This window comes from Chrysemys picta, chromosome 20 (genome assembly GCF_011386835.1).
Source record: "Chrysemys picta bellii isolate R12L10 chromosome 20, ASM1138683v2, whole genome shotgun sequence".
In the NCBI taxonomy this organism is placed as follows: Eukaryota; Metazoa; Chordata; order Testudines; family Emydidae; genus Chrysemys; species Chrysemys picta.
The window spans coordinates 1,890,979-1,951,926 of NC_088810.1; the positions used below are offsets into that span (position 1 = coordinate 1,890,979).

At 48.9% G+C, this 60,948-nt stretch overlaps 4 protein-coding genes across 9 annotated transcripts in view; all 4 read left to right on the plus strand.

Moving 5' to 3' along the window:
- The window catches only part of LOC135976733 (phospholipase A2 inhibitor and Ly6/PLAUR domain-containing protein-like), an 8,629-nt gene extending 5,439 nt beyond the window's left edge, over positions 1 to 3,190 (plus strand). Inside the window, exons 3-6 of the mRNA XM_065574028.1 lie at positions 1 to 84; positions 789 to 935; positions 1,936 to 2,073; positions 2,741 to 3,190. The exon at positions 1 to 84 is cut by the window's left edge and continues 18 nt beyond it. Of these exons, the coding sequence (XP_065430100.1) occupies positions 1 to 84; positions 789 to 935; positions 1,936 to 2,073; positions 2,741 to 2,958 (587 nt within the window). The 3' untranslated portion in view covers positions 2,959 to 3,190. The remainder of the gene's footprint in view (positions 85 to 788; positions 936 to 1,935; positions 2,074 to 2,740) is intronic.
- An 8,295-nt stretch (positions 3,191 to 11,485) lies between these two features.
- LOC112060787 (phospholipase A2 inhibitor and Ly6/PLAUR domain-containing protein-like) lies at positions 11,486 to 21,079 on the plus strand. 5 transcript variants are annotated; one of them, XM_065574356.1, is made up of 6 exons: positions 11,486 to 11,770; positions 14,090 to 14,284; positions 16,245 to 16,364; positions 18,548 to 18,706; positions 19,427 to 19,567; positions 20,336 to 21,079. In XM_065574356.1, exons 2-6 carry the CDS (start codon positions 14,227 to 14,229, stop codon positions 20,848 to 20,850), a joined length of 993 nt encoding a protein of 330 aa, XP_065430428.1. In that variant the 5' UTR covers positions 11,486 to 11,770; positions 14,090 to 14,226; the 3' UTR covers positions 20,851 to 21,079. The 5 variants fall into 5 exon arrangements, with proteins under 5 accessions (XP_065430428.1, XP_065430429.1, XP_065430430.1 ...); XM_065574357.1 differs by having other exon boundaries at positions 11,486 to 11,705; positions 14,016 to 14,284; XM_065574358.1 differs by having other exon boundaries at positions 11,486 to 11,705.
- Positions 21,080 to 28,686: 7,607 nt separating this feature from the next.
- On the plus strand, positions 28,687 to 39,313 carry LOC122174442 (phospholipase A2 inhibitor and Ly6/PLAUR domain-containing protein-like). Its single transcript, XM_065574020.1, has 6 exons — positions 28,687 to 28,988; positions 29,871 to 30,064; positions 34,374 to 34,496; positions 36,006 to 36,164; positions 37,666 to 37,806; positions 38,572 to 39,313. The coding sequence occupies exons 2-6, from the start codon at positions 30,007 to 30,009 to the stop codon at positions 39,084 to 39,086; spliced, it is 996 nt and encodes a 331-aa protein (XP_065430092.1). The 5' UTR covers positions 28,687 to 28,988; positions 29,871 to 30,006; the 3' UTR covers positions 39,087 to 39,313.
- A 4,827-nt stretch (positions 39,314 to 44,140) lies between these two features.
- LOC135976794 (mucin-2-like) lies at positions 44,141 to 59,539 on the plus strand. 2 transcript variants are annotated; one of them, XM_065574301.1, is made up of 6 exons: positions 44,141 to 44,410; positions 48,831 to 49,025; positions 50,792 to 50,914; positions 52,496 to 52,651; positions 53,359 to 53,499; positions 54,283 to 59,539. In XM_065574301.1, the coding sequence occupies exons 2-6, from the start codon at positions 48,968 to 48,970 to the stop codon at positions 55,623 to 55,625; spliced, it is 1,821 nt and encodes a 606-aa protein (XP_065430373.1). In that variant the 5' UTR covers positions 44,141 to 44,410; positions 48,831 to 48,967; the 3' UTR covers positions 55,626 to 59,539. The 2 variants fall into 2 exon arrangements, with proteins under 2 accessions (XP_065430373.1, XP_065430372.1); XM_065574300.1 differs by having other exon boundaries at positions 48,897 to 49,025.
- The last annotated feature ends 1,409 nt before the right edge of the window (positions 59,540 to 60,948 follow it).

A 60,948-nucleotide genomic window follows, 5' to 3' on the forward strand; every position in this document is an offset into this window, starting at 1 on the left:
CAGTCTCCGAGACCCAGGCAAATTGTCCTGTACAGAACTGCACGGTGGGGACCTGCATCCTCACTCTGGAAACGGTCTTCTTAGGTGAGAGAGAGGGGCCTGGCGCTCCCCTTTCCCTCCAGCCCACAATGTTCTTATCCCAAATGGATTAGCCAAAATCCAGGGCCTTTTCGGGTTGTTTCCATTAGGGTGAGAAATAAATGAGGTGTGGGGGGTTATGTGCATGTGTGGGGGTGGGGGTTGTTTCTGGTATGGGCTGTGTGGTGGGGGGGTGGGTGCTCTGGGGGAGAGTTGGATGTGTGGATGTTGGTTGTGTAGAGTGTATGGGTTGGGTGCTGTGGGGTGGGGTGCATGTTGTGGGTGGGGGGGGATGTGTATTATGGGGGGTTATGGGGGTGGTGGGTTGTGTAGGAGCAGTTGTGTGTATTGGGGAGGTTGGGGGTGAGTGTGTGGGTGTTGTGGGGGGCTGTGCATCGTGGGGGGAGGGTTGTGTATGCGCGTGCTGTGTGTAGGGTGTGTGTGGTGGGGTTTGTTGTGGGGCGGGGGCTTATGTATGGTGGGGGAGGGTTGCGTGGGGGAAGCTGAGAGTGTATGTGTGTGTGTTGTCAGGTGTGTGGATGAAGGGATTGTGGGGTGTGTATGTGTGGGTGTTGTGGGAGGGTTGTGTGAGGAAAGGTGGGTGTTCTGAGTGGGTGGGTTGTGTTGGGAGTGTGGATGGAGGAGTTGTGGGTCACATGTGTGCGCACACACGCAGTCGGATTTTTGTTTTCATTTTTCCCTGCACCTAGGAAACAACGTGACCGTCAACGCTTACATGGAGAACAACACTACATGTCATGCAAAGTTCATCAGCCTGTCCGTCGGGCCCGACAAACAAGTGAGGACCAGCTCCATGTGTTTTCAAAGCAACTTCAACCAGAATATAACCGTGGCCGGTACGTACCGAGCGCAGCCATTCGCAGGGGCAGCTGCTTGACAGGCGGGAAAACAATTTGCTGGCGAACGTTTGAAATTTCAAAACTGTTTCTGTTTCACAGGGTTAAAAAATGAGCTTTACATTTTTGCGTGTATGAAATGTTTTACAAAAACTCAAACTGGCCACATTTCATCCCCTGCCACAATGAAGAGAGACTGACTTTTTTTTTTCCTGGTTCAGTGGCAACTCTGAAAAATTGGAAACAAATTTTGTTTCAACTCCAGTTTAATCTAAAATATTTTCAGACGTTACTGGAAATGTAAAAAGTCAATGTTGGTCCCTCCCCCCCCCATGTTGAATCTGGGTCTCCCACATCCCACCCCCTCTTCTTCTTCTTCCTTTGGCATTTTGTAACTAAATAAACCCCATAGTTTTGAGTTATTTCCAGTTTTCTCCTTTTTTCTCTCTGTAACGCTTCCTAAATGTCGCCAATGCTGGCAAAGTTCATTTTTATTCCTTTAACTGCTCTGCACCTTTTCCTGAAACTGGAGATGTTTGGAAACGTTACAGGAAAAAACATCAGAAAACACAGATTTCATTCCGTCTATTACATTCGCTGGCAAAAAACGGCCCCCTGGCCTCGAAAGCTGAAAAGCTTTTGAAAACCAGAATCAAAATTGAAAATGCTCATTTAGAAATTTCCCGTAGAAAAAAAATTTGATTTTTCAGTGGGACATTTGGCTGATGTTTGATGCAATGGAAAAAAGGGAGTGACACAAAGAATTGGGTGCCACGGTCCAAGCGACAGGCTTGGAGAACTTTTGCAGCAGCAGTTGAATGGGGCCAGGTTGCATTGGTCAAAGCCAGAGAGCAGGCTGTCGCGGGAACCGAGACGAGAGACGAGGCGATCCTGGCTGAGAGTTCTAGCCGTGTGGCTGGGTAGTTCTGTTGATTCTCCATCATGAGCCTCTTTGTGTCCTGAAATTCTGACCCATGGTTCTTTCTCTGATTGTTCCCAGTGCCGCCGAAGAGCTCACCCAAGAACGGGCTGCAGTGCGCAGCCTGCGATTCGCCGGACGCTGACCAGTGCAAGAAGAATGTGAACATCCCCTGCACGGGCTCTCAAGATCGTTGCATCGACCTTGCTGGGACGCTTGGTAATTCCTCCAAACATGCTGTAGCTTGGGAATTGACCTGAACTCTCCCAGGCAGTTGGGAATCCCTGCCAGAGCTGGTGAAATCCAGAATTCCCTAACCCTACAACTGGTGAAATTTATTGAGTGACACCTTTATTTTCATTGATATGGGCCCCTGTTTTTCAGCATCGAAGGGTTATGACAATCAACATTTGGAGTCCTAGTTTTTCCTGGGTTCTATCCCCAGCTGTGAGAGGGAAGCGGGGTCTAGTGGTTAGAGCTGGGGGGGCTGGGTGCCAGGACTCCTGGGTTCTATTGTCAGCTCTGGGACAAGAGTGAGGTCTAATGGGTTAGAGCTGATTTGTGCCAACTGAAGCATTTTGAGAATGTGTGTCAAATTTGCCAAATTGTTTTTGCCGGAAAAAAACAAAATGTTCCCTTTCAAAATAAAAAACCTCCAACAAAACATTCCCTTTCAACCCCAAAGGTAACTCATTTCTGTCACCCGCTTCCATCCATTCTGGGTCAACTCAAAACCGAGTGTTTCCAACGGTTTGTCAGGCTGGAACCCGACCCCCCCAAAATGGGCTATTGGCAAAGCTCTGCGGCCCAGGCTGGTGGGGCAGGGGACGAGACAAAAAGGCCAGGCCATTCCGGATTCTTATGGCCTGTTTATTTCCATCTGCAGTTAACAGCACCACCACCAAATTGGTCTTGAAAGGCTGTGCTACCCAGAGCGCCTGTAACCTGAAAGTCAATGGCAGTTTCTACTATTCCCAGAAGACATATACGCTGACCAAAGCCAGCTGCCTTCAGCTTACCAGCAAGGGCGCCAACGTTGCTATTCACGCCCTGGCGTTCTTCCCAACATTGGCCGGGCTGCTCCTGGTGAAACAGCTGTCCTGATTTGCCCTCTGTCTGCAAGATCCTGGAGAAGCCACCCCCCATTCACCCCTTGGGATTTAGGGGTGCCTTTGGAGAGATGAGTTCATCACAGGTTGTTGGGCTCTATATGGGGGTGCAGGGGGAACTAGGTGTAATTCTCCTACGTCAGTTATGCAGGACATCAGCCATAGATGGCCTTAAAATGGGTGAATCAGTGAATCCGGTGGGTTGAATAAAAATGGTACTGAAACCATTCAGGTGTCTGCTTGTTTCTTGTCAAGGGGAGGTGGCCGAGGGGATTTTCCCAGCATGCACAGCCCTGTTTTGTAGGGGTCACTCCCTGTGCATAACCGTATAAGAACGGGCCATCCAAATGTCAGTCTCACCCAATCTGCTGTCTTCTGACAATGGCCAGTACCAGAAGAACATAAGAACGGCCGGACTGGGTCAGACCAAGGGTCCAGCCAGCCCAGTATCCGGTCTGCTGACAGTGGCCAATGCCAGGTGCCCCAGAGGGAATGAGGGGAACAGGGAATCATCAAGAGATCCATCCCATCATCTGTTCCAAGCTGCTTCTCAACCCCTACTTCCCTGTCAGAGTGAAAAGCAAGTCGGCGTTTCCTTAGAAAATTTTGACGAATGTGAAAACAAAAGAAATTTCTCAATTTTTTGGGGCACAGAATTTTAAGTTTTGTTCGGCAGAAAATTTCGATTTTTTTTTTTCTGATGGAGATTTGGAAGCTGGAATATTTCTGTGTCCGTGACCCCTCCTGGGAGTTCTAGCACATGCACCTCACTCATCTATTCTCTAGAGGCTGGGCTCGCTGGTTGGACTACATCTCCCATGATGCAACACAGTTACTCCTCTTGTGCTTCATGGGAATCCCTAACCGTGGTGCCTCATGGGAGTGAATTCTCTTCCTCCCCCCCCCCACTTTCTTACTCTATTTTGCTCAGGAATGCGAAGATATTCACACTCCGCTGCACCATGGCTATGCCCACCTAACACCTGGTGTAGACGTGGCTAGGTCCATGGAAGAATGCTTCAGTTGACCTAGCTGTTTTGGCTTGGGGAAATGGATTAGCTACATTGACTGGAAAATCCCCCTGTTGCTGTAGTGTCTTCGTAGCATAGACAAGCCCACAAGCCCATATTCTTTCTCCTTCTCTTTCTCCTAGGGCTTTGCAAAAACATTTTTGTTTCACAGACAACATTTTGCACTAGACAAAAATTGTGGTAAAATGTTTGCAACACTCAAAAGGCTCCATGAACTAATTTGAAAGAAACAGAATCACAACGGGGTTAGGAGACAAACCCTGCTGGATTTTCACCCCAATTTCAAATCCCCCTTTTTTTTAGAATCGCTTCATTGGAAAATTCCTCACAACATTTCAAACACAATGAAAGTTTGTCTATGGAAAAAGGTCCTGCAAATCATGCCCGTTTTCTCAACTAGGTCTGTGTAGGTGGTGTCTACACGGAAGCACTACAGCTGTGCGGGTGCCGTGTTTGAAGTGTAGACAAGCCCAGAACCGTCTCTTGTTAAGGCAGCATGTCACAGGCCTGTTGTGTGAATGTCTATTTGGGAGACACACGGTTGCATATCGTCATTCTTTGCTGCCAAACAACTGCCAGGCAGTGCCCCAGAGCTGGCCGCATTTTGGTGGCAGGTGGAATCCTGTGTAAGACTCTACAAACCCAGATTCACAGACACCGCTGCCCCAGAGCTGACAACCCTACCTAGACAAGCAAACCCAGGGCAGGGGGACAGGGTACAGCACACCAATAGAGTGACCAGTGGGTGGGCAGTGAATGGCATGTTAATGCCTCAATTGCATTTGTGGGAGCAGGTGGGTTAGCTAGGAGGGGATCCGCTAAATGGGAAGGGAACTGGGTCTAGGGGGCCAGGGCAGAGGGGTTGGCGTGGAGTGAACCGAGAGGAAGAGCCTGAGGGACAGGGAGGGTTGGAACGAAGAATCAATCAGCACCGGGACGAGAAAGTCCAGTGAAAACTGTAGAAAGTTCTTTGGCAGTTTCTGCCCCTACTGGCTGGAGACCCAGCCACCATCACCCGGGGAGGTGGTGTTCCCCCAGCTTTGCCAAGGGAGCTAGACCGCTACAGACCCCATGGTGTAGCCATAGCAACATAGAAGTGTAGGGCTGGAAGGGACCTCACAAGGTCAACTAATCCAGCCCCTTGCACACAGGGCAGAACTACATCATAACTAGACAGCCCCTGACTAAACAAAACAAGGAAGAGAAGCAGTGAGAGGCCAAAAGGCACCCTTTAAAAAGTGGAAGTTAAATCCTAGTGAGGAAAATAGAACGGAGCATAAACTCTGGCAAATGAAGTGTAAAAATATAATTCGGAAACCGAAAAAAGAGTTTGAAGAACAGCTAGCCACAGACTCCAAATGTAACAGCAAAATTTTGCTTAAGTACATCAGAAGCAGGAAGCTGCTAAACAACCAGTGGGGCCACTGGACGATCGAGAGGCTAAAGGAGCACCCAAGGGCGATAAGGCCATTGTGGAGAAACTAAATGAATTCTTTGCATCGGTCTTCACAGCTCAGGACGTGAGGGAGATTCCCACCCCTGAGCCATTCTTTTTAGGTGACAGATCTGAGGAACTGTCCCAGACTGAGGTGCCATTAGAGGAGGTTTTGGAACAAATTGATAAACTGAACAGTAATAAGTCACCAGGACCAGGTGGGATTCACCCAAGAGTTCTGAAGGAACTCAAACGAGAAATTGCAGGATGTAGCAATGCGGTGACTCACCGGTGTGGCACCGCCTGCTAGTCGTCCTGGGAATTAGCTCTCCAGCTCCGGAGTGCCCCCTGCTGGGGGGATGTCCGCTTGCCCCCATGTCCCTCCCAGACCCCGGTGGCCCTTTACCTTGGGTGCTGCCCCCTGGATCTCCCCACCCAGGGGAACCCCCAACCTTCTACCCCCACCTCACCGGCTACTGCCAGTCACCATCTAGCCCCAGCTCACTGGGGCAGACTGCAGTCTATACCACTCATCATCGGCAAGGGGGGTTTGGACCTGCAGCCTCTGCCTATCTCTGGGCTGCCCCTTGCAACCCTAGTACTCTTCCCAGCCTTTACCAAGGCCTGCAGCCTGGGGGTTTTCCAGCCTGGAGCGCCCCAGCTCCTCTGGCCTTTCCCCAGCCCTGCTCCACTCTAGGTACCCAGCTCAGCTCCCAAGCAGCCAGGCCCATCTCTCTCCACAGCTAGAGAGAGACTCTGCCCAAGGTCCTGGCCCACAGCCTTTTATAGGGCCAGCTGGGCCCTGATTGGGGCGTGGCCCCAGCTGTGCCTGCTTCCCCAATCAGCCTAACCTTCTGGCTCCCTGGGGCAGCCCTTTCCCAGGGCTGTTTTAACCAGGGCTGGTGCAACCCATTAGGTGACCCAGGGCGGCAGAAAAGCTGGTGGTACTCCTGGTTTTAACCCCTTCAAGGCAGGGGGGATAGCTCAGTGGTTTGAGCATTAGCCTGCTAAACCCAGGGTTGTGAGTTCAATTCTTGAGGGGGCCACTTAGGTATCTGGGGTGAAAATCAGTATTTGGTCCTGCCTAGTGAAGGAAGGGGGCTGGACTTGATGACCCTTCAAAGTCCCTTCCAGTTCTAGGAGATAGGATATCTCCATTAATTTATTTATAGAAGCGGATGACCACCCTGCTACAAGGACTACTTAATGATTCCCTGTTCTGTTAATTCCCTCTGGGACACCTGGCTCTGGCCACTGTCAGCAGACAGAACACTGGACTAGATGGACCTTTCGTCTGATCCAGTATGGCCGTCCTTATGTTCTTACAGTTCTTTGTCTAACCTGCTCTTAAAAATTTCCAGTGATGGAGATTCCACATCCTCCTTAGGTAATTTATTCCAGAGCTTAACTACCCTGACTAGATAGGTCAAGTTTTTCCTAATATCCAATCCAAATCGCCCTTGCTGCAATTGAAACCCATTGCTTATTGTCCTGTTCTCAGAGGTTAACGAGAACAATTTTTCACTCTCCTCCTTGTAACGACGTTTTATGTACTTGAAAAGTGTTCTCATGTCCCCCCTTGGTCTTCTCTTCTCCAGAGTAAACAAACCCACTGTGATGGGTTTGGCCACAGAGATCCCCTTGGGACTGTCACCTGACGTGCTGAAATGACCTCTGAGCCTGTTTCCCCTGCCAGCTTGGGACTCCAGAACCCTGCCTTGTTGAGCCAGACACACTAGCCTGCTGCAACACAGACCCAGGGTCTGAACCACGCCCCCAAAGCTGCAGGGTTTAACTGAAAACCACTCAGCAGGGACTCCTGTCTCCAGCACCCAGACACCCAGTGCCCAATGGGATCCAAACCCCAAATAAATCCGTTTTACTCTGTATAAAGCTTATACAGGGTGTGGCAAAGCTCCGACTTTGTCTCCGTGGGACCCGCACTTCCAGGCGGTCTATGGTAGCCTCAGAGGCTCACTGCGACCCTCCATGGAGCCCTTCTCTCTCTAGGGCCAAGGTACAGTCTACTGGGCCCTTTTCATCATAAACCAGCAAGGAGGTTGGTGAGAGAATTCCCAGAGTCTCTGCTGTCCCTATGGGCTTTTTCAAGAACAGTTTAGACTCCTGTCCTGACAGGAGCCTGTATTCCCCTCCCAGGTGTTGTTCCTGTAGTGGTGGGTTGGGGGGAACCCGGTCCTGCCCTCTACTCCGGGTTCTGGCCCAGGGATCCTAGTGGCAGCAGCTGTTGGCAGGTGACCTTTCACTGCCAGAGCTGCTACATTTCCCTGGGCCACTTCCCCACAGCACTCCTGCTTCTCTCTCTTAACACCTTCTTCACCCTTACCCTAGGGCTCCCTTCCAGTGGCTTGGGGGTGTCTTCATTACCCAGCCCTTCAGCCGCACTTCCCCTCCTCTGGCTCCCTTTTCCTCTCTCCAGCCTGACCGGAGTGAGCCCTTTTATAGTATCAGAGGGGCCTTAATTAGAGTCAAGTGTTCACATTAGCTTAACGGCCTCACCTGACTCTTTGCAGGTTAGTTGCAGTCATGTGTCCACCCTAGCCTGGAGCCCCCGTTCTGGTCAGTCAGGGAACAGAAAAATGCATATCCAGTGGCCAGTATATCTGCCTTCTACTACTCTGCTGTACCCAATTGGCCTGGGTCTATCACAAGGGTAAATTCATAAATTGTTCGCCCTCTATAACACTGATAGAGAGATATGCACAGCTGTTTGCTCCCCCAGGTATTATTCACTTACTCTGGGTTTATTCATCAACAAAAGTAATTTTATTCAGTATAAAAAGTAGGATTTAAGTGGTTTCAAGCAATAACAGACAGAACAAAGTAAGTCACATAAGCAAAATAAAGCAAAAACACGCAAGTCTAAGCCTCATACATTAAGAACCTGGTTACTGGTAAAAAGAACAGGAGTACTTGTGGCACCTTAGAGACTAACAAATTTATTTGAGCATAAGCTTTCGTGGGCTACAGCCCACTTCTTCGGATGCACGAAAGCTTATGCTCAAATAAATTTGTTAGTCTCTAAGGTGCCACAAGTACTCCTGTTCTTTTTGCGGATACAGACTAACACGGCTGCTACTCTGAAACCTGATTACAGGTAATATCTCACCCTCAGAGATGCTCCAATAGGCTTCTTTCACAGACTAGACTCCTTCCTAGTCTGGACCCAATCCTTTCCATGGTACAGTTTTTGTTAGTTCCAGCAGACATCTCTGGTAGTAAGAAGGGGTTTTCTCATGACTGGAAGCCCCCTTTGTCCTGCTCCACTCCCTTTTAGAGCTTTGGCACAAGGCGGGAATCTTTTGCCCGTGCTTGGTTCCCACCCCTCCTTCTAAATGGAAAAGTACCAGGTTTAAGATGGATTTCAGTATCAGGTGACATGGTCACATGTCACTGTAAGACCCCTAGTCTCCATTCCCCATGGGCTGGCCCACACATACACAGGAAGGTTTTTAAGTCGTTAATGCCATTTATAACTGATATGTTACACTTAATATGTTTCCATCAGTGATAGAAGTTTATATCTTATTCTCCCAACTCCAGATATAGAAATAATACATGAAAACAAATAGAATGAACACACTTAGTAGATTACAAGCTTTCTAATGACACCATACAACGGGTATTTAGCGTAAAACATATGCCAGTTATGTCCTATTCATAAGCCTACTTCCATAAAGCTTATGGAGTGCAACATCACACCCATGTTTTTTAATCTTCCCTCATAGGTCATATTTTCTAGACCTTTAATCATTTTTGTTGCTCTTCTCTGGACTTCCTCCAATTTGTCCACATCTTTCCTGAAATATGGAGCCCAGAACTGGACACAACATTCCAGTTGAGGCTTAATCAGCACGGAGTACAGTGGAAGAATTACTTCTCATATCTTGCTTACCACACTCTTGCTAAGACAGTCCAAAATGAGGTGTTTTTTTTTTGCAACAGCGTTACACTGTTGACTCACACTTAGCTTGTGACCCACTATGACCCCCTGATCCCTTTCCGCAGTACTCCTTCCTAGGCTGTCATTTCCCATTTTGTATGTGTGCAACTGATTGTTCCTTCCTAAGTGGAGTACTTTGCATTTTTCCTTATTGAATTTCATTGTATTTCCTTCAGACCACTTATCCAGTTTGTCCACCACATTTTGGATTTTAATCCTATCCTCCAAAGCACTTGCAACCTCTCTCAGCTTGGTATCATCCACAAACTTTATCTGTATACTCTCTATGCCATGATCTAAATCATTTATGAAGACATTGAACAGAACCGGACCCAGAACTGATCCTTGCGGGACCCCACTCGTGATGTCCTTCCAGCATGACTGTGAACCACTGATGACTACTTTCTGGGAACAATTTTCCAACCGGTTTTGCACCACTTTATAGTAGCTCCATCGAGGTTGAATTTTCCTAGTTTGTTTATGAGAAGGTCATGGGAGACAGTATCTAAAGCTTTACTAAAGTCAAGATTATACCAAATCTACCGCATCCCTCCCTTCCACAAGGCTTGTTACCCTGTCAAGGAAAGCTATCACGTTGTTTTGACATGATTTATTATTGACAAATCCATGCTGGTTGTTACTTAGCACCTTGTTATCTTCTAGGTGTTTGCAAACTGATTGCTTGATTATTTGTTCCGTTATCTTTCCGGGTACAGATGTTAAGTTGACTGGTCCGTAATTCCCTGGGTCGTCCTTATTTCACTTTTTATAGACTGGCACTAGATTTGCCCTTTTCCAGTCTTCTGGAAAATCTCCTGTCTTCCATGACTTTTCAGAGATAATCGCTAATGGCTCAGATATCTCCTCAGTCAGCTCCTGGAGTATTCTAGGATGTATTTCATCAGGCCCTGTTGACTTGAAGACATTTAACTTGTCTACGCAATTTTTAACCTGTTCTTTTTCTATTTTAGCCTCAGATCCTACCTCATTTTCACTGGTGTTCACTACATAAGACGTCTGATTGCTACTAACCTTCTGGTGAAAACTGAAATAATGAAGTCATTTAGCACCTCTGCTATTTCCATTGTCCGTTATTGTCTTTCCCCCCTTCACTGAGTAATGCGCCTACCCCGTCCTTGGTTTTCATCTTCCTTCTAATGTATTTGTAGAAGGTTTTCTTCTTACCCTTTCTGTCTCTAGCTAGTTTAATCTCGTTTTGTGCCTTGGCCTTTCTAACTTTGTCCTGACATGCTTGTGTTGTGTGTTTATATTAATCCTTCATAATCTGACTTAGTTTCCACTACGACTCTTTTTTGAGTTTCAGATCATTGAAGATCTCCTGGTTTAGCCAGAGTGGTCTCTTGCCATCCTTCCTACACAGTGGGATAGTTTGCTCTTGTGCCCTTAATAACGTCTCCTTGAAAAACTGCCAACTGTCTTTAATACATGGATATAAATAATCCCCAGATTTTCCATCACACTTTTCATCAGTTAATCACAAACCACTCTCTCTCTTTAGATTCCTGGAGATCCTAAAACCTGGATTCCGTCTGGAAGCCCCCTACCCAACTCGACAACCTCAAGGAGGAAAACAGCCTGAAATACAACCAAGGCCGAAACGCTCTTCTCCGCTCAGTTATTCTATAACTAAATTCCCCCAGCTGGGTGCGACGTCATGCGTGTGAGACTCATTTTGCTGCAATGCCCTTGACATGGAGTGAGGAAGAAAATGTGTCACCGATGAATGTTTACACAATTTAATGACAAGGAATTTAGCAACCTGTTCTGGGAGTGGAAGAGGAGCTGTCGTAATGGAACTAACCCCATGGCCAACCTTAGTTCCCTTGGGATAGTTTCACTGGACCCCCATTTGTTGTCAATCGGCCATTGCTCCATTAGAGTTAATGGAACCAGATCCCGGACTGGTGTCAATTGGCCCTAGACCCATTAGTCAATGGGGCCAGATCCCTGGCTACTTTCAATTGGCCATTGTTGTGTGATTTACAGCACTTGCCGATCTGGCTAAACACCTCTAATGTGCAAACAGTCACGCCTCTACCCTTGTGACTAAGCTGAGTATCACCTCTTATCTCTGTTGCACGAACCAGCAGACTGGATGGGACAAGTTCTATAAAACACAAGCTGATGGGTTAGGAAAGAGTCAATCTGAATTATATTTAAAGAGGGAGTGTCCAGGTATGAGGGTCGTATAACATGTTACATTTCAGTAAATCATTCACTGTGACGCCCAAGGTATATATGAATCCGATTCTGTCTTTGGCCTAGATAGAGCAGAAAGGGGCCATGCTAGACAGGTTAGTGCATCTCTTCGGTTTTACAGAGAAATTGGAGAATTAACGGAACTATTTTGCAATTGAAGGTAAGAGTTTTTAAGTCGTGTTAAATTATTGTTTGTAATCTTTCATGATCTGCTGAAAAGTGCGTAAAGGCTGGAGATGTCTGTTGTAAAACTAGGCAAATATCTAGATGAGTTGATGTACCCGAAGACCTTTGTGTACCCCCAGGGGTACACGTACCCCTGGCTGAGAACCACCGGCATAAAGGCTGGAGATATATTTCAAATGCAAGCTCCCATCGTAAAACCCCACGATGATGATAGAGCAGGGATAGAGCGACTCAGTTTGTGCAAAGGAAAAGAAGCCCCACTCATGGAATGGTGTGTGAACCAAATAGGGAGATTTTCAAAGGCAAAACCAGCAGCGAGGGGGCCAGTGTCAGCTGAAACCACTGGGAGTTGGGTCTCAGACTCCCTTCGGCTGCTTCTTAGGAAGAAGAGAAGAACCAGTCGACGTACTTGATTTGGACTTTCAAAAAGCCTTCAGCAAACTCCCTCGCCGTAGGGCAGTACGGAATCGAAGCAGCCCTGGGGCGGGAGGCAAGAGAGTGTCATGGAACAGAAACAGGACAACAGCCAGAGAACAGAGGAGTTTGCAGCCTTGTTGTAGCCGTGTGGGTCCCAGGATATTAGAGAGACAAGGTAGGTGAGGGAAAAGCTTTTATTGGACCAGCTTCTGCTGGGGAGAGACAAGCTCTCGAGCTCCGCTGACCCGCAGAAGAGCTCTGTGTCACTCGGAAGCTCGTCTCTTCCCCCACCTTGTGTCTCTAGAAAACAGAGCTGGAATTCATGGGAATTTTGTGTGATGGCAAAAGCTTAAAAGTGGAGGCCTCCAAACTCTATCCTAGACCCAGTGTTCAAGGTACTCAAAGGATCTGCAAGGGGGGTGAGCGAGGGGGTGATGAAATCTGCAGAAGAGGCAACTTATTGTGTTTAGTCAGGAACTTCAGCGAGATCGAATGGAGCTGGGTCAATGGGCAACACGATGGCAGATGAAGCTGAGTTTTGATCCATGCAAAGTAACACACATGGGGAGGTCGGGGGTTTGTAGCACGCCTAGACCTGACAGGTTCTAACTGAACCGGGCTGATCCAGGGAAGGGACCAGAGCGTCCCCGTAGGAAGATCAATGGACACCTCAGCTCGCTGTGCAGCTGCAGAAGAGAGAAGCGAAGAAGCCGTTGGGCTGCCCAAGGGGGTGGAGATAATGTGGAAAACACTGTAGTGCCCCTCTGCAGATGAGCAGGATGCTCTGACCCTGGCGCCCCACAGGCAGCGCCGGTCGCCCCATGTCAGAAGGGACGGTGCAGACCTGGAGCCAATAAGGACGAGGGAGTGAAAACTGGGCCAGGCTAGAGCCCTGCAGCGGGACTGGGATCCCACGGGACCCGCTGCCATAATAGCGGGAGCGGGTAAAAGTACTTTGTTGTAGGGGGGATTGGGTGGGCAAAGAAAGCCGACTGCGGTAATATGCGGGAAAACACGTGACAGCAGCTTGTCATCAATAGAATTGCAACAATATAAAGCAAGTTGGTTTTTTAAAAATAAAGGTTTTTACCCTTAAATTTAAGCGAGGGCTAGAAAGAGGTTTGATGTATTATAACAGGAGTTAAAGTATTTTGTATGTGGTTTAAACAAGATTTGTTTTATACTTTTAGTAGAAACAATTGTGTCTGACTTCTGCTTATGTATATATCGTATATCAACCAAACCTTTTTTCTATGTTTTAAAGTATCATGAGGGAATTTGTCTCTCTTGTGGGATTTGTAGATCTAAGGTTTTTGTGGGTGTGAAAGGAATAAAAATGCAAGAAACAATGCGGGAGTGGGTAGGAATGGGATGAAAAAAATAGTCCCACGCCGGGCTCTACCCTGGGGTTCCCACTCTGTTATTTCTAGGCATGTTTGTGGCATGTGGGAGCTGAGAGAAATTTAATCACCAAAACTTTTCTCCACCCAAAAATGCAGGTTTGCGGCAACTGAAACATTTCGCGAATTTGTGTCAATTTCGTCACATTGCTGCAGCAGCAAAAACAAATCCTAGAAAAAAAAATCCTGAAACAATGGAAATGTTTTGTCTTCACAATTCCAGACTTAAACGTTTTGATTTTTTTCAACTCAAAATGTCATCTCAAAATTGACGGCAACATTTATATTTAAACCATTTTAAGAATGTTTTTAAATGCCTGAAAACGAATGAAAACCATTTTTTATTCGGCTTTTCAGTCGGATGAGAATTTTGGTTCAACCGAAATCTGTTTTTATTTCCAGATCTTTTGGAAGTGCCAGTGAACCAAAAAATTGGTTATTTGTGCAGCTCTGATCCCTGGTGCTTTCCCCCCCAGATCTCGGCTGGAATTCCCTTTCAATCCTCATTTCGGTCTTGACTCTCTCCTCCTCCCCCCCGGCGGAGCTCTCCGTGTCAGCCGTGAGAAGCTCTGTTCAGCTCCGAGCGCAGCCCCGTGCGCCTCCCAGCACCAGGATGGTTTCCTACATCCTCTGCCTTCTCCCTGCTCTCCTAGCTACAACGAGTGCACAAGGTGAGTCATCGCTGCTGTGGCCATGTAACCCCCCTGGACTTGGACCCTTTACACCCCATGGATCCCCAGTCAGGGGAACATCCAGCATGTGCAGGGAGGGGGATTAGCTCTGTGTGGGGTACAGAGCCTTGTCTACACTACAGCTATTGTAGTAATTTAGCCATAGTGCGGTAGCTTGGCAGGCAGAGGCCTGTACTGAATCCACAGCCTATCCCAATGGATGGGGGTTTTCCGTTTCTACAGGAACTCACCTCCCTGAGCCGGTAGCCAGGCCGAGGGAAGGATTCGCCTGTCAACCTGCACCTACTCCAGGGGTTAGATCGGCCGAGCTGCGGTGCTCAGGGTGTGGACTTTTCAACCCCCCTGAGCAGTGTATCTAGATCACCCTGGTTAGTGTAGACCAGGCCTGAGGGGCACCATGACCGGATACTGCCCTGAATTCTTATTCCCATGCAGGCCCTTCTGCACTGCTTTGGCAGCATAAAGGGGACTAAATATAGGACTAAATGACACTGCTTGGGGATTGAGTGTAACCTGGAATCAGGCCTACAATGTCCGGTAGCAGAGGGCTCTCCAACCGAGCAAACAGAGGCAGAATGAGATCTCATGGCTGGGAGCTGAATTTAGACCAGTCCAAGGTGGAATTAACCCTGGCAGCAGCATCTCAAGGGGCAGGGTGGATTCTCCATCCCTTGGACTCTGTACATTGGGATTGGACGTCCTTCTAAAAGATTGGCTCTAGCTCAACCATCAGATATGGGCTGGATGGCAAAGAAAAGTTGCGAAGCGGCTTTACTTACACAGCTTGTGTGCAGGGCGCTGTACATAAGGACTGAAGGGCAGAGATTCTCCACTTACATGTCCCCAAGAGGTCTGTGCATGTCCACACGCTGTCGTTAATGCCACTTGTATCAATGGTAATTTGGGGAACAAGGGACAATGTCCTTTTGTTCTGTTTTTTGCTTGGCAATTTCCATCTTCCCATTCCCCACAGATTGCGAACGGCTGGGCTGATCCAGAGGGATGGGTGCTAAGTTGGCTTTACCTTACGCACAGGACCGTGTAACTGGGCTCTAAACCTGGGGGACCAGTCCAGTGGAGAGCCTTCCAAGTGGGGAGCAATCCCCACAAGGCTAGGGGCCAAGACAGCTGGCTCCTGCACCCCAAACCTTTTTGTCAGACCCCTCTGCCGGTGACGTGGCAGCCCAGAGAACCTGGCTGCACTCAACTCAATGGCATTTCCTTATTTCTGTGCAACCAAATAACTTTTGAACACTGTGTCCCATCAACCCCCAAATTTCAGGGGATGTTCTAGACATGACTGGGCAGAACCCTATCGACTTTGGGGGAAATCAGAAAACTGGAAGAGGGAAATCGGGGACACACAGAACTGTTGGCATCTGGCCAGCCCAGCCAGACCTTCAGCCCCCTCTGTAACTCTGGGTAGATCAAAGAATTGGTTGGTGGCACCATTGACATCTTCCAGTCCATCAGCCCCTCCCCCCCAGCCCTGATATGGGGGTTGGGGAAATGGGGGGCACACAGAGCCCCTGGCATGAGGTAGGGGGTGGAGGGGGTTGCATGGCATCCCAGAAATAGAACAGGGTGGGAGGGGCATGCAAGGAGTTTGTTAGGACCATGGGGGGCTGCCAGGAGCCCTGGACGAAGAGAGCAACTCTCCAGTACTGTGAATACCTGCACAATGGGACATCTGGGGTGGGTGGAGTTTATTTTGTGGGTGGAGCTTGGGAGAAGTACCCTTCACCCGTCTCCAGTCTGACCCCCTGGTACTGCTGGCCCAGGGGCTGAAATTGTGCAATAGCTGAGTGTCCGGGAGGAAATCGGGTCCCTTAGCCCCTCGGCTTGTTTGGGGCAGATGATGAAGACTGGGGCTGAGGGATGTCAGAGGTGACACTGTTACCCCACAGTAATAAGGAAACACTTGTTCTTTTTTCAACAGAACTCCTAAAATGTGGCACGTGCTTTGGTCAAACGGAGACCTGCGATTTTGTTCTAGGAACATGCGACGACAACAAGGCTACTGGTGGCTGCCTCTCCCGGGCAGAAGATATTACATTGGGTAGGTGACATTGCCGTCAACCGAGGCACATCCTACCCTGCAGTCTGTCACCATCTTCATCGCTAAGGCCAACCCCAAACAGTCCATCGACAAAGCACATTCACCCGGCACAGAACACAGTCTGGGCTCGACACGTCATTTATTCTGGCAACGTTACGGTGTCTTACGTAGCGACTGGAAGACTCGGAGGTTCCAAATCCTGGCCCCATTGGAGTCAGTTGTAAATCTCCCATTGACTTCAGTGGGGTCAGGATCTCACCCCTTGAGCTTTATCCCCACAATGGATGGCTGCGCTGCGACAAGCGAAGCTGCTTTGGGTGGAAATGCCCGTTCTGAATCGTGTTAAAAAAGGAAATTGGTGCTGAGATCCCTTGGACACTGCCGGGCTCCCAATGTCCTGTCTGAAGCTGTTAGTCACCTGCTCAGGGCTGGAGCTCCGACTTACACGGTTCTCCCCTTGCTTGGGATGCAAATTCAAGATAGTTTCTGCCCGTTTGACTTAAAGAGATTCCAAACCGTCTCCATGTTCAACTCCCGGAGGTTCTCACGCCAGCGGATCTTGCTAGTTCCCTTCATTTCGCAACGTTTGGAATCGAAAATCTGAGTTACAGACCTGGCTTTGTTCATCCTCCCACTGAATTAAAAGAGAGTAAATGGCTCCTTCCACTTACCTTGTAAGAAGGATGCAAAGCACAACATCAGCTTTAACGTGGTCTGGCATTATCTACCTACCTACCTACCTGCTTCTCTATCTATCCATCCATCCCCACCGACCCCCTCTATCTACCTACCTACCTACCTGCTTCTCTATCTATCCATCCATCTCCACCCACCCCCTCTATCTACCTACCTACCTACCTGCTTCTCTATCTATCCATCCATCTCCACCCACCCCCTCTATCTACCTACCTACCTACCTGCTTCTCTATCTATCCCCATCCACCCCCTCTATCCATCTATCTATCTATCTATCTATCTATCCATCCATCCCCATCCACCCCTCTATCTACCTACCTACCTACCTGCTTCTCTATCTATCCCCGTCCACCCCCTCTATCTATCCATCCATCCCCATCCACCCCCTCTATCTATCTATCTATCTATCTGTCCCCATACGTGCCCACCTGCCTCTCACCACACTCAGGAAATGTTCCCAGCACAGTCACAAATGGGTTTATTAAAACTTCCACCCACTCAGGGTGTCTTTGTAGCGAGCGGCGACTCACCAGCGTGGCGCCTCCTGCTGGTCGTCCTGTGAATTAGCTCTCCAGCTCCGGAGCGCCCTCTGCAGGCCTGTGTCTCGCCTATCGCTGGCCCCTGTGACCCTCCCGGACCCCGGTGCCCCTTTTCCCTGGGGTTCTGCCCTAGCAGTACCCACACAGCTCTCTGGGTCTCCCCTTCCTGGGGAACCCCCAACCTTGTATCCCCACCTCGCCTCAGTCTATGGCCACTGCCAGTCATCAAGGAGCCCCCGTTCCCTGGGGCAGACTGCAGTATAAACGCCACTCATCATAGGCAAGGGGCGTTTGGACCCGCTGCCCTTGCCTAACCCTCAGACTGCACCTCTGTAGCCCCAGTGCCTCCCTTAGGCCCTTCTCAAGGCCTGCAGCCTGGGGGGTTGCCAGGCTGGGATTCCCCAGCCCCTCTGGCCTTTCCCCAGCCCTGCTCCACTCAGGCACCCTATTCAGCTCGCTAGCAGCCAGGCCCCTTCTCTCTTGCGAGCTAGAGAGAATCTGCCCGAGCTCCTGCCCCACAGCCTTTTATAGGGTGTGGCCCCACCTGTGGCTATTTCCCCCAATCAGCCTATTCTTACTGGTTCCCCACCACAGCCCTTCCCAGAGCTGTTTTAAGTCCGTCAGGGCAGGAGCAGGGTTACTGCCCTGCTACAGTCTTCACTGCAGTTAATGTGGGCTGTCACCCGAGTTCGAGCCCTAATCCCCACACCTCCCCCTACTATCCACCCAGAAAACCCTTTAACCTCAGGTTAGCTGCTGCAATTTGGGGTGGAGTTTAGACCCGGGTTCCTCTTTATCTTCCTGAATTGTGGGTCCAAGAACTAGACACAGGATCCCAGCAGCATCGCCCCAGGGCCAAATATGGAGGTAAAATAACCTCCCTGCTGTTACTCGAGGGTCCCCTCCCAGCCTCTCATTTTCCTTTTTGGTTTTCTGTCTTTAACAAAGATGGGACACAGAACACGAACTTCTACAAACAGTGTCTGAGTAACTATAAGAGTGACATCAAACTCCCCATCTCCTTCACTGTTGGGAATGGCAAGTATGTGAGGATCAACACCACATGGTGCAACAACACAGATAACTGTAACTCGGCTGTACTTGGAGGTAAGTTATGAGTGTGTTTTTACCGTCCCTCTTTAATGGCTTGTCGACATGAACAGTGAGACGGTGCTGAGCTGGGCTGTGAATCCAGCTCCTCGTGTGCCCCCTGCCGATGCCCGTGACCGTTCGGGCGCTTTGGAAGGGCACTAGCTCAAAGCACATTAATGAATGGTTCAAGTGCGTCAGCAGGGTGCACGTGGCCAGCTAGGCCGTGGCAGGCTGGTGCAGGGTCGATTCACACCTGGTAGATCCTTACATCCCGGCCCCCTTGCCACAGTCGAATGGTTCATGTGCACAAGCCCCGGCACAAGTGTATTATTTCCCATTTCTCCCCTTTACTGCCCCCAACGTCCATTCACTCGAATGTCATTTCTGTCGCCATTGAAATGCCCATAGTTGGCGGGTCTCCAAACCAGGGGGTGGAACAGTCGGGGCCCATGTGAAATCAGACGGGCGAGGGCTGCACGCGAGAGGGGGCAGCAGCTGGAAGAGGCTCAAATCTAAACCTCCCTGAACCTGTCAGGCTCCACCTTCAAACTCGCCGGGGTCTGGGACTGATTGGCTGCAGTGTTCACAGATAGTCGTGTCACAGACAGACAGACAGAAATGCCATGGGGCTGGGGGTGGGGCCTTCACCTGCTCAGGCAATGCAGGGCACATCCGCCAGATTGAACGAGGTTTAACCCACCCTGTGACCGTCTCTATCTCTCTCTCGGTTCTCAGTGCCCACAGGGAGCACCACCGAGAATGGGCTGCAGTGCCCAACCTGCTTCGCTCTGAACTTCGCTCTCTGCAACAACTCAGTCACCCCTTGTACCGGGGACGAGACCTATTGCATCGATTTCACTGGGCACCTAGTGAAAGGTAAAGTCTGCCAGCTGGGGCAGTGCGGGAGCTACCCCGGGAATCTCACACCCCAGGAACTCCCCCGAGACTGGTGAAAACTACAGTCTATGCTGGGCCCTCGGCCGGTTGGGGGCATCCAAGAGGGTTTTTTGGCAGGAGAGAAGGAGAGAGGAACTTGGAAATTTCCCCTTCCTCACCAGTTCCCCCATCTCAGTGATGCCGCCCTGGTCCTGGAGTTATACAACATGGTATCTTGCTATGAGAAGGGTTGTTATGTCAATGATGCAGAGCTGGGAGAGAACCCAGGAGTCCTGGATCCCAGCCCCACTGCTCTAACCACTAGACCCCACCCCCTGTATGTTTAACGTGGCTAAGCTATTGCTCAGTGCGGAAGCTCCTGTTCTCAGTGTGTGTCCAGGACTCCCAGCGCTTTGGGGTGTTTATAAAATAACTGAACCGAGCGGTTGGGGCTGCCGGGGACGGTGAGAGCCGGGCGTGTTCCCTGGGGGGCCGGGCGCTGGGGAAGGAGCCGCCCCCGGCGATCAGCTGGGTCCCAAACTCCAGCTTCAGTTTCTTGTGGAGCTGCAGAAAGTGGTTTGGGGGAGACAAGAGGGGACCATACGCCCGCCCTGCCGTGGCCGGTTACAGCGAGAGCAGGGAGAGCACCGGGCGGGTGGGAACGGGAGGCAGAGGTGGGAACCACTGGATGGTGGAGACAGAGGTTCTGGGGGCAGAGAAGGAACCAGAGCTGCCCGCGCCGAATAACAGGCTGGTTTCGTCCCTCAGGTTCATCTCGTTCACCATTTCAAGCGAAAGGCTGCGCTACTGCGTCTGCTCAGGCCATTAAACCTGGAATCAACCTGATTTCTACACCCTACACGTTCTCCTTTTTTTGGGGGCAAACTGTTCCAGCACAGAAAATACCCACCAGCCCCCCTCCCATAACCACCCCCTCCGCTAATACCACCAACCCCCCTCCCACAAATGACACCCCCGCTAATACCACCACCAGCACCACCACCACTCCTACTACCACCACCACCACTACCATCCCTACAACCACCCCCACCCCCAACGCAACTACCACAAACAAAACAACCACCATCCAGAAAACACCCACCCCTACAACCACCACCACCACCACCAAACTCAGTACCCCACCCAAAACATCCACCTCATCCAAACCCGCCCTCCCCGCCCAAACAACCCGCAGTGGGGCCAGCCCGGCTCTGGGGAAATTCTCCTTTGCCCTCTACCTGCCTGGCCTGACGGGACTGCTGCTGGTGAAGCTGCTCTCCTGACCCCGCCCGGCACGGCCCACGCAGCACCTGGTGCCTGTGAATAAAGGCCTGAAGTCCCAGCTGCCCCCTCCGAGGCCCCTCCACGCTGCCGGGGCGATGCAAAGGGGCCGCTGCATAGCCAAGGGTCTGCCCAGCGTATGGGTGTGCGTCTGTCCCGGTACCTCGCGGCTGGCTGGAATCTCTCTGTGCATTAGCAAATTCACCGAATAAATCAGGATACGAAATAAAAGCCCCCGGTGTGGTGTTGTGTTCAGGTTGCCCGTTGCTGAGCCCGACTGCATGAGACTGGGGCGCCGTCAGATGCATTAGCCACAGAAGAATTTGCTTGGCTTTGTGTGTGTGCGTGTGCGTGTGCGTGTGTGTATAAATATAAAATCTGCAATAAAAATCTACATCCCAAGCACACCATGGAGGTTGCCCACTCAAGCACTGAGAAGTTAGGAAATGCCAGAACACACGGTGCCAGTGTGAGCTTAATTCAATCCCCCGGCGCGTTTGCATTGTGCTACAGCCTTTGATTCCACAATCACACACTGTGCGTTCTCCACCGCAGCCCCGCCTCGGTCAATACGTCTTTTCCTTCTCGTTGGGGCATTACCACAGCCGTATTTCCCACCTGCTGTTCCTAGCCCGCACTTCCCTGAACGATTAATGACACCTCCTGGGCCTCTCTGTGGAGTTCTCACCACAGGATCTGGGGGCCTCACAGACATTCATCACTTGGTTTGTGCAACAGCCCGGTGGGACTTGGGAAACTGAGGCACGGTGGGGCTCCACACAGGGAGTCCTGACACACATCTGCCATGCACATGGCCACACTGCTATCCACACTTGAGCATAAGAATGTAAGAACGGCCATACTGGGACAGACCAAAGGTCCATCTAGCCCAGTGTCTTGTCTTCGGACAGTGGCCAGTGCCAGGTGTCCCAGAGGGAATGAACAGAACAGAGACTCATCAAGTGATCCATCCCCCGTCGCTCATTTCCAGCTTCTGGCAAACAGAGGCTAGGGACCACTATTCCTGCCTATCCTGGCTAACAGCCATTAATGGACTTAACCTCCATGAACTTATCTAGTTCTTGTTTGAACCCTGTTATAGTCTTGGCCTTCACAACATCCTCTGGTAAAGAATTCCACAGGTTGACTGTGCGTTGTATGAAGAAGTACTTCCTTTTTTTGTTTTAAACCTGCTGCCTATTAATTTCATTTGGTGGCCCCCAGTTCTTGTGTTATGAGGAGTAAACAACACTTCCTTATTCACTTTCTCCACACCAGTCATGATTTTATAGACCCCTATGATATCTCCTCTTGGTCGTCTCTTTTCCAAGCTGAAAAGTCCCAGTCTTATTAATCTCTCCTCATATGGCCAGAAGTTCCATACCCCTTATCATTTATGTTGCCCTTTTCTGAACCTTTTCCAATTCCAATATATCTTTTTTGAGATGGGGCGACTACATCTGCACACAGTATTCAAGATGTGAGTGTAGCATGGATTTATATAGAGGCAATATGATATTTTCTGTCTTATTCTCTATCCCTTTCTTGATGATTCCCAACATTCTGTTTGCTTTTTTGACGGCCGCTGCACATTGAGTGGATGTTTTCAGAGAACTAGGCACAGTGACTCCAAGATCTTTCTTGAGTGGTAACAGCTAATTTAGACCCCATCATTTTATATGTTGAGTTGGGATTATGGTTTCCAACGTGCATTACTTTGCATTTATCAACATTGAATTTCATCTGCCATTTTGTTACCCAGTCACCCAGTTTTGTGAGATCCCTTTGTAACACTTCGCAGTTAGCTTTGGACTTAACTCTCTTGAGTAGTTTTGTATCAGCTGTAAATTTTTCCACCTCACTGTTTACCCCTTTTTCCAGATCGTTTATAAATATGTTGAAAAGGACTGGGCCCAGTACAGACCCTTGGGGGACACCACTATTTACCTTTCTCCATTCTGAAAACTGACAATTTATTCCTTTCCTTTGCTTCCTATCTTTTAACCAGTTACCGACCCATGAGGGAACCTTCCCTCTTATCCCATGACAGCTTACTTTGCTTAAGAGCCTTTGGTGAGGAACCTTGTCAAAGGCTCTCTGAAAATCTAAGTACACTAGATCCACTGGATCCCCCTTGTCCACATGCTTGTTGACCCCCTCAAAGAATTCTAGTAGATTGGTGAGGCGTGATTTTCCTTTACAAAAAATCATGTTGACTCTTCCCCAACAAATCATGTTCATCCATGTGTCTGACCATTCTGTTCATTATTATAGTTTCAACCAGTTTGCCAAGTACTGAAGTCAGGCATACCGGCCTGTAATTACCAGGATCACCTCTCGAGTCTTTTTTAAAAATTGGCATCACATTAGCAATCTTCCTGTCATCTGGTACAGAAGCTGATTTAAATGATAGGTTACAGATGACAGTTAGTAGTATAGCCTCAATTTGACATTTGAGTTCCTTCAGACCTCTTGGGTCAATACCATCTGGGCCTGGTGACTTAATAATATTTAGTTTATCAATGTGTTCCAAAACCTCCTCTAATGACACCTCAATTTGGGACAGTTCTTCAGATCCGTCATCCAAAAAGAATGGCTCAGATATGGGAACCTCCCTCACATCCTCAACAGTGAAGACCGATGCCCCTGTTCCTGTTTGCCAGAAGTTGGAAATGGGTGACAGGGGGTGGATCACTTGATTATCCCGTTCTCTTCATCCACTCTGGGGGACCTAGCATTTGCCACTGTCAGAAGACAGGATACTGGACTAGATGGACCTTTGGTCTGACCCAGTCTGGCCGTCCTTATGTTCTTACAGGTCTTTGTCTAACGTGCTCTTAAAAATTTCCAATTATGAAGAGTTCACAACCTCCTTAGGTAATTTATTCCAGTGCTTAACTACCCTGACTAGATAGGTCAAGTTTTTCCTATGTCCGATTCAAACCACACTTGCTGCAATTTAAACCCATTGCTTCTTGTCCTGTCCTCAGAGGTTAACGAGAACAATTTTTCACTCTCCTCCTTCTAACGACGTTTTATGCAGTTGAAAACTGTTCTCATGTCCCCCTTTGGTCTTCTCTTCTCCAGACTAAACAAACCCATTGTGACGGGTTTGGTCACAGAGATCCCCTTGGGACTGTCCATTTTACTCTGTATAAAGCTTATACAGGGTGTGGCAAAGCTTATACAGGGTAAATTCATAAATTTTCCGCCCTCTATAACACGGATAGAGAGATATGCACAGCTGTTTGCTCCCTCAGGTATTAATATCTTACTCTGGGTTTATTAATAAACAAAAGTGATTTTATTAAGTATAAACAGTAGGATTTAAGTGCTTTCAAGTAATAACAGACAGAACAAAGTAAGTCACCAAGCAAAATAAGGCAATAACACACAGGTCTAAGCCTAATACATTAAGAAACTGATTACAGGTAAAAAGCAACAGAGGGTCCTGTGGCAGCTTTAAGACTAACAGAAGTATTGGGAGCATAAGCTTTCATGGGAAAGAACCTCACTTCTTCAGATGCAAGTAATGGAAATGTCCAGAGGCAGGTATAGATCAGTGTGGAGATAACGAGGTTAGTTCAATCAGGGAGGGTGAGGTGCTCTGCTAGCAGTTGAGGTGTGAACACCAAGGGAGGAGAAACTGCTTCTGTACTTGGATAGCCATTCTCAGTCTTTGTTTAATCCTGATCTGAGGGTGTCAAATTTGCAAATGAACTGGAGCTCAGCAGTTTCTCTTTGGAGTCTGGTCCTGAAGTTTTTTTTGCTGTAAGACGACTACCTTTACATCTGCTATTGTGTGGCCAGGGAGGTTGAAGTGTTCTCCTACAGGTTTTTGTGTATTGCCATTCCTGATATCTGACTTGTGTCCATTTATCCTCTTGCGTAGTGACTGTCCAGTTTGGCCAATGTACATAGCAGAGGGGCATTGCTGGCATATGATGGCATATATAACATTGGTGGACGTGCAGGTGAATGAGCCGGTGATATTGTAGCTGATCTGGTTAGGTCCTGTGATGGTGTTGCTGGTGTAGATATGTGGGCAGAGTCGGCATCAAGGTTTGTTGCATGGGTTGGTTCCTGAGTTAGAGTTGTTATGGTGCGGTGTGTGGTTGCTGGTGATTACAGGTAATATCTCACCCTCAGGGATGTTCTAATAAGCTTCTTTCACAGACTAGACTCCTTCCTAGTCTGGCCCCATTCCTTTCCATGGTACAGTTTTTGTTAGTTCCAACAGACATCTCTGGTAGTAAGAAGGGGTTTTCTCATGACTGGAAGCCCCCTTTGTCTTGCTCCACTCCCTTTTATAACTTTGACACAAGGCGGGAATCTTTTGCCTGTGCTTGGTTCCCACCCCTCCTTCTAAATGGAAAAGTACCAGGTTTAGGATGGATTTCATATCAGGTGACATGGCCACGTATTAACCCCTAGTCTCCATTCCCCGTGGGCTGGCCCACACATACACAGGAAGGCTTTCAAGAAACTAAGGCCATTTAAAACTGATTGTTTCTGGAGCATCCTTAATGGCCTCCACTTAATATGTTTACATCAGTGATACAAGTTTATATCTTCTTCTCTCAACTCCAGATATAGAAATAATACATGAAAACAAATAGGATGAACACACTTAGTAGATTACAAGCTTTCTAATGACACCATACAATGGGTATTTAGCATAAAACATATGCCAGTTATGTCATATTCATAAGCATACTTCCATAAAGCTTCCGTTGTATAAGGCGCTGGTGAGACCTCATTTGGAGTACTGTGTGCAGTTCTGGTCTCCCATGTTTAAAAAAGATGAACTCAAATTGGAACGGGTGCAGAGAAGGGCCACTAGGATGATCACAGGAATGGAAAACCTGTCGTATGAAAGGAGACTAGAGGAGCTCGGGTTGTTTAGTCTGACAAAACGAAGGCTGAGGGGGGATATGATTGCTCTCTTTAAATATATCAGAGGGATAAATACAAGGGAGGGAGAGGAATTATTCCAGCTTAGTACTAATGTGGACACGAGAACGAATGGATATAAACTGGCCGTGGGGAAGTTCAGGCTTGAAATTAGACGAAGGTTTTTGACCGTCAGAGGGGTGAAATATTGGAACGGCCTTCCGAGGGAAACGGTGGGGGCGAGGGACCTGTCTGGTTTTAAGATTAAGTTAGATAAGTTTATGGAGGGAATGGTTTAATGGTAAAACATATTAGCCAACGAATACCAAGCAATGGTAGGTAAATAGTATAATGGCTAACAGGGGTCAGGCTGGAGACTCTTGCCTACATGCTCGGGGTATTACTGATCGCCATATTTGGGGTCGGGAAGGAATTTTCCTCCAGGGTAGATTGGCTGAGGCCCTGGAGGTTTTTCGCCTTCCTCCGCAGCATGGGGCAGGGATCGCTAGCAGGAGGGTTCTCTGCCAATTGAAGTCACTAAAACACAGGATTTGGGGACTTCAACAGCAGAGTCAAGGGAAGGGTAGGGACGGTTTTGTGGCCTGCAGCATGCAGGGGGTCAGACCAGATGATCATGATGGTCCCTTCTGACCTTAAAGTCTATGAGTCTATGAGTCTATGAGTGCAACATCACACCCATGTTTTTTAATCTTCCCTCATAGGTCATGTTTTCTAGACCTTTAATCATTTTTGTTGCTCTTCTCTGGACTTCCTCCAATTTGTCCACATCTTTCCTGAAATATGGAGCCCAGAACTGGACACAACATTCCAGTTGAGGCTTAATCAGCACGGAGTAGAGCGGAAGAATTACTTCTTGTATCTTGATTACCACACTCTTGCTAAGACAGTCCAAAATGATGGTTTTGTTTTTGCAACAGCATTACACTGTTGACTCACACTTAGCTTGTGACCCACTATGACCCCCTGATCCCTTTCTGCAGTTCTCCTTCCTAGGCCGTCATTTCCCATTTTGTATGTGTGCAACTGATTGTTCCTTCCTAAGTGGAGTACTTTACATTTTTCCTTATTGAATTTCATTGTATTTCCTTCAGACCACTTATCCAGTTTGTCCACCACATTTTGGATTTTAAACCTATCCTCCAAAGCACTTGCAACCCCTCTCAGCTTGGTATCATCCACAAACTTTATCTGTATACTCTCTATGCCATGATCTAAATCATTTATGAAGACATTGAACAGAGCCGGACCCAGAACTGATCCCTTCAGGACCCCATTCATTATGCCCTTCCAGCCTGACTGTGAACCACTGAGGACTACTTTCTGGGAACAATTTTCCAACCAGTTTTGCACCCACTTTATAGTAGCTCCATCGAGGTTGAATTTTCCTAGTTTGTTTATGAGAAGGTCATGGGAGACAGTATCTAAAGCTTTACTAAAGTCAAGATTATACCACATCTACCGCATCCCTCCCTTCCACAAGGCTTGTTACCCTGTCAAGGAAAGCTATCAGGTTGCTTTGACATGATTTATTATTGACAAATCCATGTTGGCTGTTACTTAGCACCTTGTTATCTTCTAGGTGTTTGAAAACTGATTGCTTGATTATTTGTTTCGTTATCTTTCCGGTTACTGAAGCTAATCTGACTGGTCTGTAATTCCCTGGGTCGTCCTTATTTCACTTTATATAGATGGGCGCTAGATTTGCCCTTTTCCAGTCTTCTGGAAAATCTCCTGTCTTCCATGACTTTTCAGAGATAATCGCTAATGGCTCAGATATCTCCTCAGTCAGCTCCCTGAGGATGTATTTCATCAGGCCCTGTTGACTTGAAGATATTGAACTTGTCTACGCAATTTTTAACCTGTTCTTTCTCTATTTTAACCTCTGAGACTACCTCATTTTTGCTGGTGTTCACTACATAAGACGTCTGATCGCTACTAACCTTCTGGTGAAAACTGAAACAATAAAGTCATTTAGCACTTCTGCCATTTCCATTGTCTGTTATTGTCTTTCCCCCCTTCACTGAGTAATGCGCCTACCCTGTCCTTGGTTTTCATCTTCCTTCTAATGTATTTGTAGAATGTTTCCTTCTTACCCTTTCTGTCTCTAGCTAGTTTAATCTCGTTTTATGCCTTGGCCTTTCTAACTTTGTCCTGACATGCTTGTGTTGTGTGTTTATATTAATCCTTCATAATCTGACTTAGTTTCCACTTTTTGTGGGACTCTTTTTTGAGTTTCAGATCATTGAAGATCTCCTGGTTTAGACAGAGTGGTCTCTTGCCATCCTTCCTACGCAGTGAGATAGTTTGCTCCTGTGCCTTTAATATGCCAACTGTCTTTAATACATGGATATAAATAATCCCCAGATTTTCCATCACACTTTTCATCAGTTAATCACAAACCACTCTCTCTCTTTAGATTCCTGGAGATCCTAACACCTGGATTCCGTCTGGAAACCCCCTACCCACCTCGACAACCTCCGGGATTAATACTGTCCTGAAATACAAGCAAGGCCGAAACGCTCTTCTCCATTCTATTATTCTATAAATAAATTCCTTTAGCCGGGTGTGACGTCATGCGCGTGAGACCCATTTTGCTGCAACGCCCTTGACATGGGGCGAGGAAGAAAATGTGTCAGCATGAATGTTTACACAATTTAATGATAAGGAATTTAGTAACCTGTTCTGCGAATGGGAGGGGAGCTGTCCTAATGGAACCAACTCCATGGCCATCCTTGGTTTCCTTGGGATGGTTTCACTGGACCCCCCATTTAGTGTCAATCGGCCATTGCTCCATTATTGTGAATGGAACCAGGTCCCCGGCTGCTGTCAATTTGCCATTGTTGTGTGATTTCCAGCACCCGATGAACTGACTAAGCACCTCTAATGTGCAAACAGTCGCACCTCTACCCTTGTGACTAAGCTGAGTATCACCTCTTATCTCTGTTGCACGAACCAGCTGATTGTATGGAACAAGTTCTATAAAACACAAGCTGATGGGCTGAGAAAGGGTCAGTCTGAATTGTATTTAAAGACGGAGTGGCCAGGCATGAGGGTCGTGTAATATATTACATTTTAGGAAATCATTCACTGTTACTGCCTATGTATATATGAATCCGATTCTGTCTTTGGACTATATAGAGAGAAAAGGGGCCGTGCTAGACGGGTTAGTGCATCTCTTCAATTTACAGAGAACTTGGAGGTGAACGGAACCATTGTGCAGCTGAAGGTAAGAGATTTTAAGCCGTGTTAAATTATTGTTTGTAATCTTTCATGATATGCTGCAAAGCTTGTAAAGGCTGGAGATATATTTCAAATGCAAGCTCCCATTGTCAAACCCCACGACGATGATAGAGCAGGGATAAAGTGGCTCAGTTTGTGCAAAGGAAAAGAAGCCCCACTCATGGAATGGTGTGTGAACGAAATAGGGAGATTTTCAAAGGCAAAACCAGCAGCGCGGGGGCCAGCGTCTGCTGAAACTCACTGGGAGTCGGGTCTCAAACACCCTTCGGCTGCTTTGAACGTCCCAGGTTCAGGGAACAGAGAAGAACCAGTTGACATAATTGATTTGGACTGTCAAAAAGACTTTGGCAAGCTCCCTCACTGTAGGGCAGTAAGAGGGCCGGCCCACAACATTGTGGCACCTTAGACGGGGAGCTCAAATGACGCCCCATGCCCCCTCGCTTGGGCCAAAACTTTGAAAGGTCTCAATTCTGCCTTCTTCCTGTTCTACTCCTCTCATGGTTTGGCTCGGCTACCTACCCAGTAAAGGAGAACTAACAACTTAAAATGCCTTGTTCAAATATACTGCTGAAAAAATCCTGAAAAAATGGGAATGTTTTGTCTTCTCAATTCCAGAATTAAACATTTTGATTTTTTTCAACTCAAAATGTCATTTCAAAATTGGAGGCAACATTTATCTTTAAACCATTTTAAGAATGTTTTTAAATGCCTGAAAACGAACCCAAACCATTTTTTGTTCGGCTTTTCGGTCAGATGAGAATTTTGGTTCAACCGAAATGTGTTTTTATTTCCGGATCGTTTGGAACTACCAGTGAAGCAAAATATTGGTTATTTGTGCAGCTCTGATCCCTGGTGCTTTCCCCCCCAGATCTCGGCTGGAATTCCCTTTACATCCTCATTTCGGTCTTGACTCTCTCCTCCTCCCCCCCGGCGGAGCTCTCCGTGTCAGCCGTGAGAGGCTCCGTTCAGCTCCATCCCAGCCCCGTGCGCCTCCCAGCACCAAGATGGTTTCCTTCATCCTCTGCCTTCTCCCTGCTCTCCTAGCTACAACGAGTGCACAAGGTGAGTCATCCGCTGCTGTGGCCATGTAACCCCCCCTGGACTTGGACCCTTTATACCCCACGGATCCCCAGTCAGGGGAACATCCAGCATGTGCAGGGAGGGGGACGAGCTCTGTGTGGGGTACAGGGCCTTGTCTATACTACGGCTATTGAAGCAGTTTAGGCACAGTGCGGTAGCTCGGCCGGCAGAGGCCCGTAGTGAAGACGCCGCCAGTCCCAATGGACGGGGTTTTTCCGTCCCTGTGGGAACTCCCCTCCCTGAGCCGGTAGCCAGGCCGAGGGAAGCATTCACCAGTCGACCTGCATCTACTCCAGGGGTTAGATCGGCCGAGCTGCGGTGCTCAGGGTGTGGACTTTTCAACCCCCCTGAGCAGTGTATCTAGATCACCCTGGTTAGTGTAGACCAGGCCTGAGGGACACCGTTACCAGATACTGCCCTGAATTCTCATTTCCACCAAGGCCCCTCGGCACTGCTTTGGCAGCATAAAGGGGACTGAATATAGGAGTAAATGACACTGCTAAGGGCCTGAGTGTAACCTGGAATCAGGGCTCTCCAACCGAGCAAACAGAGGCAGAATGAGATCCAATGGCTGGGAGTTGAATTTAGACCAATCCAAGGTGCAGCATGTGTGCAGGGCTTTGAAGGGCAGAGATTGTTCACACAGAGGTCCTCAAGAGGTCTGTGCATGTCCATGTACTGTTAATGCCACTTGTATCAATGGTAATTTGGGGAACAAGGGACAATGAACGTCCTTTTGTTCTGTTTTTTGCCTGGCAATTTCCATCCTTCCCATTCCCCACAGACTGCGAACGGCTGGGCTGATCCAGAGGGATGGGTGCAAAGTTGGCTTTACCTTAAACTCAGGGCCATGTAACCGGGATCTAAACCTCGGGGACCAGTCATCAGAGAGCCTTCCCAACGGGGAGCAATCCCCTCAAGCCTAGGGGCCAAGACAGCTGGCTTCTGCACCCCAAACCCTTCTGTCACACCCCTCTGCTGGCCGGCTGCAGGGCCGGCCCACAACATTTTTGCACCTGAGGTGGGGCGCTCAAATGACGCCCCCATGCCCCGTCGCTTGGGCTAAAACTTTGAAAGGTCTCAATTCTGCCTTCTTCCTGTACTACTCCTCTCATGGTACGGCTCTGTTATCTACCCAGTAAAGGAGAACCAACAACTTAAAATGCCTTGTTCAAACATTTTAAGTAACACTTAACTTTCAAACACCTGAACAAGAAATGTAACTTTTCTTGTCTGCATAGTAAACACTGGCATTTTTATCTGTTTGAATAATCAAAGTGGTGCTTTCCGTGCCTTCTTGGTTGCAAAGAATTGAACTGCTCCCTGCTGAAGGTCCACAGTCTGGGCCAGCTCGTGCTCTACTGAGATGGTTGCAAGGCCGACCAGCCTCTCCTGTGTCATTGTGGAGCGCAGATGTGTGTTTATTAACTTCAGTTTGGAGAAGCTGCGTTCTCCACTGGCAACTGTTACAGGAAGTGTTAGAATTATGCATAGAGCAACAAAAGCATTTGGAAAGAGGTGGTCATCTTATTTGTGCACATATATTCCAGAACAGCCTTTGGAGTTGATCCTGTTGAAATGTATCTTGAAAGGGCTTTCAGTTCATCACCTAAATCACTCGCATCAATATCGCGCATGTCATCATGTGTCACTGTCTCTAGTGCCCTGCATTGCTGGTGTAGGTCTTCTTCAGGTGTAGTGAGGAGTTTTGGAATATCATACAACATCCCAAATATACTGCTGGGTTCCTTGAGCTGCATGAAACGTTCTTCAACTGACTGTATTGCACAATCCAGCACCTGGTTAAAGACTTCAATTTTGAATTGTTGTTTGGGGTCTCTTATGGGATTATCCCGTGCTTCGTAATCAAAATGTCTTCTTCTTCGGTGACTCTTGTATTCTTGAATGGGTGGGAAAATAGCTTCAGTAGTATCATCAATGTCAATACATTCTAGGAAATGCTCTCTGACAGTCACCATTGCAGGGACATTTTCACTAGTTTCTGTTGTTACAAAACACACCTTTAAAATAATTTGTTCTGTATGGCTGATGTCATGTGTGCAGTCCAGAATAACAGAGTAATATCTTGCTGACGTCAGATCTGCCACAATCTTCTGTTTGACTTTTGTTGCCAGTAACTATATGATCTCATTTTGAATTGTTTTTCCAAGGTAGTGGTGCGTGTACATTTCTTGGGTGGTGACTCTTCTTAGATGATCGTGGAGTACAGCATCAAACTCAGCCATCAGCTCCACAATTTTAAGGAAGTTTCCATTGTTTGGCACATACAGCTGATCTGAAGTGCCAGGCAGTGCTAGGTTTTGGGTAGCAAACATTCTCACATTGGCAATGAGCCTTTTCAGAACATTTTGCCAGTAAAGAGACTCTGATCCAATCTTCTCTTGATCATCTATGGTGGCCTTTAACCTTAGTCTCATCTCAAGCTCTTTCCCCCTATGGAATGCTCTCTGGTGATTTGCTGCCTTCTCATGGCATGTCAGATTTCTAGCCAGATTTTTCCAGTCCTTTGTTCCTGTAGTACCCAATGTGGCTGGAACATTAGACTGGAAGGGTTTGCAACAAAAACAGTATGCAGCATTCTGGGTTTTTGAATACATAAGCCATGGCCTCCCCACTTTGTCACCATTGGGGATTTGACGCCAGTACTGTGTTGGATGGAAACTTCTATTTTCATTGTCTTTGAGGAACATGAAGTTTTTCACTTGCTGTGGCCCATGCTGTACAAGGAAGTCCCTCAGGCTACTGCTCAAGTGGGTCCACAGTCCTGGATCATCTAGACTCCACCACACTCTTCTCTGATCTACACTTTACTTCAGGAATGTGCCTGGTTACAACATTTGAGATATGGATGCTGCAGTAGCTGCCAGATCACCTGCCCTCTGACTAACTGGAAGATCAGGCATCTCCTCACCCCTCCCATCCTCACTGGGGCCGGAAGGCTCAGCGTGAACATTTGTGTCTATGTATCTCAGGAGAGCTGCTTCCTGCTGAGATAGAAAAGCTTCCTTTGCTTTCTTTATCTGAATGCTGCCCCAGAGGGGCGTTTTCTTCTTTCACTTATGACTGCGGTTCTGTGCCAGCTACAGTGGCTCTGAACACTCAATTGAAGGGGACAAATAAGCAGGCTGGTAGCAGGGCCTGAGTGAGGGAAGATATCAGCATCTTAAGGGCCTAACTGGCTCCTACTACTTCAGTTGACTGCCTGTTCTCCTCAAATGGGTTCAGGGAAGCAGCAGGAAACAGGAAGCTCTCTGAGAAGCTGGTGTGAATCAGTCCAGGCTCCTGGGGGTGCTGGAGAGGTACACAAGAGGCTCCTCCTCCTCCTCTCTCTCCCTGCAGCGCCTGCTGCTTTCTGTTATTCCCTCTCACCTTTTCGCCTGCCTGCCTGTGATGTCTCTTGTGCCCTCCTTCCTCCAGCCCAGCACTCTACCATCTCTGTGCATCTAGAGCAGAGGGGAATACATAGGCACCCGCAGCAGACACAATTTTCTACACTCTGTGTCCTAGTGATGCGTCTGCCTCAGTTCGCCTCATGGTAAGGCCAGCCCTGGCCGGCTGGCAGCCCCGAGAGCCTGGCCGCACTCACATCAGTGGCCTTTCCCTATTTCTATGCAACCCAATAACTTTGGAACCCTACATTCCATTGACTCCAGAATGTCAGGGGATGTTCTAGACAGCACTGGACAGAACCCTATTGACTTTGGGGGAAATCAGAAAACCAGAAAGGGAAAATCGGGGACACACCAAGCCCCTTGGTGTCTGGCCAGCCCAGCCACACTTTCAACCACCTCTGTGACTGTGTGCACGTCAAAGAACCGGTTGATGGGACCATTGACATCTTCCCGTCCATCAACCCCACCCAGTCCAGCACTGCCCAGCATCCCCATGGAGGTTAACATGTTGCACCCTGAGCAGCTGATCTCCCAGACAGAAAGAAGGATGATGGTGTGTGTGTGTATGGGGGGGGGGCTGAATTGGGGGCACACAGAGCCCCTGACATGGGGGGAAGAATGAGGGGCCCTGGTATAGGGGATTGGGAAGGGGGGACACAGCGGCCCTGGCATGGTGGGGGGAGAATGGGGGACTCTGATATGGGGGATGGGTAAATGGGGGGCACACACAGCTCCTAGCATAAGGTAGGGGGTGGAGGGGATTGCATGGTATCCCTGCAATGGAAGGGGATGGCAGAGGCATGCGAGGAGTTTGGGAGGGCCATGGGTGGCTGCCAGGAGCCACAGTAAGAAGGAAACACTTGTTCTTCTTTCTCCAGGTGAGACCCTGACATGTAACACGTGCTTTGGCCAAACGGACACCTGCAATTTTGCTCCAGGGACCTGCCAAGACAACAAGGCAACTGGTGGCTGCCTCTCCGTGGCAGAAGATATTACACTGGGTAGGTGACATTGCCGTCAACCCAGGCACATCCAACCCTGCAGTCTGTCACCAGCCTCACCGCTAAGCCAACCCCAAACAGTCCATCGACAAAGCACATTCACCCGGCACAGAACACTCAGTCTGGGCTCAACACGTCATTTATTCAGGCAACGTTACGGTGTCTTATGTAGTGACTGGAAGACTCGGTGGTTCCAAATCCTGGCCCCATTGGAGTCAGTTGTAAATCTCCCATTGACTTCAGTGGGGTCAGGATCTCACCCCTTGAGCTTTATCCCCACAATGGACGGCTGCGCTGCGACAAGCGAAGCTGCTCTGGGTGGAAATGCCCGTTCTGAATCGTGTTAAAAAAGGAGATTGGCGCTGAGATCCCTTGGACACTGCCGGGCTCCCAATGTCCTGTCTGAAGCTGTTAGTCGCCTGCTCAGGGCTGGAGCTCCGCCTTACACGGTTCTTCCCTTGCTTGGGATGCAAATTCAAGATAGTTTTTGCCATTTGACTTAAAGAGATTCCAAACCGTCTCCATGTTCAACTCCCGGAGGTCCTCACGCCAGCGGATCTCGCTAGTTCCCTTCATTTCGCAACGTTTGGAATCGAAAATCTGAGTTACAGACCTGGCTTTGTTCATCCTCCCACTGAATTAAAAGAGAGTAAATGGCTCCTTCCACTTACCTTGTAAGAAGGATGCAAAGCACAACATCAGCTTTAACGTGATCTGGCATTATCTACCTACCTACCTACCTGCTTCTCTATCTATCCATCCATCTCCACCCACCCCCTCTATCTACCTACCTACCTACCTGCTTCTCTATCTATCCCCGTCCACCCCCTCTATCTATCTATCTATCTATCTATCGATCCCCATACACCCCGTCTATCTATCCATCCATCCCCATCCACCCCATCTATCTATCCATCCATCCCCATCCACCCCATCTATCTATCCATCTGCTTATCTATCTATCCACGTACACCCCTCTATCTATCTATCCATCCATCCCCATCCACCCCCTCTATCCATCTATCTATCTATCTATCCCCATCCACCCCTTCTATCTATCTATCCATCCATCCATCTATCCCCATCCACCCCTCTATCTATCCATCCATCCATCCACATATGTGCCCACCTGCCTCTGATCACACTCAGGAAATTTTCCCAGCACAGTCACAAATGGGTTTATTAAAACTTCCACCCACTCAGGGTACGGCTTCACTGCAGAGTTCACGTGGGCCGTGACCCGAGGTTTAGCCCTAACCCGCCCCCTCACTGCTCCCTACTATCCACACACAAAACCCTTTAACCTCAGGCTAGCTGATGCAATTTGGGGTGTAGTTTAGATCCGGGTTCCTCTTTAATTTCTTGAATTGTGGGCCCCCTAACTAGACACAGGATCCCAGCAGCGTCACCCCAGGGAAAAATATGCAGGGAAAATAACCTCCCTGCTGTTACTCGAGGTTCCCCTCCCAGCCTCTCATTTTCTTTTTTGGTTTTCTGTCTTTAATGAAGATGGGACACAGAACACGTACTTCTACAAACAGTGTCTGAGTAGCTATAAGAGTGACATCCAAGTCCCCATCTCTTTCACTGTTGGGAATGGCAAGTATGTGAGGATCAACACCACATGGTGCAACAACACAGATAACTGTAACTCGGCTGTACTTGGAGGTAAGTTATGAGTGTGTTTTTACCGTCCCTCTTTAATGGCTTGTCGACATGAACAGTGAGACGGCGCTGAGCTGGGCTGTGAATCCAGCTCTCCGTGTGCCCCCTGCCGATGCCCGTGACCCTTCGGGCGCTTTGGAAGGGCACTAGCTCAAAGCACATTAACAAACGGTTCACGCACGTCAGCAGGGTGCACGTGGCCAGCTAGGGCGTGTCAGTCTGGTGCAGGGTCGATTCACACCTGACGGATCCTTACACCCTGTCCCCCTTTGCTACAGTTGAATGGTTCATGTGGACAAGCCCCTGTGTCAAGGTTCCTTCCCCACTCTGAACTTTAGGGTACAGATGTGGGGATCTGCATGAAAACCTCTAAGCTTAACTACCAGCTTAGATCTGCTTTTGCTGCCACCACCCAAATAGTTTGAGTCATTTGGGAAACTCTGTCTTCCCCCACAAAACCTTTCCCTCCCTGGGTAGCCTTGAGAGACGCCTCCACCAATTCCCTGGTGAATACAGATCCAAACCCCTTGGATCTTAAAACAAGGAAAAATCAGATTCTTAAAAAGAAGGCTTTTAATTAAAGAAAGAAAGGTAAAAATCATCTCTGTAAAATCAGGATGGAAAATAACTTTACAGGGTAATCAGATTCAAGGAGCCCAGAGGAACACCCTCTAGCCTTAGGTTCAAAGTTACAGCAAACAGAGGTAAACCCTCTAGCAAAAGGAACATTTACAAGTTGAGAAAACAAAGATAAACCTAACACGCCTTGCCTGGCTGTTACTTACAAGTTTGAAATATGAGAGACTTGTTCAGAAAGATTTGGAGAGCATGGATTGATGTCTGGTCCCTCTTAGTCCCAAGTGCGAACAACCCCCAAAACATAGAGCACAAACAAAAGCCTTCCCCCCACCAAGATTTAAAAGTATCTTGTCCCCTTATTGGTCCTTTGGGTCAGGTGTCAGCCAGGTTACCTGAACTTCTTAACCCTTTACAGGTCAAAGGATTTTGGAGTCTCTGGCCAGGAGGGATTTTATAGTATTGTACACAGGAGGGCTGTTACCCTTCCCTTTATAGTTATGACACCCTGGCACAACTATATTTGTTCCTATTTCTCCCCTTTACTGCCCCCAACGTCCATTCACTCGAATGTCATTTCTGTCGCCATTGAAATGCCTGTCGCTGGCGGGTCTCCAAACCAGGGGTGGAACAGTCGGGCCCATGTGAAACCAGACGGGCGAGGGCTGCACGTGAGAGAGGGGGCAGCAGCCGGGATGGGCTCAAATCTAAATCTCCCTGAACCTGTCAGGCTCCACCTTCAAACACGCCGGGGTCTGGAACTGATCGGATGCGCCATTCACAGACAGTCGTGTCACAGACAGACAGAGAAATGCCGTTGGGCTGGGGGTGGGGCCTTCACCTGCTCAGGCAATGCAGGGCACATCCACCAGATTGAACAAGGTTTAACCCACCCTGTGACCGTCTCTCTCTCTCTCTCGGTTCTCAGTGCCCACGGGGAGCACCACCGAGAACGGGCTGCAGTGCCCAACCTGCTTCGCTCTGAACTTCACTGTCTGCAACAACTCAGTCACCCCTTGTACCGGGGACGAGACCTATTGCATCGATTTCACTGGGTTTCTATACCAAGGTAAATGCTGCCAGCTGGCCGCAGTGCGGGAGCTACCCCGGGAATCTCACACCCCAGGAACTCCCCCGAGACTGGTGAAAACTAGTCTGTGCTGGGCCCTGGGGCGGGTGGGGGCAGCAAGGGGGGGTTTTGGCCGGAGGGAAGGAGAGAGGAACTTGGAAGTTTTCCCTTCCTCACCAGTTCCCCCCTCTCAGTGATGCCGCCCTGGTCCTGGAGTTATGACAACACGGTCTCTTACCATGGGAAGGGTTGTTATGTCGATGATGCAGAGCTGGGAGAGAACCCAGGAGTCCTGGCTCCCAGCCCCACTGCTCTAACCACTAGACTCCACTCCCTGTATGTTTAAGGTGGAGCTAAGCTATTGCTCAGTGCGGATGCTCCTGTTCTCAGTGTGTGTCCAGGACTCCCAGTGCTTTGGGGTGTTTATACAATAACTGAACCGAGCGGTTGGGACTGCCGGGGACGGTGAGAGCTGGGCGTGTTCCCCGGGGGGGCCGGGCGCTGGGGAAGGAGCCGCCCCCGACGATCAGCTGGTCCCAAACTCCAGCTTCAGTGTCTTGTGGAGCTGCAGAAAGGGGCGGGGGGAGACGAGAGGGGACCAGACGCCCCCCCTGCCCTGGCCGGTTACAGCAAGAGCAGGGAGAGCACCGGGCGGGTGGGAACAGGAGGCAGAGGTGGGAACCGCTGGATGATGGAGACAGAGGTTCTGGGGGCAGAGAAGGAACCAGAGCTGCCCACAGCTAACAGGCTGATTTCCTCCATCAGGTTCATCTCCTTCACCATTTCAAGCAAAAGGCTGCGCTACTGCGTCTGCTCAGGCCATTAAACCTGGAACCAACCTGGCTACTGCACTCTACACATTTAACTTTTTTTGGGGGTCCTCTGTTCTGGCACAGAAAATACCCACCAGCCCCCCTCCCATAACCACCCCCTCCGCTAATACCACCAACCCCCTTCCCACAAATGCCACCCCCGCTAATACCACCACCAGCACCACCCCCACTCCTACTACCACCACCACCACTACCACTATCACCCCTACAACCACCACCACCCCCAACACAACTACCACAAACAAAACAACCACCATCCAGAAAACACCCACCCCTACAACCACCACCACCAAACCCACTACCCCACCCAAAACCACCACCTCATCCAAACCCGCCCTCCCCGCCCATACAACCCACAGTGGGGCCAGCCCGGCTCTGGGGAAATTCTCCTTTGCCCTCTACCTGCCTGGCCTGACTGGGCTGCTGCTGGTGAAGCTGCTCTCCTGACCCACCCAGCACGGCCCACGCAGCACCTGGTGCCTGTGAATAAAGGCCTGAAGTCCCAGCTACCCCCCTCCGAGGCCCCTCCGCGCTGCCGGGGCGATGAAAAGGGGCCGCTGCATAGCCAAGGGTCTGCCCAGCGTATGGGTGAGCGTCTGTCCCAGTACCTCGCGGCTGGCTGGAATCTCTCTGTGTATTAGCAAATTCACCGAATAAATCAGGATGTGTTGTTATGTTGGGGTTGCCTGTTGCTGAGCCCGACCGCATGAGACTGGGGGGCTGTCAGATGCATTAGCCACAGAAGAATTTCCTTGTCTCTCTCTCTCTCTCTCTCTCTCTCTCTCTCTCTCTCTCTGTGTTTATAATATAAAATCTACAATAAAAATCTACATCCCAAGCACACCATGGAGGTTGCCCACTCAAGCACTGAGAAGTTAGGAAATGCCAGAACACACGTTGCCAGTACAAGGTTAATCCAATCCCCTGGCACATTTGCAGTGTGCTACAGCCTTTGATTCGACAATCAAACACTGTGCGTTCTCCACCGCAGCCCTGCCACGGTCAATACGTCTTTTCCTTCTCGTTGGGGCATTACCCCTGGCCGTATTTCCCACCTGCTGTTCCTAGCCCGGGCTGCTCTGAATGATTAATGACACCTCCTGGGCCTCTCTGTGGCGTTCTCGCCACAGGATCTGAGGGCCTCACAGACATTCATCACTTGGTCTGTGCAACAGCCCGTTGGGACCTGGGAAACTGAGGCACGGTGGGGCTCCACACAGGGAGTCCTGACACGCATCATGGCCACACTGCTATCCACAGCTCGAGCATAAGAACGTAAGAATGGCCACACTGGGTCAGAGCAAAGGTCCATCGAGCCCAGTGTCCTGTCCTCTGACAGTGGCCAGTGCCAGGTGCCCCAGAGGGAATGAACAGAACAGGGAATCATCAAGTGATCCATCCCCTGTCGCCCATTCCCAGCTCCGGCAAACAGAGGCTAGGGACACCAGCCCTGTCCGTCCTGGCTAATAGCCATTGATGGACCTGTCCTCCATGAACTTATGTAGTTTAGCCTATCCAAATGAAGGCTGAGGGGGGATATGATTGCTCTCTTTAAATATATTAGAGGAATAAACACCAGGGAGGGAGAGGAATTATTCCAGCTTAGTACTAATGTGGACACGAGAACGAATGGATATAAACTGGCCGTTGGGAAGTTTAGGCTTGAAATTAGACGAAGGTTTCTGACCGTCAGAGGGGTGAAATATTGGAACAGCCTTTCGAGGGAAACGGTGGGGGCGAAGGACCTGTCTGGTTTTAAGATTAAGCTAGATAAGTTTATGGAGGGAATGGTTTAATGGGATAACATGATTTTAGTCAAATGAACAGTGTGCCATGGCAGGTAAATAGTATAATGGCTAATGAGGGTCTGGCTGGAGAGTCTTGCCTACATGCTCGGAGTTCTACTGATCGCCATATTTGGGGTCGGGAAGGAATTTTCCTCCAGGGTAGATTGGCAGAGGCCCTGGAGGTTTTTCGCCTTCCTCCACAGCATGGGGCAGGGGTCACTAGCTGGAGGATTCTCTGCTACTTGAAGTCTCTAAACCACAGGATTTGGGGACTTCAACAGCAGAGTCAAGGGAAAGGGTTGGGACGGCTTTGTGGCCTGCATCATGCGGGAGGTCAGACTAGATGATCATAATGGTCCCTTCTGACCTTAAAGTCTATGAGTCTATGAGTTCTTGTTTGAACCCTGGTATAGTTTTAGCCTTCACAACATCCTCTGGCAAGGAGTTCCACAGGTTGACTGTGCGTTGTATGAAGAAGTACTTCCTTTTTTTTGTTTTAAACCTGCTGACTATTAATTTCATTTGGTGGCCCCCAGTTCTTGTGTTATGAGGAGTAAATAACACTTCCTTATTCACTTTCTTCACATGCTTCAACATTTTATAGACCTCTATCATATCCCCTCTTAGTTGTCACTTTTCCAAGATGAAAAGTCCCAGTCTTATTAATCTCTCCTCATACGGAAGCCGTTCCATACTCCTAATCATTTATGTTGCCCTTTTCTGAACCTTTTCCAATTCCAATATATCTTTTATGAGATGGGATGACCACTTCAGTATTCAAGAGGTGGGTGTACCATGGATTTATACAGAGGAAATATGATATTTTCTGTCTTATTATCTATCCCTTTCCTAATGATTCCCAACATTCTGTTCACTTTTTTGACGGCCGCTGCACATCGAGTGGATGTTTTCAGAGAACTATCCACAATGACTCCACATTGGAAAACATAATCACAACTCTACATATAAAATTATGGGGTCTAAATTAGCTGTTACCACTCAAGAAAAAGATGTTGTCTCTCTGGTCCCCACCCCTCCTTCTAAATGGAAAAGTACCAGGTTTAAGATGGATTTCAGTATCAGGTGACATGGTCACACCTCACTGTAAGACATCTAGTCTCCATTCCCCATGGGCTGGCCCACACGTACACAGGAAGGCTTTTAAGTAGCTCGGGCCATTTACAACTGGTGCATCCTTAATGGCCTCCACTTAATATGTTTCCATCAGTGATACACGTTTATATCTTATTCTCCCAACTCCAGATATAGAAATAATACATGAAAACAAATAGGATGAACACACTTAGTAGATCACAAGCTTTCTAATGACACCACACAAGGGGTATTTAGCATAAAGCATATTCCAGTTATGTCCTATTCATAAGCATACTTCCATAAAGCTTATGGAGTGCAACATCACACCCATGTTTTTTAATATTCCCTCATAGGTCATGTTTTCTAGATGTTTAATCATTTTTGTTGCTTTCCTCTGGACTTCCTCCAATTTGTCCACATCTTTCCTGAAATGTGGTGCCCAGAACTGGACACAACACTCCGGTTGAGGCTTAATCAGCGCGGAGTAGAGCGGAAGAATTACTTCTTGTGTCTTGCTTACCACACTCTTGCTAATACAGCCCAAAATTATGTTTGCTTTTTTTGGAACAGCGTTACACTGTTGACTCACACTTAGCTTGTGACCCACTATGACCCCCTGATCCCTTTCCGCAGTTCTCCTTCCTAGGCCATCATTTCCCATTTTGTATGTGTGCAACTGATTGTTCCTTCCTAAGTGGAGTACTTTCCATTTGTCCTTATTGAATTTCATCCTATTTCCTTCAGACCATTTCTCCAGTCCGTCCAGCTCACTTTGGATTTTAATCCTATCCTCCAAAGCACTTGCAACCCCTCCCAGCTTGGTATCATCCACAACAACTCTCTGTGCCATTATCTAAATCACTGATGAAGATATTGAACAGAACCGGACCCAGAACTGATCCTTGCGGGACCCCACTCGTGATGTCCTTCCAGCCTGACTGTGAACCACTGATGACTACTTTCTGGGAACAATTTTCCAACCAGTTTTGCACCACTTTATAGTAGCTCCATCGAGGTTGTATTTTCCTAGTTTGTTTATGAAAAGGTCATGGGAGACAGTATCTAAAGCTTTACTAAAGTCAAGATTATACCACATCTACCGCATCCCTCCCTTCCACAAGGCTTGTTACCCTGTCAAGGAAAGCTATCAGGTTGCTTTGACATGATTTATTATTGACAAATCCATGTTGGCTGTTACTTAGCACCTTGTTATCTTCTAGGTGTTTGCAAACTGATTGCTTGATTATTTGTTCCGTTATCTTTCCGGGTACAGATGTTAAGTTGACTGGTCTGTAATTCCCTGGGTCGTCCTTATTTCACTTTTTATAGACTGGCACTAGATTTGCCCTTTTCCAGTCTTCTGGAATCTCTCCTGTCTTCCATGACTTTTCATAGATAATTGCTAATGGCTCAGATATCTCCTCAGTCAGCTCCTGGAGTATTCTAGGATGTATTTCATCAGGCCCTGCTGACTTGAAGACATTTAACTTGTGTACACATTTTTTAACCTGTTCTTTCTCTATTTTAGCCTCTGATCCTGCCTCATTTTCACTGGTGTTCACTACATAAAAAGTCTGATTGCTACTAACCTTTTGGTGAAAACTGAAACAATAAAGTCATTTAGCACCTCTGGCATTTCCATTGGCCGTTATTGTCTTTCCCCCCTTCACTGAGTAATGCGCCTACCCTGTCCTTGGTTTTCATTTTGTTTCTAATGTATTTGTAGAAGGTTTTCTTCTTACCCTTTCTTTCTCTAGCTAGTTTAATCTCGTTTTGTGCCTTGGTCTTTCTAACTTTGTCCTGACATGCTTGTGTTGTGTGTTTATATTAATCCTTCATTATCTGACCTAGTTTCCCCTTTTTGTAGGACTCTTTTTTGAGTTTCAGATCATTGAAGATCTCCTGGTTTAGACCGAGTGGTCTCTTGCCATCCTTCCTACACAGTGAGATAGTTTGCTCCTGTGCTCTTAATAACGTCTCCTTGAAAAACTGCCAACGGTCTTTAATACATGGATATAAATAATCCCCAGCTTTTCCATCACACTTTTCATCAGTCGATCTCCAACCACTCTCTCTCTTTAGATTCCTGGCGATCCTAACACCTGGATTCCATCTGGAAGACCTCTGCCCATCTCAACAACCTCTGGGAGTAAAACTGGCCTGAAATACAACCAAGGCCTAAATGCTCTTCTCTGCTCACTCTATAAATAAATTCCCCCAACTGGGTGCGACGTCATTCGCGTGAGACCCATTTTGCTGCAACGCCCTTACCATGGGGCGAGGAAGAAAATGTGTCACCAATTAATATTTACACAATCTAATGATAAGGAATTTAGTAACCTGTTCTGGGAGTGGAAGAGGAGCTGTTGTAACAGAATGAACTCCATGGCCATACTTAAGTTTCCTTGGGATAGTTTCACTGGACCCCCCATTTGGTGTCAATTGGCCATTGCTCCATCAGAGTTAATGGAACCAGATCCCCCACTCTGTCAATTGGCCATTGTTGTGTGATTTCCAGCACCCGATGAACTGGCTAAACCCCTCTAATGCGCAAACAGTCACACCTCTACCCTTGTGACTAAGCTGAGTATCACCTGTTATCTCTGTTGCACGAACCAGCTGATTGTATGGAACAAGTTCTATAAAACACAAGCTGATGGGCTGAGAAAGGGTCAGTCTGAATTGTATTTAAAGACGGAGTGGCCAGGCATGAGGGTCGTGTAATATATTACATTTCAGGAAATCATTCACTGTTACTGCCTATGTATATATGAATCTGATTCTGTCTTTGGCCTATATAGAGAGGAAAGGGGCCGTGCTAGACGGGTTAGTGCATCTCTTCAATTTACAGAGAACTTGGAGGTGAACGGAACCATTGTGCGGCTGAAGGTAAGAGTTTTTAATGCTGTGTTAAATTGTTGTTTGTAATCTTTCATGATGAGCTACAAAGCTTGTAAAGGCTGGAGATGTCTTTCAAGTGCAAGCTCCCATTGTAAAACCCCACGACGATGACAGAGCAGGGATAAAGTGGCTCAGTGTGTGCAAAGGAAAAGAAGCCTCACTCATGGAATGGGGTGTGAATGAAGTAGGGAGATTTTCAAAGGCAAAACCAGCAGCGCGGGGGCCAGCGTCTGCTGAAACTCACTGGGAGTCGGGCCTCAAACTCCCTTTGGCTGCTTTGAACATCCCAGGTTTAGGGAACAGAAAAGAACCAGTCGACATGATTGATTTGGACTGTCAAAAAGTCTTCGGCAAGCTCCCTCACTGTAGTGCAGTAACAGGGCTGGCCCACAACATTTTGGCACCTGAAGCGGGGAGCTCAAATGACGCCCCCATGAAAGGTCTCAATTCTGCCTTCTTCTTGTTCTACTCCTCTCATGGTTTGGCTCTGCTACCTACCCCAGTAAAGGAGAACTAACAACTTAAAATGCCTTGTTCAAAAAATTTAAGTAACAACAAATGTAACTTTTCTGGTCTCCATAGTAAACACTGGCATTTTGTCTTTTGAATAATCAACGTTGTGCTTTCCATGCCTTCTTGGTTGCAAAGATTTGAACTGCTCCCTGCTGAAGGTCCACAGTCTGGGCCAGCTCATGCTCTATTGAGATGGTTGCAAGGTCGACCAGCCTCTCCTGTGTCATTGTGGAGCGCAGATGTGTTTTTATTAACTTCAACTTGGAGAAGCTGCGTTCTCCACTGGCAACTGTTACAGGAAGTGTTAGAAGTATGTGCAGAGCAACAAAAGCATTTGGAAAGAGGGTGGTCATCTTATTTGTGCACATATATTCCAGAACAGCCTTTGGAGTTGATCCTGCTGAAATGTATCTTGAAAGGGCTTTCAGTTCATCACCTAAATCACTCACATCAATATCGCGCATGTCATCATGTGTCAACACTGTCTCTAGTGCCCTGCATTGCTGGTGTAGGTCTTCTTCAGGTGTAGTGAGGAGTTTTGGAATATCATACAACATCCCAAATATACTGCTGGGTTCCTTGAGCTGCACGAAACTTTCTTCAACTGACTGTATTGCACAATCTAGCACCTGGTTAAAGACTTCAACTTTGAATTGTTGTTTGGGGTCTCTTATTGGATAATCCTGTGCTTTGTAATCAAAATGTCTTCTTCTTCAGGGACTCTTGTATTCTTGAAGGGGTGGGAAAATAGCTTCAGTGTGACGTTCCTCTGTCAATTTCTGTGCATTCTTCAGAACATTTTGAAATCCCTCATCTGACCAGTAAGACTGTAGGTATGACTTTGCTTTGTCCAGTTGTTCTATTGCTCCAGATATATCAAGGTCAATACTTTGGAGTCTCTTGCTTACAACATTTATTTCAAACAGTACGTCATGCCACAACACTAAGCCACACAGAAATTTGAAGTTATGTATGTGTCTGGTGATTCCATTTCCCTCTGCCACTGTTCTCCCACGAACAGTTCCTGTCATAGCATTATCCTCCATAATGGCAACTACGGCATCGTCTATCTTCCCAATTTGGTGTTTGATCGGCTTTATCGCCTCCATTCGACTTTCCCATCATGTGGCACTCAGTGGTTTCAGTGTCAGAGAGGATATTCCCAGATGTTGCTTCAAAATTTGCCATGGATGAGTTGATGCCGAGAAAAATACATAGATGCTTTGAATTATATTAAAAGATTCAGCAGCCTCACTAGAAGCTGATGCTGCATCACTGACCACCAAGTTCAATGAAGGAGAACTGCATGGGACAAAAAAACCTACAGGGTTTAACTCTCGGATCCGTGTCTGCACTCCTCTGTGCTTTCCTCTCATGTTGGCACCATTATCGTAGCCCTGACCTGTCATGTTAGCTATCGCAATTCCAGTATCTTCCAGCTTTTTAAGAAGCACATTTGTCATACCAGCAGGGCCAGCTCTAACTTTTTTGCCGCCCCAAGCAGCAAAAAAAAGCACCGCCCCGCCGTAACACCCCCCCCAGCGCCACCCCGCCCCGCCGAAACACCCCCCCCACCAAGTGCCGCGCCGCCGAACACCCCCTGCCTCCCTCCGAGCGCTGCACTGCTAAAACCCCCGCTCGGAGCGCCGTCGAAACCCCCCCCGTTCCCCGTGGAGCGCCACACTGCTGAAGCCCTCCCCCGTGCGGAGCGCTGCCGAAACCCCTGCGGAGCGCCGCACTGCCGAACACTCCCCTGCCCCCCGTGGAGCGCCGTTCTGACGAAACCACCCCCGCGCGGAGCACCGCCAAACACTCCCCACCAAGCGCCGCCCTGCCGATACCCCTTCCGAGCGCCGCGCCACTGAACATCCCCGAGCGCCGCGCTGCCGAACACCCCTCCCGCCCCCCCACGGAGAACGGCGCTGCCGAAAGCCCCCCGCACGGAGCACCACCAAACATCCCCCGCCGAGCACCGCACTGCTGAACCCCTCCCCATGTAGCGCCGCGCTGCCGAACACCCCCCACCAAGCGCTGCGCTGCCAGAACCCCCCCCCCGCCGAGCCATGCTGCCCCTGCCACCCCAAGATTGGCTGCCCCTTACCAGGAGCCACCCCAAGCACGTGCTTGGTTGGCTGGCGCCTGGTTACAGCCCTGCATACCAGCTCCTGTAGTATCATCAATGTCAATAAATTCCAGAAAATGCTCTCTGACAGTCACCGTTGCAGGGACATTTTTACTAGGTTCTGTTGTTGTTACAAAACGTACCATTAAAGTCATTTGTTCTGTATGGCTGATGTCAGGTGTGCAGTCCAGAATAACATCTTGCTGACTTCAGATGTGCCACAATCTTCTGTTTGACTTTTGTTGCCAATAACTGTATGATCTCATTTTGAATTGTTTTTCCAAGGTAGTGGTGTGTGTACATATCATGGGTGGTGGCTCTTCTTAGATGCTCCTGGAGTACAGCATCAAACTCAGCCATCAGCTCCACAATTTTAAGGAAGTTTCCATTGTTTGGCACATACAGCTGATCTGAAGTGCCACACAGTGGTAGGTTTTGGGTAGCAAGCATTCTCACATTGGCAATGAGCCTTTTCAGAACATTTTGCCAGTAAAGAGATTCTGATGCAATCTTCTCTTGATCATCTATGGTGGCCTTTAACCTTAGTCTCATCTCAAGCTCTTTCCACCTATGGCATGCTCTCTGGTGATTTGCTGCCTTCTCACGGCATGCCAGATTTCTAGCCAGATTTTTCCAGTCCTTTGTTCCTGTAGAATCCAATGTGGCTGGAACATTAGACTGGAAGGGTTTACAACAAAAACAGTATGCAGCATTCTGGGTTTTTGAGTACATAAGCCATGGCCTCTCCACTTTGTCACCATTGGGGATTTGACGCCAGTAATGTGTTGGATGGAAACTTCTATTTTCATTGTCTTTGAGGAACATGAAGTTTTTCACTTGCTGTGGCCCATGCAGTAGAAGGAAGTCCCTCAGGCTACTGCTCAAGTGGGTCCACAGTCCTGGATCATCTAGACTCCACCACACTCTTCTCTGATCTACACTTTTCTTCAGGAATGTGCCTGGTTACAACATTTGAGATATGGATGCTGCAGTAGCTGCCAGGTCACCTGCCCTCTGACTAACTGGACGATCAGGCATCTCCTCACCACTCCCATCCTCACTGGGGCCGGAAGGCTCAGCGTGAACATTTGTGTCTATTTATCTCAGGAGATATAGTCCCATGCAGGGCTCTACCCTGGAGTTCTACTCTCTTATTTCTAGGCATGTTTGTGGCATGAAAGAGCTGAGAGAAATGCATGGTCTCAAGTATCAGGGGGTAGCTGTGGTAGTCTGTATCCAGAAAAACAACAAGGTGGCACCTTAAAGACTAACAGATTTCGTGGGTAAAACAAAAGCTGATGCCCAAATCAATCTGTTAGTCTTTAAGGTGCCACCGGACTCCTCGTTGTTTCTGAGAGATGTTTTCACCAAAACTTTTCTCCACCTAAAAATGCAGGTTTGCGGCAACTGAAACATTTCACGAATTTCTGTCAATGTCACCACATTGCTGTAGCAGCAAAAACAAATCCTAGAAAAAAAAACGTCCTGAAAAACGGAAATGTTTTGTCTTCACAATTCCAGAATTAAACGTTTTGATTTTTTCAATTCAAAATGTCATTTCAAAATTGACGGCAACAGTTATATTTAAACCATTTTAAGAATGTTTTTAAATGCCTGAAAATGAACCCAAACCATTTTTTGTTCGGCTTTTCAATCGGATGAGAATTTTGGTTCAACCAAAACTGATTTTTATTTCCTGATCGTTTGGAACTGCCAGTGAAGCAAAAAATTCGTTATTTGTGCTACTCTGATCCTTGGTGCTTTCCCCCCCAGATCTCGTCTGGAATTCCCTTTCCATCCTCATTTCGGTCTTGACTCTCTCCTCCTCTCCCCCGGCAGTGCTCGCTGTGTCAGCCGTGAGAAGCTCTGTTCAGCTCCGAGCGCAGCCCCGTGAGCCTCCCAGCACCAGGATGGTTTCCTTCATCCTCTGCCTTCTCCCTGCTCTCCTAGCTACAACGAGTGCACAAGGTGAGTCATCGCTGCTGTGGCCATGTAACCCCCCTGGGCTTGGATCCTTTATACCCCACGGATCCCCAGTCAGGGGAACATCCAGCATGTGCAGGGAGGGGGATTAGCTCTGTGTGGGGTACAGGGCCCTGTCTACACTACGGCTATTGAAGCAGTTTAGCCACAGTGCGGTAGCTGGGCCGGCAGAGCCCCGTAGTGAAGACGCCGCCTGTCCCAATGGACGGGGTTTTTCCGTCCCTGTGGGAACTCCCCTCCCTGAGCCGGTAGCCAGGCTGAGGGAAGCATTCACCCGTCGACCTGCATCTACTCCAGGGGTTAGATCGGCCGAGCTGCGGTGCTCAGGGTGTGGACTTTTCAACCCCCCTGAGCAGTGTATCTAGATCACCCTGGTTAGTGTAGACCAGGCCTGAGGGGCACCATGACCGGACACTGCCCTGAATTCTTATTTCCACCAATGCCCCTCGGCACTGCTTTGGCAGCACAAAGGGGACTAAATATAGGAGTAAATTACACTGCTAAGGGCCTGAGTGTAACCTGGAATCAGGGCTCTCCAACCGAGCAAGCAGAGGCAGAATGGCACTGAGCCTTTCAGAAGATTTTGCCAGTAAAGAGACTCTGATGCAATCTTCTCTTGATCATTATGGTGGCCTTTAACCTTAGTCTCATCTCAAGCTCTTTCCACCTACGGAATGTTCTCTGGTGATTTGCTGCCTTCTCATGAGCAGAGAGAATACATATGCACCAGCAGCAGACACAATTTTCTACACTCTGTGTCCTAGTGATGCGTCTGCCTCAGTTTGCCTCATGGTAAGGCCAGCCCTGGCCGGCTGGCAGCCCAGAGAGCCGGGCTGCACTCACATCAGTGGCTTTTCCCTATTTCTGTGCAACCCAATAACTTTGGAACCCTACATTCCATAGACTCCAAAATGTCAGGGGATGTTCTAGACAGCACTGGGCGGAACCACATTGACTTTGGGGGAAATCAGAAAACAGGAAGAGGGAAATCGGGGACACACTGAGCCCCTTGGCTTCTGGCCAGCCCAGCCACACTTTCAACCACCTCTGTAACTGAGTGTACGTCAAAGAACCAGTTGATGGGACCATTGACATCTTCCCGCCCATCAACCCCACCCAGTCCAGCGCTGCCCAGTGTCCCCATGGAGCGCAACGTGTTACACCCTGAGCAGCTGATCTCCCAGACAGAAAGAAGGATGATGGGGTGGGGGCTGAATTGGGGGCATACAGCAGCCCTGGCATGGGGAAGAATGGAGGACCCTGATATGGGGGTTGGGGAAATGGGGGGCACACAGAACCCCTGGCATGAGGTAGGGGGTGGAGGGGGTTGCATGGTATCCTGGAAATAGAAGGGGGTGGGAGGGGCACACAAGGAGTTTGTTAGGACCACGGGGGGCTGTCAGGAGCCCGGGGCCGTGCAATGGACTCAGCCAACACACGCTGCGAAGCGAGTGACTCTCCAGTATTGTGAATACCTGCACAACGGGAGCCACATCTGGGGTGGGCGGAGTTTATTTTGTGGGTGGGGCTTGGGAAGAGCATCATCCCCTTCACCTGTCCCCAGTCTGACCTCCTGGGTACTGCTGGCCCAGGGGCTGAAACTGTGCAATTGCTGAGTGTCCAGGAGGAAATCGGGTCTGTTAACCCCGCGGCTTGTTTGGAGCGGAGGGTGAAGACTGGGGCTAAGGGACGTGTCAGAGTGACACTGTCATGCCACAGTAAGAAGGAAACACTTGTTCTTCTTTCTCCAGGTGAGACCCTGACATGTAACACGTGCTTTGGCGAAACGGAGACCTGCAGTTTTGCTCCAGGAACCTGCCAAGCCAACAAGGCTACTGGTGGCTGCCTCTCCGTGGCAGAAGATATTACACTGGGTAGGTGACATTGCCGTCAACCCAGGCACATCCTACCCTGCAGTCTGTCACCATCCACATCGCTAAGGCCAACCCCAAACAGTCCATCGACAAAGCACATTCACCCGGCACAGAACACTCAGTCTGGGCTCAACACGGCCTTTATTCTGGCAACATTACGGTGTCTTACATAGCGACTGGAAGACTCGGCGGTTCCAAATCCTGGCCCCATTGGAGTCAGTTGTAAATCTCCCATTGACTTCAGTGGGGTCAGGATCTCACCCCTTGAGCTTTATCCCCGCAATGGACGGCTGCGCTGCGACAAGCGAAGCTGCTTTGGGTGGAAATGCCCGTTCTGAATCGTGTTAGAAAAGGCGATTGGCGCTGAGATCCCTTGGACACTGCCGGGCTCCCGATGTCCTGTCTGAAGCTGTTAGTCGCCTGCTCAGGGCTGGAGCTCCGCCTTACACGGTTCTTCCCTTGCTTGGGATGCAAATTCAAGATAGTTTCTGCCCGTTTGACTTAAAGAGATTCCAAACCGTCTCCATGTTCAACTCCCGGAGGTTCTCACGCCAGCGGATCTCGCTAGTTCCCTTCATTTCGCAACGTTTGGAATCGAAAATCTGAGTTACAGACCTTGCTTTGTTCATCCTCCCACTGAATTACAGAGAGTAAATGGCTCCTTCCATTCACCTTGTAAGAAGGATGCAAAGCACAACATCAGCTTTAACGTGGTCTGTCTCTATCTACCTACCTACCTGCTTGTCTATCTATCCCTGTACACCTCCTCTATCTATCTATCCCCATCCACCCCTCTATCTATCTATCTATCTATCTATCTATCTATCTATCTATCTATCTATCTATCTATCTATCTATCTATCTATCTATCCCCATCTGCCCCCTCTATCTATCTATCTATCTATCTATCTATCTATCTATCTATCTATCTATCTATCTATCTATCTATCTATCTATCCCCATCCACCCCCTCTATCTATCTATCCCCATCTACCCCCTCTATCTATCTATCCATCCATTCCCATCCACCCCCTCTATCTATCCATCCATCCCCATCCACCCCCTCTATCTATCTATCCATCCCCATACACCCCCTCTATCTATCTATCCATCCCCATACACCCCCTCTATCTATCCATCCATCCATCCCCATACACTCCCTCTATCTATCTACCTATCTATCTATTCCCATATGTGCACACCTGCCTCTCACCACACTCAGGAAATTTTCCCAGCACAGTCACAAAATGTTTTATTAAAACTTCCACCCACTCAGGGTACGGCTTCACTGCAGAGTTCATGTGGCCGTGACCCGAGGTTTAGCCCTAACCCGCCCCTCTACCGCTCCGTACTATCCACACACAAAACCCTTTAACCTCAGGCTGGCTGATGCAATTTGGGGTGTAGTTTAGATCCGGGTTCCTCTTTAATTTCTTGAATTGTGGGCCCCCTAACTAGACACAGGATCCCAGCAGCGTCACCCCAGGGAAAAATATGGAGGGAAAATAACCTCCCTGCTGTTACTCGAGGGTCCCCTCCTAGCCTCTCATTTTCTTTTTTGGTTTTCTGTCTTTAATGAAGATGGGACACAGAACACGTACTTCTACAAACAGTGTCTGAGTAGCTATAAGAGTGACATCCAAGTCCCCATCTCCTTCACTGTTGGGAATGGCAAGTATGTGAGGATCAACACCACATGGTGCAACACAGATAACTGTAACTCGGCTGTACCTGCAGGTAAGTTATGAGTGTGTTTTTACCGTCCCTCTTTAATGGCTTGTCGACATGAACAGTGAGACGGCGCTGAGCTGGGCTGTGAATCCAGCTCTCCGTGTGCCCCCTGCCGATGCACGTGACCGTTCGGGCGCTTTGGAAGGGCACTAGCTCAAAGCACATTAACAAACAGTTCACGCACGTCAGCAGGGTGCACGTGGCCAGCTAGGCCGTGGCAGGCTGGCGCAGGGTCGATTCACACCTGGTAGATCCTTACACCCCGGCCCCCCTTGCTACATGTTCATGTGGACAAGCCCCTGGCAGAAGTGTATTTGTTCCTATTTCTCCCCTTTACTGCCCCCAACGTCCATTCACTCGAATGTCATTTCTGTCTCCACTGAAATGCCTGTCGCTGGCGGGTCTCCAAACCAGGGGGTGGAACAGTCGGGCCCATGTGAAACCAGACAGGCGAGGGCTACACGCAAGAGAGGGGACAGCAGCCAGGATGGGCTCAAATCTAAACCTCCCTGAACCTGTCAGGTTCCACCTTCAAACTCGCCGGGGTCTGGAATTGATCAATGCGGCGTTCACAGACAGTCGTGTCACAGACAGACGGAGAAATGCCATGGGGCTGGGGGTGGGGCATTCATCTGCTCAGGCAATGCAGGGCACATCCACCAATTTGAACGAGGTTTAATCCACCCTGTGACCATCTCTCTCTCGGTTCTCAGTGCCCACGGGGAGCACCACCGTGAACGGGCTGCAGTGCCCAACCTGCTTCGCTCTGAACTTCACTGTCTGCAACAACTCAGTCACCCCTTGTACCGGGGACGAGACCTATTGCATCGATTTCACTGGGTTTCTATACCAAGGTAAATGCTGCCAGCTGGCCGCAGTGCGGGAGCTACCCCGGGAATCTCACACCCCAGGAACTCCCCCAGAGACTGGTGAAAACTAGTCTGTGCTGGGCCCTTGGGCGGGTGGGGGCAGCCAAGGGGGGGTTTTGGCCGGAGGGAAGGAGAGAGGAACTTGGAAGTTTTCCCTTCCTCACCAGTTCCCCCCTCTCAGTGATGCCGCCCTGGTCCTGGAGTTATGACAACACGGTCTCTTACCATGGGAAGGGTTGTTATGTCGATGATGCAGAGCTGGGGAGAGAACCCAGGAGTCCTGGCTCCCAGCCCCCACTGTTCTAACCACTAGACCCCACCCCGTTTATGTTTAAAGTCTATGAGGTGGAACTAAGCTATTGCTCAGTGCGGAAGCTCCTGTTCTCAGTGTGTGTCCAGGACTCCCAGCGCTTTGGGGTGTTTATACAATAACTGAACCGAGCGGTTGGGGCTGCCGGGGACGGTGAGAGCCGGGCGTGTTCCCCGGGGGGGCCGGGCACTGGGGAAGGAGCCGCCCCCGGCGATCAGCTGGGTCCCAAACTCCAGCTTCAGTGTCTTGTGGAGCTGCAGAAAGGGGCGCGGAGCAGGCAAGAGGGGACCAGACGCCCGCCCTGCCGTGGCCGGTTACAGCGAGAGCAGGGAGAGCACCGGGCGGGTGGGAACGGGAGGCAGAGGTGGGAACCGCTGGATGGTGGAGACAGAGGTTCTGGGGGTAGAGAAGGAACCAGAGCTGCCCGCGCCTAATAACAGGCTGATTTCCTCCATCAGGTTCATCTCCTTCACCATTTCAAGCAAAAGGCTGCGCTACTGCGTCTGCTCAGGACATTAAACCTGGAACCAACCTGGCTACTGCACTCTACACATTTAACTTTTTTTGGGGGCAAACTGTTCCGGCAGAGAAAATACCCACGAACCCCCCGCCCACAACCGCTGCCTCTCTAGAAACAACGACCACCACTCCCAATACAATCACCATCCTCGCAAGAGCCACCCCGCCCAAAACAACTACCACAAAGAAAACAACCACCATCCCCAAAACAACGCCAACCCCTACAACCACCACCACCCATGCTACAACCACCACCACCACCTCTGCTACAACCAGCACCACCACCTCTGCTACAAGCACCACCCCCTCAAGAACCACCCCGCCCAAAACAACTACCACAAAGAAAACAACCACCATCCCCAAAACAACGCCAACCCCTACAACCACCACCACCCATGCTACAACCACCACCACCACCTCTGCTACAACCACCACCCCCTCAAGAACCACCCCGCCCAAAACAACTACCACAAAGAAAACAACCACCATCCCCAAAACAACGCCAACCCCTACAACCACCACCACCCATGCTACAACCACCACCACCACCTCTGCTACAACCACCACCCCCTCAAGAACCACCCCGCCCAAAACAACTACCACAAAGAAAACAACCACCATCCCCAAAACAACGCTCACCCCTACAACCACCACCACCACCACTCCCAAAACAACCACCACCCCCAAAACAACCCCCCCCACCACCCCTGCTACAACCCCCACCACCCACACCACAACCACCACCACCACCCCCTCAACAACCACCATCCCCAAAACAACGCCCACCCCTACAACCACCACCACCCGTGCTACAACCACCACCACCTCTGCTACAACCAGCACCACCACCCCCTCAAGAACCACCCCGCCCAAAACTACCACAAAGAAAACAACCACCATCCCCAAAACAACACTCACCCCTACAACCACCACCACCACCACTCCCAAAACAACCACCACCCCCAAAACAACCACCACCACTACCCCTGCTACAACCACCACCACCCGTGCCCCCAACACAACCACCACCACCCCCTCAAGAACCACCCCCCCCAAAACAGCTACCACAAACAAAACAACCACCATCCCCAAAACAACGCACACGCCTACAACCACCACCACCCACAAACCCACTACCCCACCTAAAACAAATACCCCACCCAAACCCACCCTCCTCGCCCAAACAACCCACAGTGGGGCCAGCCCGGCTCTGGGGAAATTCTCCTTTGCCCTCTACCTGCCTGGCCTGACTGGGCTGCTGCTGGTGAAGCTGCTCTCCTGACCCCGCCTGGCACGGCCCACGCAGCACCTGGTGCCTGTGAATAAAGGCCTGAAGTCCCAGCTGCCCCCCTCCAAGGCCCCTCCGCGTTGCCGGGGCGATGCAAAGGGGCCGCTGCATAGCCAAGGGTCTGCCCAGCATATGGGTGAGCATCTGTCCCGGTACCTCACGGCTGGCTGGAATCTCTCTGTGCATTAGCAAATTCACCGAATAAATCAGGATCTGAAATAAAAGCCCCCGTTGCTGAGCCCGTCCACAGGATGAAGTTTAATAAAGACAAATGCAAAGTGCTCCACTTAGGAAGGAACAATCAGTTTCACACATACAGAATGGGAAGAGACTGTCTAGGAAGGAATACGGCAGAAAGGGATCTAGGGGTTATAGTGGACCACAAGCTAAGTATAAGTCAACAGTGTGATGCTGTTGCAAAAAAAGCAAACATGATTCTGAGATGTATTACCAGGTGTGTTGTGAGCAAGACACGAGAAGTCATTCTTCCGCTCCACTCTGCGCTGGTTAGGCCTCAGCTGGAGTATTGTGTCCAGTTCTGGGCACCGCATTTCAAGAAGGATGTGGAGAAATTGGAAAGGGTCCAGAGAAGAGCAACAAGAATGATTAAAGGTCTTGAGAACATGACCTATGAAGGAAGGCTGAAAGAATTGGGTTTGTTTAGTTTGGAAAAGAGAAGACCGAGAGGGGACACGATAGCAGTTTTCAGGTATCTAAAAAGGTGTCATAAGGAAGAGGGAGAAAACTTGTTCACCTTAGCCTCTAAGGATAGAACAAGAAGCAATGGGCTTAAACTTCAGCAAGGGAGGTTTAGGTTGGACATTAGGAAAAAGTTCCTAACTGTCAGGGTGGTTAAACACCGGAATAAACTGCTTAGGGAGATTGTGGAATCTCCATCTCTGGAGATATTTAAGAGTAGGTTAGATAAAAGTCTATCAGGGATGGTCTAAACAGTATTTGGTCCTGCCATGAGGGCAGGGGACTGGACTCAATGACCTCTCGAGGTCCCTTCCAGTCCTAGAATCTCTGAATCTATGAGACTGGGGCGCTGTCAGATGCATTAGCCACATAAGAATTTGCTTGGCTTTGTGTGTGTGTGCGCGTGTGTATATAAATATAAAATCTGCAATAAAAATCTACATCCCAAGCACACCATGGAGGTTGCCCACTCAAGCACTGAGAAGTTAGGAAATGCCAGAACACACAGTGCCAGTACGAGTTTAATTCAATCCCCCGGCGCGTTTGCATTGTGCTGCAGCCTTTGATTTCATGATCACACACTGTGCTTTCTCCACCGCAGCCCTGCCTCGGTCAATACGTCTTTTCCTTCTTGTTAGGGCATTACCCCTGGCTGTATTTCCCACCTGCCGTTCCTAGCCCGGGCTGCTCTGAATGATTAATGACACCTCCTGGGCCTCTCTGTGGAGTTCTCGCCACGGGATCTGGGGGCCTCACAGACATTCATCACTTGGTCTGTGCAACAGCCCAGTGGTACCCGGGAACTGAGGCACAGTGGGGCTCCACACAGGGAGTCCTGACACACATCTCCCCGTGCACGTGGCCACACTGCTATCCACACTCGAGCATAACAACATAGGAATGACCATCCTGGGTCAGACCAAAGGTCGATCTAGCCCAGTATCCTGTCTTCCGACAGTGGCCAATGGCAGGTGCCCCCGAGGGAATGAACAGAACAGGGAATCATCAAGTGATCCATCCCCTGTCGCCCATTCCCAGCTCCGGCAAACAGAGCTAGGGACACCATCCCTGCCCATCGTGGCTAATAGCTATTGATGGACCTATCCTCCATGAATTTATCTAGTTCTTGTTTGAACCCTGTTATGGTCTTGGCCCTCACAACATCCCCCGGCAAAGAGTTCCACTCCTCTTAGTCGTTTCTTTTCCAAGATGAAAAGTCCCAGTCTTATTAATCTCTCCTCATACGGAAGCCGTTCCATCCCTCTCATCATTTATGTTGCCCTTTTCTGAATCTTTTCCAATTCCAATATATTTTTTGAGATGCGGTGACCACATCTGCATGCAGTGTTCAAGATGTGGGCGTACTATGGATTTATATAGAGGCAACATGATATTTTCTGTCTTGTTATCTATCCTTTTCTTAATTATTCCTAACTTTCTGTTCACTTTTTTGACTGCCACTGCACATTGAGTGGGTGTGTTCAGAGAACTATCCACAGTGACTCCAAGATCTTTCTTGAATGGTAACAGCTAATTTAGACCCCATCATTTTATATGTTGCGTTGGGATTATGGTTTCCAACGTGCATTACTTTGTGTTTATCAACACTGAATTTCATCTGCCATTTTGTTACCCAGTTTTGTGAGATCCCTTTGTAACACTTCGCAGTCAGCTTTGGACTTAACTCTCTTGAGTAGTTTTGTATCATCTGCAAATTTTGCCACTTCACTGTTTACCCCCTTTTACAGATCATTTATAAATATGTTGAATAGGACTGGGCCCAGTTCAGACCCCTGGGGGACACCACTATTTACCTCTCTCTATTCTCAAAACTGACCATTTATTCCTTCCCTTTGCTTCCTATCTTGTAACCAGTTTCCGACCCATGAGAGAACCTCTCCTCTTATCCCACGACAGCTTACTTTGCTTAAGACCCTTTGGTGAGGAACCTTGTCAAAGGCTTTTTGAAAATCTAAGTACACTAGATCCACTGGATCTCCTTTGTCTGCATGGTTGTTGACTCCCTCAAAGAATTGTAGTAGATTGGTGAGGCATGATTTCCCTTTACAAAAACTATGTTGACTCTTCCCCAACAAATTATGTTCATACATGTGTCTGACAATTCTGTCACACATAGCCGTTGGCGTCTGGCCAGCCCAGCCACACTTTCAACCACCTCTGACTGTGTTCAGATCAAAGAACCAGTTGGTGGTGCCATTGACAAAGTCCCGCCCATCAAAACCCCCCAGCCCAGCTCTGCCCAGCGTCCCCATGGACCTTAACATGTTACACCCTGAGTGGCTGATCTCCCAGACAGAAAGAAGGATGATGGGGGGGAGGAGAAATGTGGGGCACACAGCACCCCTGGCATGGGGGAAAAAGGGGGGAACCCAGTGTGGCGGGTGTGGGACTCACCCCTGTGGCGCCTCCTACTGGTCGTCTCCGGGAATTAGCTCTCCAGCCATTGGAGCGCCCTCTGCAGGACGGTGTCCCATTTGCTGCTGGCCCCCCATGTCCCTCCCAGACCCCAGTGCCTTTTTACCTGGGGTGCTGCCTCTCCAGGCAATACCCCACAGATCTGGGTCCCCCACCCTCTATCCCCCACCCTCTATCCCCACCTTGCCTCAGCCTATGGGCTACTGCCAGTCACCATCTAGCCCCCTTTCACAGGGGCCGACTGCAGTCTGTATAAGCCACTCATCATAGGCAAGGGAGGTTTTGACCTGCTGCCTTTCCCTGCAACCCAGTACCTCTAGGGGCCTTGTGCAAGGCCCTGCAGCCTCGGGAGTTGCTGGCCCGGCGCTCCCCAGCTCCTCTGGCCTTCCCCAGCCCTGCTTCATTCCAGTCCCCTTTAGCATCAGGCTAGGTCCATCTCCCTCCTCCGCTAGCTTGCTCCTGGCCCACTGCCCTCTTATAAGGGCCAGCTGGGCCCTTATTAAGCCAGCCCCGGCCTGATTGGGACGTGGCCCCCACCTGAGGCTGCTTTCCCCAATCAGCCCTTCTTTTTCTTCCCTGCCCCAGCCCTCTTCCCGGACTGTTTTAAGCCTTTTAAGGCAGAAGCGGGTAACCACCCCGCTACACCCTGGTACAGGGGAGGGGAAATGGGGGGAACACAGAGCCCCTAGTATGAGGCGGGGGGGGGAATTACATGACGTCTCTGCAATAGAAGGGGATGGGACTGGCACCCGAGGAGTCTGTGAGGGCCACGGGGGGCTGCCAGGAGCCCGGGGCCGTGCAATGGACTCAGCCAATACAGGCTGCGAAGCGAGCGACTCTCCAGTACTGTGAACACCTGTGCAACAGGAGTCACATCTGGGGTGGGCGGGGCTCATTTTGTGGGCGGAGCTTGGGGAAAACACCATCCCCTTGACCTGTCCCCAATTTGCCCCCTGGCCCAGTGGCTGAAATTGTGCAATTGCTGAGTGTCCGGGAGGGAAATGGGTCTATTAACCTCTCGGCTCGTTTGGAGCAGACGGTGCTGGTGGGGGAGGGACACTATATGTGAGAGACAGCGTAGAGTCAAATGAAGTAAAAATCTTAAATGAACCAAACTGTCCCACAGAATCTCCATGGATTGTAATTCCATGCTTGAATATTAAGAATATAGCAGGAGGGATATATAACCGCCCACCTGGCCAGGATGGTGATAGTGACTGTGAAATGCTCAGGGAGATTAGAGAGGCTATAAAAATAAAAAACTGAATTATAACGGGGGATTTCAATTATTCCCATACTGACTGGGTACATGTCACCTCAGGACAGGATGCAGAGATAAAGTTTCTGACACCGTAAATGACTGGTCTTGGAGCAGCTGGTCCTGGAACCCACCAGAGGAGAGGCAATTCTTGATTTAGTCCTAAGTGGAGCACAGGATCAGGTCCAAGAGGTGAATATATCTGAACTGCTTGGTAATAGTGACCATAATATAGTTAAATTTAATATCCCTGTGGTGGGGAACACACCACAGCAGCCCAGCACTGTAGCATTTAATTTTAGAAAGGGGAACTACACAGAAATGAGGAGGTTAGTGAAACAGAAATTAAAAGGTACAGCGCAAAAAGTGAAATCCCTTCAAGTTGCATGGGAACTTTTTATGGACACCATAACACAGGCTCAACTTAAATGTATACCCCAATTCAAAAAAACATAGTAAGAGAACCAAAAAGAGCTACCGTGGTTAAACAGCAATGTAAAAGAAACAGTGAGAGGCAAAAAGGCATCCTTTAAAAAGTGGAAGATAAATCCTAATGAGAAAAATAGAAAAGAGCATAAACTCTTGGCAAATGAAGTGTAAAAATATAATTAGAAAGACCAAAAAAGAGTTTGAAGAACAGCTAGCCAAAGGCTCCAAAAGTAATAGCAAAATTTTTTAAATACATCAGAAGCAGGAAGCTGCTAAACAACCAGTGGGGCCACTGGACGATCGAGATGCTAAAGGAGCACTCAAAGACGATAAGGCCATTGTGGAGAAACTAAATGAATTCTTTGCATCGGTCTTCACAGCTCAGGATGTGAGGGAGATTCCCAAACCTGAGCCATTCTTTTTGGATGACAGATCCGAGGAACTGTCCCAAATTGAGGTGTCATTAGAGGAGGTTTTGGAACAAATTGATAAACT

Excerpts from the sequence above, each read along its gene's own strand:
- LOC112060787 (XM_065574356.1), top strand. The coding sequence starts at position 14,227 with ATGGTTTCCTACATCCTCTGCCTTCTCCCTGCTCTCCTAGCTACAACG. Across the intron at positions 16,365-18,547 it reads GGCAGAAGATATTACATTGG|ATGGGACACAGAACACGAAC; the intron begins GTAGGTGACATT and ends TCTTTAACAAAG. Across the intron at positions 18,707-19,426 it reads TAACTCGGCTGTACTTGGAG|TGCCCACAGGGAGCACCACC; the intron begins GTAAGTTATGAG and ends CTCGGTTCTCAG.
- LOC122174442 (XM_065574020.1), top strand. The coding sequence starts at position 30,007 with ATGGTTTCCTTCATCCTCTGCCTTCTCCCTGCTCTCCTAGCTACAACG. Across the intron at positions 34,497-36,005 it reads GGCAGAAGATATTACACTGG|ATGGGACACAGAACACGTAC; the intron begins GTAGGTGACATT and ends TCTTTAATGAAG. Across the intron at positions 37,807-38,571 it reads CACTGGGTTTCTATACCAAG|GTTCATCTCCTTCACCATTT; the intron begins GTAAATGCTGCC and ends TTCCTCCATCAG.
- LOC135976794 (XM_065574301.1), top strand. The coding sequence starts at position 48,968 with ATGGTTTCCTTCATCCTCTGCCTTCTCCCTGCTCTCCTAGCTACAACG. Across the intron at positions 50,915-52,495 it reads GGCAGAAGATATTACACTGG|ATGGGACACAGAACACGTAC; the intron begins GTAGGTGACATT and ends TCTTTAATGAAG. Across the intron at positions 53,500-54,282 it reads CACTGGGTTTCTATACCAAG|GTTCATCTCCTTCACCATTT; the intron begins GTAAATGCTGCC and ends TTCCTCCATCAG.